Source organism: Rosa chinensis, chromosome 4 (assembly GCF_002994745.2).
Source record: "Rosa chinensis cultivar Old Blush chromosome 4, RchiOBHm-V2, whole genome shotgun sequence".
In the NCBI taxonomy this organism is placed as follows: domain Eukaryota; kingdom Viridiplantae; phylum Streptophyta; class Magnoliopsida; order Rosales; family Rosaceae; genus Rosa; species Rosa chinensis.
Window position 1 is genome coordinate 2,019,129 of NC_037091.1, and position 72,089 is coordinate 2,091,217.

At 39.1% G+C, this 72,089-nt stretch overlaps 3 protein-coding genes, 1 long non-coding RNA gene and 1 pseudogene across 10 annotated transcripts; 1 reads left to right on the forward strand and 4 right to left on the reverse strand.

Annotated features, from left to right (window-relative positions):
- Nucleotides 1–4,940: 4,940 nt before the first annotated feature.
- LOC112197250 lies at nt 4,941–6,110 on the reverse strand. The gene has a single exon (XM_024337869.1). The coding sequence runs from the start codon at nt 6,108–6,110 to the stop codon at nt 4,941–4,943; it is 1,170 nt and encodes a 389-aa protein (XP_024193637.1).
- Nucleotides 6,111–23,916: 17,806 nt separating this feature from the next.
- LOC112197752 (TMV resistance protein N) lies at nt 23,917–33,991 on the reverse strand. 7 transcript variants are annotated; one of them, XM_040517586.1, is made up of 16 exons: nt 33,238–33,991; nt 32,038–33,139; nt 31,627–31,920; nt 30,611–31,492; nt 29,114–30,436; nt 28,714–28,826; nt 27,799–28,114; nt 27,427–27,692; nt 27,233–27,352; nt 26,932–27,085; nt 26,158–26,422; nt 25,891–25,979; nt 25,687–25,786; nt 25,052–25,147; nt 24,657–24,729; nt 23,917–24,383 (listed from the first exon to the last, which is right to left on the reverse strand). In XM_040517586.1, exons 1-5 carry the CDS (start codon nt 33,753–33,755, stop codon nt 29,627–29,629), a joined length of 3,606 nt encoding a protein of 1,201 aa, XP_040373520.1. In that variant the 5' UTR covers nt 33,756–33,991; the 3' UTR covers nt 23,917–24,383; nt 24,657–24,729; nt 25,052–25,147; nt 25,687–25,786; nt 25,891–25,979; nt 26,158–26,422; nt 26,932–27,085; nt 27,233–27,352; nt 27,427–27,692; nt 27,799–28,114; nt 28,714–28,826; nt 29,114–29,626. The 7 variants fall into 7 exon arrangements, with proteins under 7 accessions (XP_040373520.1, XP_040373521.1, XP_024194341.1 ...); XM_040517587.1 differs by having other exon boundaries at nt 26,932–27,090; XM_024338573.2 differs by having other exon boundaries at nt 26,932–27,154.
- An 11,766-nt stretch (nt 33,992–45,757) lies between these two features.
- On the reverse strand, nt 45,758–47,174 carry LOC112197253 (UDP-glucuronic acid decarboxylase 5-like). The gene is made up of 5 exons (XM_024337873.2): nt 47,154–47,174; nt 46,791–46,877; nt 46,446–46,533; nt 46,230–46,321; nt 45,758–45,820 (listed from the first exon to the last, which is right to left on the reverse strand). Exons 1-5 carry the CDS (start codon nt 47,157–47,159, stop codon nt 45,776–45,778), a joined length of 318 nt encoding a protein of 105 aa, XP_024193641.2. The 5' UTR covers nt 47,160–47,174; the 3' UTR covers nt 45,758–45,775.
- Nucleotides 47,175–57,041: 9,867 nt separating this feature from the next.
- LOC112197769 lies at nt 57,042–58,200 on the forward strand. Its single transcript, XR_002935757.2, has 2 exons — nt 57,042–57,673; nt 57,830–58,200. It is a non-coding gene; the product is annotated as an uncharacterized LOC112197769 (long non-coding RNA).
- A 2,810-nt stretch (nt 58,201–61,010) lies between these two features.
- LOC112197268 overlaps nt 61,011–72,089 on the reverse strand; it is a 98,937-nt pseudogene continuing 87,858 nt past the window's right edge.

A 72,089-nucleotide genomic window follows, 5' to 3' on the forward strand; every position in this document is an offset into this window, starting at 1 on the left:
GCCCCCGAAACCTGCTGGACCTGGAGTGCCTCTAACTGCGCCATCAGTGTTAACCTTAACTTGCAAAATAGAAGGAGCATGCCACATAACCTCTATAATCTTTGGAGCTTTAGGGGGTGTGGGAGTAATCAACGAATTTGACCCACCATTATGACAATTGACCCTCGCCATAAATACGCGGACAATGACAATCGTAGATGCGGTGGCAATCATCGTTATTAACGACACAATGAATATGGCGTTAAGGAGGCGCGGTCGTAATGACATGACATGATGGTGTTATTGGATAAATGCCATAACGCGGAGCGATGGCGTTATTCCATAACACGGAGTAACGTTGTTGATTAATGCCATAACGCGGAGCGACGGCGTTAATCCATAACGCGGAGTAATGATAATGGCGTTATTCGATAACGCCATAACACAGAGTAATGGCGTTATTCGATAACGCCATAACGCAGAGTGATGGCGTTATTCGCCATAACGCGGAGCGATGGCGTTATTCGCCATAACGCGGAGCGATGGCATTATTCCATAAACGTGAAGCAATGGCGTTATTAGTGACACGGAGTAATGGTACAACGTGCAGTGATTACATTATTGATGGCATTATAGAATAACGGTGATGGCGTTATTCAATACTGCGGAGTTATGACAATAATAAGTACAGTTATCGATATTAAACACGACTTGTGGTGCAAACTCTCCCTCATCTATAAATAGGGGGCATACTGACCAGGTAGGACATCAGATTCTGACTCTTCTTACTACACTACTAAGAAACATACTGACTTAGGCATCGGAGGGTTTTCTGCAGGTACCCCCTCTTCTCCTCGAGCCGACGGTCAAACTCCAGGTCAACGCTCAAGGGAAGCTTCTCGATTGTTCCCAGTCAGCTCCCACTCCAGTCCGCATTAATTGGTGAGTCAAACTCCTCAACGGAATTTTTCTGCACCAACAGGGGGTCTTCCAAGAATACCAATCCGACGCAGAATGCAGAGCTCAGCAACTGAATTCCTCATAGTTCCCTTACTTAGGGAGTCAATCTCAAACAGTTGAAGCCAAATAGAATTATGTAATGTCCTCACCGACAGCATGGAATCCTGAAAACGAATAGCGTTTCTTGCATGCCAAATAGCATAAAAACCAGCTCCAATCATACCCCACCATAAAATACTCAATTGGGAACCAAAACCATGGCGAATTGGATAAGAAAAAAAAGAATAAATATTAGCGAAAGGAGTGGGCACCTGAAACAAGTCCAATAAATTCCCCCAAACGGCAGTAGCGAATGAGCAATCAAAAAAGAGATGATGCGAGGTTTCATTACCCAGACGACAAAGAGAAAAAAATCGATGATAAATGGAAACCCCGACGTTGTAAGATATCATCAGTAAGCAAACGTCCATGCAAAAATTTCCATAAGACGAAAGAGTTCCTAGGGCAAAAACTTGAATGCCAAACAAATCGAGCCCAAGAAACATGAGAAAAATGAGTGCGCTTTAAATCATAAGCTAAAGCAACTGTTAAGTTCCCATCCTTTGCCGCTTTCCAAACCAACCTGTCTTCCAAACCAACCTTGCGTGGGAGGGTAACCTCAACAACATCCTTCCAAATAGGTGCACAAACAGCCTGTAACTCCACTGGACATACCCAACTACCATTATGAATGAATGAAGGTAACGTAGACTGAAGTGTCTTAGCTACTACAGGGGAAATATTTAACTTCTCAACAATGGGAGAGCCTAACCAATCATGATGCCAAAAATCAATTTTAGAACCGGAGCCGACAAGCCATTGAGAACCTCTCCTGATATCAATGTATAAAGGACGAAGCCCAGGCCAAATAGAGGAACGCTTATAATAATTGCATGGTTGCCCAAACTTGTCAAGAAACCGATGGCGAAAAAAATTCGCAGCTAGAGAAGAGGATGTTAAAAGATCCCAGAACTTTTTAAGAAGAAAAGATTGATTAAGAACTGGAAAATTTTTGAGGCCCAACCCACCCTCATTCTTGGGAGCACAACACTTGTTCCAAGCAACAGTAGAAAACCCACCAGTAAGCACATTACCTGACCAGATAAAATTTCTCACCCATCTCCGCAGGTCTGATAACACCATTTTAGGCCAAGCATAAACAAAGAAACTATGAGAAAGCATGCTATTAATCACTGAATTTACCAGAGTTAAACGACCGGCCATAAAAAGAGAGGTTCCACGCCATTGGGAGAAACGACTTTTAACTTTATCAGCAAGCCCTTGAAAGTGAAAGCGCTTCGGGCAACCAGAGAAAATGGGAACGCCTAAATAAGTGAAAGGCATCACACCAATAGTTACATCCAACCATTTGGAAATCAAAGTGCATCGCAGCTAAGCAGATTTTCCAAGAAAAACATGAGATTTGCCTTTGTTTACTAACTGCCTGGAATTTGCTCCATAATCATCAACAAGGTCTAACAAATATGTGAGACCCTCCTTGTTTCCTTTGCAGAAAATCATGATGTCATCAGCGAAAAGAACATGACTTGGAGCTTTCATGCCTCAAGGAGAAGAAATAGGCTTCAACCTACCAGAGGAGACAAGCTTTGTGATACCTCTGCTAAGAACTTCCTCAGCTAAACAAAATAAAAGGGGAGAAAGCAGGTCACCTTGGCTAACCCCTCTACTACAATTGAAGAAACCCACCGGTGAACCATTAAAGAGAATAGATAGCTTGGCAGAAGCAAGAATGGAACTCACCCATTGAACAAAAGTATCATGAAAACCAAAAGCAGTGAGCACTCTCAGAAGAAAACCCCAATTAAGTGTGTCGAAAGCCTTAGCAACATCGAACTTAATGGCAATATTGCCATCAACACAAGGAGTATCCAAAAGGTTGACACATTCTGAAGTGAGGAGGATACAATCAGAAATTTGACGACCCTTAAGAAAAGCAAATTGATTCGGCAAAATGATTCGAGAAGCAATAGGAGAAAGCCTGTCAGCAAGTACCCTTGTGATAATTTTAAAAATGAAATTGACCATAGCAATAGGACGATATTGGGAAATTACCTCAGCCTCCGAAACTTTAGGTAGAAGAGCAACAAAGCTGCAATTAAGATTAGGCAGAATGTACCCCGTCTCAAAAAAGAAGCGAACAGCTCTAACTACATCTGAACCAACAAAATCCCAACATGCACGATAAAAATGCCCATTAAAGCCATCAGGACCAGGTGCACTATCGGGATCCATAGAAAAAACAACCAGTTTAATTTCCTCTGGAGAAGGTACTGTCGTTAGACTGCCATTTTCTTCCGAAGACACTAGAGAAGGGATAAGCTCTGAGACAAGACCAGTGTCAATGGAGGACCCATCATCACTAAATGCCGTGATGAAATGATCAACAACATGCTCTCGCATTATATTAACATCGGTTTGATAATCAGAACCAATGCGAAGATGAGAAATAAAAGAACGAGCACGGCGAATTTTTGCAACTCTCTGATAATAACCGGTGTTTCGATCGCCATCCTTTACCCACTTTTCACGTGCTTTCGAAGACCAAAACTGATCCTGAATGAGTAAAGCATTGGTTAAAACATTATGAGCATCTAACTCTTTCTTGCAGCGTTCCTCACTAAAACCATTAGTAGAGATGTCAAGCTGAATTTCCTCAAGACTTGCACGAGCTAAATCAACAGCAAGATTTACATTACCAAAAACAGTATGATTCCATTCCTTAAGAATAGGCTTTAGTAGCTTTAGTTTTTGCTGAAGAATAAATTGAGGGCAACTAGAAATACTGAAAGAAGACCACGCTGACTTCACCAATGATAAAAACTGAGGATGCTGAACCCAAACTGGTTGGAAGCGAAAGGGAGAAGGACCCTGTGAAGAAAATTTCTCAAATACCACAAGAAGTGGGTTATGGTCAGAACAATGTCTTACTAAAGTTGAGCAGCTAGTAATTGGCCAAGAGTCCCACCAAGGAAGAGAGCAAAAACACCTATCCAAGAGCATTTCAATATGAGCACCCAATGTTCTGCCATTTGTCCAAGTAAAAGGTGAACCCTTAATATCCACTTGCATCAAACCACAAGTGTCTACCATAGCTTGAAATTCATCACAAGAAGCACGGCGAGGTAAGTTTCCACCAGATTTTTCATGAGCCCCCAAAATAGCGTTGAAGTCGCCCAATATTAATAGCGGCCCCGAAAAATTAGAACAAATTTGCGCTAAAGAAAGCCAAAGACATCTTCTTCCAGCCACTGTTGTTGCCGCATAAACACATACCAGTCCATGGAGAACACCATTAACATTAAACTACATAAAGAGATGCTGACTAGAAGAGGATAAAAACAAAGGAGAAACAACGTTAGCTGAACAAAAGAACCAAAGATTAGGATGAAGCTGACCTCGATCATTAACACCAATGAGGTTCATACCAATAGACCGCCAAAAAGAATGCTTTATGTTTTCCATAACAGTCATCGGTTCTGCTAAGCAAATAAAATCTAGAGAATGCTTTTTAACTAGACTACGTAGAGTTTGTCTAGTGGAGTTATTCGCAAGACCCCGAATATTCCAAAAGATTGTCTTCATTGAGAATATGACAAATTCACAACCCCCTGAGGGGTTGGTGAGTTACTCAAGGCGTCACGGACTTTTTTCCGCAACCTCTTCCTTTGGGATTTAGATAATACTTTTGATTTAACTGCAGTTCCCACTTCCAATGTCAAATTGTACAAAGCCTCACTGGCTTCCCCTTTCTCTAAAATGGAATTAATATTCTGTGGTGAACGTACAACCTCATGCTGTGACTGAGTGGCTCTAGACTCACTCTGGTTCTCCAATTGTTCATCCTCTACTATTTGGTGCCAGGTTTTCTTTTGTGGCATTTGGCTATTAATGGAATTACTAACATAGGATCCCAAAGCATCCGAGATAGTGCGTTCATCATCCTAGGTGTCCAAAGATAAAGTGCCAATATCCCTATCATTGGTGCTAGAAGAAATTTTTTGAACCACAGGTTCCATATCAGTAGAAGGTAGTTCCTGCTGAGTGATCACTGGCTCATTGATCACCAGATCGGCAATGCGATCGAGCTCCTGATCCACTACCTTGAGTAGCACCTCGTTTGCAAAATTTTGAATCTCAGCTTCCTTATTGGGTTGAGGCTCATTGTCAGTCAGACAAGTTGGAGGATGTTGAGCTTGGATCTTGGGCTTTACACGGTACTCTTGCCTAACCACAGGCTTAATTTGTTGTTTCTTCCCTACACCACCATTAAGATGATGAGAATTGTTAACATCTTTGATGATGCGCTTGCAACGATCAATGGTGTGTCCAACCATTCCACAATTATAACACATATTCTCATAAATAACTTCAATTGGAAAACAATGGTTCTCCCTTTCAACCATCAGACTAGAAGGTAGATTACTAGCTAGATCAACATCCACAAGAACTCTTGCAAAATAGCCAAATGCTCTATCTTTAGTAGCCCTGTCCAATTGCAAAGGTGTGCCCACTCCATGAGCAATCTCCATTAGATGCTGCGGGTGCCAGTAGTCTTGACTCAATCCATAAAACCTAACCCAAATTTGCGAATGAGTCTGAGGGAGATTGTCCCCTGGCTTGAAATCCGGCTGCCATTGGGAGAGACGAAACAACCCGCTAGCCAAAGTACAAGTACCCCCACCCCAAATTCTTCGCATATCTGATTCTGTATCAAAATGAATATCAAAATATCCCTTCCCCAAAGGGACCAATCTCCAGGGTGATGAAGGATTCCATAAAGAAGTAAGGGAGGCCTTCAAATCATGAAGCTTCAATGGAGCAGATCCCTTGCGCAGAAGTAATCTACCAATCAAATTGGTTTTGAAGGTCTTCAGTTGTTCCTGATACAAAGCTTCATTAATCTTGACATAGGTCGTATCACCACGAACAACAGGAGCAAGCAGTTGGCTAAGAGCAACTGTGGATTCGACTGACCCAGAGACAATAGAAGCGAACGTCTTTGGTTTGGTTGTCTGTGCCAGTGGCGGAGAGGAGTTTTCCAAGGCAGGGGCCGGATTCAGAAAAGACCAAGGACAGATCGCCCTTGGCTCGATGGAAGCAGAAGCCTCCATGGTGGCGAAGGGGGCGAAACCTTTGGACGCTGGTTTTCTTTTTTTTTTTCCCAGACCCGCGCGTGTAGGCGCATTCTCTCTCCGATTTGATTTGAATCCGGTTGGCACACTAGGTGAACCCCACAGCTTTTCAATTTAAATGCCCTAGACTCTCTGTAATCCCTGCAGTAAAATTGAACTTGACAGGTATAAGGCGGCAACCACAACCAACACATATCTTTCAACAAGTAAAGGAATATACTGCAGCCGCACATGAGCTGACTTTGAACTCTCTTTTAAAGATTTAGAAAATGAGTAATCACCATCTACATATACATTATTGATCCAAATGTAAGCTCCAAATTCAACAGATACACAATCTACAATAGTTGGCGTAACTTCTTCAGACATTTCAGATGAACAAAAACCTTCTTCAAAAACAGCACAGAGAGCCAATCCTGTGTTCTCCCATTTTAAAATTCTAGGGATTTCAATAGATAGTTCATATGCAAGGCACCCCATTTCAGAACAAATAAGTTCCTCTACATCCTTACAATAATCAAATCCCTTTGGAACCTCACTTCTAGGACATACAATGCCAAACCGCGAGTTCTCTGTAGACACCTGCAATTATTGAAAATGTTACTGATCATGTCAATAGGGCTAGCTATATTTACTGTATTAATTCACTCTACACCATGAATTGTGTTAGGAAAGTAAATATTGTGTATCATGTATAATAGGAAAGTAGTTTAGCTTAGTTATGCATAGTTATTTGCTGCCTTATTTTCTCCTTAATTGTAGAGATTTGCTTCCTTGTAGAATAGGTACTCTCTTTCTTGTAATCTGTTTATAACCTTGATACGTGAATGAATGATAATCATCTAGCAAAATATCCTCTTTTCAAATTGCTATCTTCTTCCACAGAATTTGGTACAAGAGCTTCACCAACTTTGTGCTCAATTTTGGTGGGGAAGCACGGAGGAAAAGCGAGGGATGCATTGGCGTGCATGGGATGAACTTTGTAAACCTAAGAACTTGGGTGAAATGGGATTCCGGCATCTGTTCGCGTTCAACCTAGCAATGTTAGCTAAACAAGGTTGGCATTTGATACAGCAACCAGACTCCTTGATTTGTCGGCTTTTGAAGGCAATATACTTTCCTCGCTCTAGCTTTTGGGATGCGGAGATTGGTTCATCTCCTTCTTATGCTTGGAGAAGTATTTTACATGGGAGGGATGTGCTTAGGGCAGGCACACGTCATCATATTAGCAATGGGTTTTCCACCAATATCTGGACTGATCCTTGGTTGTTAGGCGAGGAGCTACAGCAATTTCAGTCTCCTCGTGCACAATGGGTTTCGGACCTCATCTCCTCCCCAGGTACATGGAATTATGCCTTGTTAACTGAGTTATTTCCTATGCCCATTGTGCGGAAAATTTTAGCACTGCCACTTAGTGTTAGACCTCATGAAGATCGATGGATTTGGAGTGGGGATAAGAAAGGAAGGTTCACGGTCAAATTGGCCTATCATACTGCTAGGTGTAGAATTTTGGGGGAATCTACTCCTGCCTCGAATCCTAGTTCTGACCTTTGGACTCAACTCTGGAAAGCTCCTGTACCGGGGAAGGTCAAAGTATGTGTGTGGAAGGCTGCTTCAAATATCCTTCCTACTCGGAGCAGGCTGAGTGAACGTGGTATTGATATTGATACCCAATGCCCATTCTGTGAGGAGGAAATTGAATCTCCCCTTCATGCACTACGTGATTGCATCCATGCCAAGTCTCTCTTGCAGTTGGCTAATCTCCCTAGCTCTGACTCTACTACAAGTGTTGCTAATTGGTTACAGACTTTCTATTCTCAGTCTCCTACTACCTTTGCTTCCTTGTTGATGGTGATTTGGGCTATGTGGAGAAACCGGAATGATAAAGTATGGAGTGATAGTCCCAAACTGGCGTCAGAAGTTGTCCCCTTGACTTTTGGATGGTGGGAAGAATATAAAGCTGCACACTCATCCATCAGTGCTCCCGTGCAGGCACGGAATGTACATTGGGCAAAACCTCCGGTGGAGATGGTGAAGTTAAATGTGGATGCTGCTTTTTGCAATGTGAATGGGTATGCAGGGCTTGGGGGTATCTACAGAGATCATGAAGGTACTTGCCTCGGTGGGTTTCGACACTCAGTTACGGTCACAAGTTCATCTAGGCACGCTGAACTCTTAGCTTTGATGGTTACAGTTGGCTATTTCTCATGGCTTTGTTCCCCTAGTTGTGGAGTCAGATTGCCAAGTCTTGGTGCAAGCGGTGCTTAACTAGACTCTTGACTACTTTGACCTGGGTTTCTTACTTTATGATCTTCGGGAGCTCTTGCAGTCTGCATCCTCTGCTCAGCTCAACTTTGTAAGGCGCCAGACCAACTCGGTGGCGCATAAGCTGGCTCAAGAGGCCAAGTTGGCCCTGTTTTCATCAGATTTTTTTCTTGTACCTCCTCCAAGTGTGGTGGAGATCATAAATAGTGATTGTAATGGCCATTAAGTCAATGAAATTCGTTTCATTCTCCTAAAAAAAAAAACACATGCCTCCAAACTAGCAATCCATGTGAGACCCTGAAGTATGTATGTATCTCAGAGAAATTTGGTCTCGAGGACAATATATATGGTATGAGTCTATAAATGTATATGTTATTACTCTATTCCTCTGTAAATAGATAAAGATATTAGAAAGAGAGATATATACCTGATTCAACAGAATACTTTCCATCTTCTCCACATCAAAACCTAGATTGTCACATAATTGATGGCAATTCCACAAGTTGATCCATTCAATCCCTTGCGAGTCTCTCTTCTAATACCATTGACAACTTTGAATATATTTCCAAATATTCACATTCACTTACGTCTATCCAATTTACTTTCGGTGGAAGTTCTGGAATTTCACAAAGCCACTTGCAACAGTGCAAGTCCAGTTTCCACAAGTTGACAAATTTTCCAATGTAGGTGGGAGGAATAACAAAACTGCTTCCTGATAGATCAAGTTCAGTTGAAGTTGACAAACATACCAGGTGAACCCCACAGCCTTTCAGTTTTAAAGCCATTGGCCAGTAAAATTGGATCTGACATCTATAAGGAAACAACCAACACAATTCATCCGCCCTTGGCTTCTCTTTAATAGGTAATGGAATATATTGTAGCCATACATGAGCTGTTGTTGTTATCTTTTCTTCTAAATTGATCCAAATTTCATCTAAAGTTTTTCCCCCAACACCTTCCCGCGCGATGCTGTGGGTTTTGTTTTCTTTCCTGAATTAAAATGTACTTTTGCAATTCCTCCTTCATATCTCCTAACATGACAGATGAGTAATTTGCCCAAATGCTTAATATCCAAAGTCAATCTTAACATGAGAGACAAAAATAACCTGTCGCCAATACAGATTTCTAGCTATGCATCTACCCAAAAGCACTTCGCATGAGTTGCTATTTTCAGAATATTCAGAAGGATATCTATACAGTGGCAAGCCAAATTCATGCTGAAATTTAGAAAGCCAAGAACTAATACTTACTCTAAACAGATCAATTTTTGGCTTGCCAAAGAGGTACATGATCTTTCAGCTTTCCAATTTTTACATAAGATTCCTTAGTAGCCTTTGCAGCTGCTTCCAAATCTTTGCTGTGTAGAGCTTTTCAGTTAACTTTGCTTTGTTATTATCCTCCATGTTTCTGGTGCTACCATTCTGTCAAGAATGCTCAATTACTGAGAACAACTTATGGTATATGTAATTCACCATTGTCTTTTGCTACTTCTCATTCAATTCAATTAGGAAGTAAGTGGCTTTGCTACATATTTATATATGTATATTAAGATTTAAATAGAACTACATAAAATTCACAGACAAAAAAACACTACCAAAACCATTGTTCTACACCACCTAAAAAAACAATTACTGGATTTCTTGTTCATCATTCTGGTTTCCAAATAAATAAAGAAAATTAAAAAAATCGCAAATATCAGAATCCAAATTCTAATTTTACTTGAGGGATTGATGCAAGCAGAACCAAAACCCAAACAAATGTGTGCCCATCACTTCCTCACATTCCTTCCTTTCACTTTACCAAATGTGTACAATCCCATCAGGCCAAATCCCATCACAATACCTGAAATTAATCATTATGATACATAACCAATAAGCATAAGAAGATGACTCTGCTTGGAAAGTCTCTCTAAATTCAATCACAACAAAATCACAACAAAATAAAAGATGAGTCTGCTCAAAGATGCTTCAAGATGACGATTGATTTCAATATGACTCAAGCATTTGAAGTTGTCTGCCAAGTCAAAGAAGAAACGCGCATGGAGAACTCAAATATTAAATATCTTTGGGGAGCATGACTCTGCATATATAATCTTTGGAAGTTTGTGTTTCTTTCGCTATTGACGAAATACGCAAAGCCTAACCGCTTTCAGTGGACCCTACCACACACAAAAGTGGAGGAATCCAAAAGCTTAGGACGTTCGCGTTCTTCTCTTCGTGAGCCACCAAATACGCAAAGCCTAACCGCTTTCAGTGGACCCTACCACGCACAAAAGTGGAGGAATCCAAGTGTTTAGGACGTTCGCGTTCTTCTCTTCGTGAGCCACCAAATACGCAAAGTCAAACCGCTTTTAGTGGACCCTACCATGAGCAAAGGTGGAGGAATCCAAACGCTTAGGACGTTCACGTTCTTCTCCTTGATGTCGACGAACACACAAAGCCTAACTACTTTGAGTAGATTTTCCCACAATCAATAAGTGGAAAAATCTAAGCACTTAGGTCGTTCGCGCTCTTCAATTGTCACCAAAGTCCTGAAAAGAAAGAGGAATATATATATATATATATATATGTTTGAACCCAAAATGAGCATTTTAGCCTGACAAGGCGTGTCTTGGAGAAATTGAGCCAATGTCAGTGGCTCAAGCTATATATTGTAGACAAGTTCGAAATATATTATTTAGAGGCTAAATAAAGCCTACTATGGAAGATTATGCTATCTGCAAGAAAAGGAAATAATGGAAGCATGGAAATGAAAAGTCAACTTTAGCACATTTTCCTACTTCGGCTTGGAGAAACTGAGCTAAACAAGGAAAGAGAGGTTGCAGACTAACCAAACGAAATCCAAATGAGCTAAAACTTTCCAGATTAATTCTAGACATCCCAAGGATCATTTCTTATGAAGAGTTCTAGAGCTAGTTTTGAGTGGAAATCCTTCAAACAATCAGTTCAATTTTCTGCAGAAGCAAAACTGGAAAACTGGACCTGTAAGGAGTCCAGCAGCATTTCCAGCCCAACCACATGGAATTAAGCTCTGAAATTGAACCACAATTATATAAACTCATGGTGGATCATTTTATATGAAGAAATCGAAGGCCCATTCTAAGTTCTTGGTGGAGATATAATTGAAGGAATAAAGGGGCAGAAAGTGACTCAAAATCACTCCAAACTGGACCTGTAAGGAGTGCAGCAGCGTTTCCGGCCCAACCACATGGAATTAAGCTCTGAAATTGCATCATAATGATCTAAACTCATGTTGGATCATTTGATATGAAGAAGTCGAAGGCTCATTCTGAGTTCTTGGTAGAGATATAATTGAAGGAATAAAGGGGCAGAAAGTGACTCAAAACTACTCCAAAACTCATCATTTTCAATTCCATTAGTGCTTAAATGCCTAACCCACCATAATTCCATTTAGTGCACCATAATTCCATTTAGTGCTCCACAATTCCATTTAAGTGCTACATAATTCCAATTAAGTGCTCCATGTTTCCATTAGTGCTTAATAGGAAAACCTATCATGATTCCATTAGTGCTTAAATGGAAAACCCATCATGATTTGTTTAAGGCCAACCACTATGGCTTGGTAGCCTATATATAGAGCAACACAATTCATCAAAGAATCTCTAAGATCATCCAAGCCTCTCTAGAGCAACCCCTCTCTTTCTCTTACCGGTGATCACGCTCCAGTCCTAGTCTTCTCAGGAGCTGACTGTTAGTGCCACCAAACCCTCTGTCAAAGTGCTTCGGTCCTAGTCTCCTCGGGAGCCGACTGTAGTACCGCAACCACAACGGTTATGGAACCAGCCAAGCAAGGGTAACGCTCTCGCAAATCAGCTAAGCTAAAGTCACGCTTTGGCAAGTTCTCTCTACTTCCTGGTGATTTCGCTCTGCTCGACCTACAACGTTGAGTATCGACTTGGTGACACAATAAAAAGTCCTCACCACGAGGCATAAAGAATCCCGCGACGAGGTTGATGCTCTCCTCGTCCACAATCGCTCAAAAGAAGTCAGGTCAAGGGACACCCTCGACGACCGCACCCGAACGGTGCTGGCACGCCCACGCGAAAAAAAGAGACTGTTGACCAGCTGTAACAAAACTGGAGCCAAACAATATATATATTTAAAGTAACTTTCAGAATGCGTGTAAGGTGCGAGAAAAGAAAAGGAAAAAAAAAAAAAAAGAAAGAAAGAAGAAAAAAAAAAAACAAAAGAAGGGCAGCGGCATCATGAGAAAAGAAAAGTATGGGGCATGTGACAAAGCATGATTAAGGAAAAAGAGAATCCATGTTTGAGAATCATGTTTTGGAAATCATACCAAAAAAAAAAAAAAAAAAAAAGGCCCATGGGTTGATCGAGAGAGGTATCACATGCATGAAGATTATTCTAAAAAGCAATCCACTTTCTCCGATTCTCATCATCACTCTGCGCAGAGGCAAAGACAAATAAAATACAAATAAAATACAATTGGATGCTTAATTGAAGTTGCAGAGCCAATTATTCATGCATGACGCAACTCGTGAAGGAGGCCATGTCAATGACATATTAATTATGGTTTGCGTAAGAAGAGGCTTCGATAATTGAAGATGAGGCATGTGGCTTGGTGAGTGTCGACGAGGCTCACGGAGGGGAAACTACGAGAACTGCCTGGGAGAGTTGGTGGGTGTTATACAGGCCAGCGGAGGATAAATGCCCAGCGATGTAGGTAGTAAAGGAGATGATGCGATAGCCTGTGTGAATAAGCATTCGCTCACAAGTGATCTAGTGGTTGTCGCACATACGCAGTCGAGATTGCAGACTTCTCAATTGCCACGCCTACACGTTCAAAATATGAGTGAAGCTTGCTCTTTGACCTAAAAGTAGGTCATCTCAAGAATCCTGCAAATTTGGAAGGGGAAAAAAAAAATTGCCACCACAACGTTATTACATGAAGTAACGGAATTGGCGTCATCGCATACATCCACCACAGTACCACTAGGCTTACCTTCACAATGTTACCGTCTAGTTCGAAGCCACAATACTAGTTGAGTCTATCTCCACACCTTCATCCATGGCTCGGTCTACATATTGTGCGGCAAAAGAAAATTATAAAGAAAGAAGTGCATGCAGCTACCACTACAAGAAAAGTAGTCTACCACAACATCAGAACAACAACATGCTGTAAATGTTCCTTGTTACTGACAGTATTCCACAACGGGCAAAAAATGTGCGTTGTAGAAAACCATTTATTACTATATGCGTCATTTGCATGTTGTTAATTTGGTTATCAACAACCTACTTTGCATGTTGTTATCTGCAAGTCGTCAATTAAGTTATCAACAAGCAGACATGCACGTTGTTAAAAAATTTTCAGAATTACAACATGTGACGAACGCTGTCAAAACTTTCAGATAAAAAATAATAATAAAAAATTATGAGGGGAGCTGTCCACTTTATTCTAAATTTTTAGAGGAAATTTGAAATTTCGTTGACCTAATTTTTACAAAGTGATAAAGGCTCTCGTCCCAAAATCTGTGCTCATCTCCCGCCACCAAAAGCTCTCGCCCTAGTCGACGGTGACCTTCATAATGTGCGACGGGGTCGGAGCCACCTAGTCGTTTCTCAAGGTATTTTTCAAGCAGCTCTTCATTCTCAGTTTCAATTTCTCTCAAGCTCACTCACTCAAGCAACTCTCTCAACTCTCTCAGCTCTTCATTTTGAGAGAATAGATAGAGCAAAGTAGCATGTAATTTTGACATTTATAGTTCCGCAAATTGTTTTCGTTTCGAAAATATATGAGGTAAATTGGAAATGCCATGTGTGAGTTTTGATTGGGGAAGGCCTTTAGTTTGATTTAAAACATTTAGGCATATTGAAAATATATGAGCAGAAAATATATGAGCAGAGTTTCCAAATCTGCATATTGAAAAATTGCTGTGCATGATTGTTACCAACTCAGTCACAGAAAACCAGAAAGAGTAATATGTTCAGCAAGAAGTCTTTGCAATTTTACTGATAATTGAGCTTCAGAGTAGCTTATTGTTTTAGATACTTGTGTTTTGTGATTGATGGTGTTCATGGTGTTTGTGAGTTTGAATTTTGAATATTTGCCTGGACTGATTTTGTGTTTTTCTAATTTTAGGCTTACCAAGTTGAATTTGAGTCATTGGCGGTTGAATTAGACGGGAAGAACGAGTGGCTTTTGAAAGAGAAGGTAATGAAAAATGTTGTTGCTCTTCAATTGTGTTTTACTTTATATTTTGAAAAATTATGAGGATAGCTTTGTTCGCTAATCATCCTTGACCATGCTTCTTTGTAGTAACTTATACCTAGACAAAGCTAAGATCATCTACATAGCTAATGCTTGTAATGTTCACAGTATCATTCATTTTATAAACTGCCTTGATTTATCGTGTACGTTTGAAATATGTTTTGTACTGTTTAGCACAGCACTTATATCAAGCTGAGGGACTGGTTCTTTTAATGATTTGAAACCACTAGACATTGCGTTGGCTTTTCTCTAGTTTTGGCTGTAGAACTTGTGAAGGTCTTAGATTTTCATGGTAAAACTTGCTGTGGACTAAAATTTATAATTAAGAATTATCTATAACCTAATATACTTTATATTGCTGCAGCAATGCTCACTGAGCTGATTTACATGTATATATAGTTAGATTCATTGTGCAGTTTTGTTTCACTCTTGTAGAATGCATTTCATTGTGCCCTGTAATTTTCTTTTCGATTATTTAGTTATCTGTATGATGCTCCTGCCCCTTGATTAGATTAAATTCCTAAATCCTGATCATAGTTTACTAGAAACTGTGAAGCTTAATAAGTATTGTTTCAGAAGTATAGGCAGTCTTTTTGCCAATTTGGTTTTTGCTTTGGTCGCTCGGCAAATTTGTTTAGGATTATGGATTAGTAAGTTGCTCTATAGCTTATTGTTTTAGATACTTGTGTTTTGTGATCTTAGTTCATATATGATTGTGATCCCTGTAGACAAAATACTGTCTAATTTGTTTGTTATCTGTACTTTCAGTATGTTATATATTCATAGCATGAATCAAATTGTACACATATTTGGCTCTGAAGTACTTAGCACAGAGGCTTGCTCAGGTTGAAGCAAAGCTTGAAGCTATTTTAAAGGCCACTCAGGAGGTACAAATCTGCCCTTGAAACTTGAATGCATTATTACTCTTCGCTTTGAATTGTGGCAGCTCTATGAATGTTGTGCGAGTATTTGCTAAGTTAAAGAATCTCTTATAAAGACTGATTTTTCTGGTTAATCAATGAATCACTAACTTCAAATATGGATTAGCCTTGTGAGGTTAGGAATGATTGGCTGGGTACATGCTTTACCTGATTTGTATAAAGCATTGTATTCTTTTTCTTTTTTCTTTCTGATTTGTTTGGCATGCTTATAAGCTTTGGTGGCACAGATATGCACTGTTTCATGTTGAAGAACCATAATCTAATGTGTCTTGAACTAAATGTTATACAGGGACTGTTAACGTTAGAGATTGAGCGGGATCTCTAGTTAGCATAGAGAATGAGAGAGAGAGAGAGAGAGAGAGAGAGAGTGACACAAGCGAAGTATAGTGGTTCACCTCCCGCCTTAGCGGGAGACTACGTCCACTTGAAAGCTTATACTAGTGTGTCGAGCCTTGCGGCCTAACAAGATTACAAGAGATGTAATGGAGTTATGTTGGATGAATGAATGGTGTTTAAGTGGGAGGAGAGTTCCTTTTATAGGGGAAGGAGGCTCCCTCATTTACATTTTCTTAGATGTGGGACTCAAAGTCACTATTCTAGTCTAGAGAAGCATATTGTGGAGGCAACTTGGCAAGGCCGGAAAGGTGACTTCCCGGCGACGGATTTGCGACTTCCGGATACAGTGGCGTAGCTTGAACATAGGGCTACACGATGGATGTCGCGGTTGGGCCTTGCCATGTCTCGTGGATGTCCCAAAGTGGGTGTTACTTATGCTTGGTGATGTAGAGAACTAGCTTGCTAGTGTAGGTATAAACAAGTCCCCGAAGTCCCCGAGTAAGAGTAGCTTCTTGGTTGGGGAGTTCAAATCATGAAGTCATCAAGCATAAGTAATATCCGAGAGGCGCACGGCCCCTACAAGTCCCCGAGCTCCGCAAGCAAGAAGGGACTCGCTATCCTGTATCACAAAAGACAAAAATTCGTATATGTAGTTACATCGAAGGTGCACTAATGTATGAAGTGCATGAGATAATGGGGTGTCGCCCTGCCGCATGGCGGTAGGTCGTAGACCATAGACTCGTGGAGCCCGGAGGCTAGACCATATGTAAGAAAACGTGAAAAAGTGTGGTGCCCGGAGGCTAGACCATATGTATGAAGCATTGTGAACCGAGAGCGTAACTAAAGCATGTTGGATAAGTGGAGCGAGTTAGGTGTTCGAGCAAGTTGGGTGTAGGCGTTGTATGAGCGTGCGGGGCGTAGCCCAAGCGAGTCGCGGCCATGCTTTGATACCCAAGCGAGTCATAACCGTTTCGCAAGCGTTTATCCGAGCATGTTTAATTGAGCTATAAGTGTCACAAGGTTCTAGATGAATGTCACATGAAAGTGAATTTAAGCATGTATGTGTGTAGCGTGTACTTGTAGGAAAGTTGCTAATAACATGTTGTAGGCATGCTTAAGGGTTATAGAGACATGTATAGTCATGGCATCGGCGGTAGCTCAAATTGCAAGAGCGTAAGAGATAAGATATAGTGACTTATCTTATGCCAATTTAGAGCGAGTTGGAGTTGGCCGAGCATGACGGTCCATTGCTTGTGGCGGATAAAGTACTCCGATAATGCACGTCAACTTGTAGTTGAGGTTGAATATCCCATAGCAATAGTTGCGTTTTCCTTGAAACAAGGTAGGTGATTAGTACATTAGTGTGTAAAATCAACACTAGTAATAGCTTGCATATGTACTTTGATAAAATTGTGAGCAAAGTGTATAAGCAAATGAAACATGACCGTGATGGCAGCGTTTTCTTGTAAATGTATATGGCCCAATTGACAAGAATCACCTTGGTATACGCATGCAATAGCCTATATATATGTGTACAAGAAGCTTTTGTTGGCTTTTTTAATTACCAAAAAACTGAATGTGCAGATGGCACGTTTTGTTTATATAGTTATGTGGTTGTGTGCGTTGCACATTTATGACATAGTGGAAATGTTTAATGATTGTGCTTTTGACAATTGCCAAGGTGTGTCTGATATGTGCCTAACAAGATAGCCATGTACCAATGTATGGCAATATTATAAGCAATAGGCTTATAAGCGTAGCTGCATACTGTGAATATAATTGGACATGCATTAGTCATGGTCTCATGGAGGCATGGATTTATCAAAGTACTAGCATGTCAGATGGGCTTATAACATGTGTACATATATATGCATATGCATGTATATCATAAAGCTGCAGATTTTAAATGCATGGCATGTGCACGCAAGAAACGTTCATATGTGTTGCATATAGTAAGTCACCAACTTTTTCAAGAAATGGTAATATAATATATATGCTTGGTCAAGGACGAGTAGCAAGCACTGAGAATATATTATATATATGCTTTAGACTATTATAGTATAATAGGCATAGCTATCGCATCAGTAAGGTGAGAGAGGCTTAGCTTTCTGCATGGTTTGGTAGAACTGGGAACGTCGATGCAGACTAGGTGGGTGTCCTGATCAATCAACAAGGTACCCACAGTGAGCTTCCTGGAAACTAACACTCTGGCCAGCGGAGATTTGGTGTTTGCCGCTGATGCAGTCTAGCGGAGAAACTTATGAATACAGGGTGCCGCTGACGAAGCCGGAGCGGAGGAATTCTGCCGCTGCTTCACGGTCGGCGGTGGCGAAGTTTTGGTGCTCAGCAGAGCTTTGGCTTGTGGAGCTTTGTCCAGCGGATGAGAAGTTCGGCGGTGAACAGTCCAGCGGAGGTGAACAGTCCGGCGGAGGATGCCAGCGGTGATGCTGGTTGGCGGAGCTTTTGCCGGCGGAGGTGGCTAGCGGAAGAAGCTTGGGGTCAGCGGTGGTGGCCGGCGAAGGAGGCTTGGCGGAGGTTGCCCGGCTGAACTGGGGTGCAGCGGTGCGCCGCCGCTGAGGATAGCTAGCGGAAGGCCCGTTGGTGGACTGGGTTGTCGCTGACGGAGCTCGGCGGAAACGTGGCCGGCAGAGCTTGTTTCCCGCTGATGAAGTTCGGCGGACCTGGAGCTTGGTGGAGGCTCCGAGTTCAGCGGTGTTTGGAGCTCGGTGGAGTGAAAAATTAGAGGTTGGTGGAGGTTTGATGCTCAACGGAGATGGCTAGCTAGATATCCGGCGGAATCGAGCTAGCGGAGTTCTAGCTAGCAGTGAGGCTCAGCTCGGGGACTTGGAGGCTGTTCAGCGATGAAGTCCAGCGGGCATGGCCAGCGGTGATGCTCGGCGGAGCTTGTTTGGCGGTGTAGCCTAGCGGAGGCCTGCCGGCGGAGGTGGCTAAGTGGCTGGCGGAGGTTTTGCCTCCGGTGTCTCCTAGCGGTGTTGTAGCTAGCTGACCTGGTGCTCAGCGGAGGTTTTGGAGCTGTTGAGTTCAGCGTTGACCATGCACCTAAGTGTTGACTTGGAGTGGATTGTTGACTCGGTGCCCAGCGGCGTTTTCCATGGGAGGACCGAAGCTAGGAGGGCGGAGCTGCAGTTGGAGGGTGCCCAGTGGTGCAGCCCGATCAGCAGTGTAGCAGTGGCGGAGCGGAGGAGTTAAGCGGAGGACCAGTTCGGCGGGGATGCAAGTAGGGACTGGCGGAGATGGTTCCTAGCGGAGATGGAGTTCTGGCGGAAGTGGCTGGGTGCCCAGAGCAAATCTCTGGGTGTCCAGAGAAGTTTGCCGCCAAATTTTTTTTTTTTTTTTTTTTTGTTGCCGCCGCTAAGTCCGCCAAGGATGGGATTACCGGTGAGTGAGTTGCCGCCAATGATGGAACTTGTATGTATTGCCGCCAAGGATAGAGTGTTGATACTAGAGCAAGATGCCAAGTTGACAGAGCATAGGTTGCCAAAAGAGAAATGTTTTTTTTTTTTTTTTTTTTTTTTTTTTGAAGTTCAGCGTTGACTAACCATGGTCAGCGTTGACCAAGCTAGCCCGGCGTTGACCGAATCCGCCGGGCGTTGACCAAGCTAGCCCGGCGTTGACCGACTCCGCCGGGCGTTGACCAGCCATGTTGGGCGTTGACCAGCCCCAATTTGATGTTGAATGAGCGTCGACTCGACATTTTCGGGTCAAAGTTTGTGGTAGGTGACGAAGCCTTTGTGTTGGCTTCCCACAGACGGCGCCAATGTTAACGTTAGAGATTGAGCGGGATCTCTAGTTAGCATAAAGAATGAGAGAGAGAGAGAGAGAGAGTGACACAAGCGAAGTATAGTGGTTCACCTCCCGCCTTAGCGGGAGACTACGTCCACTTGAAAGCTTATACTAGTGTGTCGAGCCTTGCGGCCTAACAAGATTACAAGAGATGTAATGGAGTTATGTTGGATGAATGAATGGTGTTTAAGTGGGAGGAAAGTTCCTTTTATAGGGGAAGGAGGCTCCCTCATTTACATTTTCTTAGATGTGGGACTCAAAGTCACTATTCTAGTCTAGAGAAGCATATTGTGGAGGCAACTTGGCAAGGCCGGAAAGGTGACTTCCCGGCGACGGATTTGCGACTTCTGGATACCGTGGCGTAGCTTGAACATAGGGCTACACGATGGATGTCGCGGTTGGGCCTTGCCATGTCTCGTGGATGTCCCAAAGTGGGTGTTACTTATGCTTGGTGATGTAGAGAACTAGCTTGCTAGTGTAGGTATAAACAGGGACCTTCTCAACAGAACAGAAACTTAGAGAAAATGATAAATGCACATGTAACTACTTCTCAGGTATGTAATCTCTGCTATAATTTGTAAGATTTACGAATTTTCGGTGAAACAACTTCTAATTAGATGTTTAAACCAATATTTGATTCTCTTAATTTCTTATATTTGTAGTCACAACAATCAAGTCGACCAATCAATGCTCCAAGCAATGATCTTGAAAATAGAAGATGTGCACTTTTGAATTGGAACAATTATGAAGAAGATGAAGTGGTGGCTGAAGGGAAGATCTCTTCAACAAATCCAAGTACAAAAGTTCATTGTGTGCCTCTTGGACGAGATTGTTGAAAGGTTTGGGTTGATGTGGTGTTTGATAAGTATCAGACTATGGAAGTGTATAGAGCAACCATGGATGCCAAACAACTTGGTGAAGTTGTAGGAAGCACTCTTGCATGGCCCAAAAGCTCCATTAAAATGCTCCCTTAGTAGTTGAAGTAGCAGGTACATTTTGCTTTACTAGAGAATTTATGTAGGTCAGGAAGTACCATGCATGTTTTGTCAATGTTGATGAACAAAGAATCCAATACTTTGTGATGCTTGTTTTGTAAAGAACATATGTATAAGAGAATGTGGCACTCCTCACTCCTAATGAAATATATATTTTTCATACATGGTTAGGGTGTACTAATATTGGCATGTGAATGTGTTTAAGTAATGGTGAATGTGTTTATAGAGGTACAGGAAAGCAGAGCCCAGCAAATTAGGTGCAATAATATGTACTGAAATTTATAACAACGTATCTAGTAATATGACAACATACCATGTATGCTGTTGAAAACTAAAGACAACATGCTAAGAGTATTGTTAAAACTTACAACATGCGCTTGAAACGTTGTCGAAAATTTATGACAACGTGCAGAGCTATGAATTACAACAACATGCTTCGCCTCTTATTGACAACGTGCAAAGCACGAGTTAAGGACTCGTGGACTTTTAATGACTCTGGCATCTACAACATGCGCCAAACGTCTTGACAACGTGAATTGCATGTTGTTAAACATGTTTTTTCTTGTAGTGTACAGAAGAGAGCATGGTCCTTGTTGTGCATTTTATAACGTGGTGGAGTATAACCCATTTATTTTCCTATTTAGTTTAAAGAAATTACCAAGCCATTGCAGATTTCTTACCTGTAGAAGATCAAATGAGTTTGGTAGGTTGTAATTAATTTAGCAATTAAGGGAATGTCAGCCATGCATCCATTGAGAAAGAGGAGAGAGGCCTTCATCTCTAATTCACAACCTACCAATTCAATAAAAAAGGTGGGGCTACAAGTCGGGAAATTTCAGAGCCACATATGGAAGCTATGTGGATGAAAAGAAGAAATCCATTCAATATGCAGATTTTCCATTTATTCCAAACTTATGGAAAGGTAGCCATGCATGGTTATCAAAACTCTTAAGTCAAAAAAAAAAAAAGAGAGAGAGAGAAAAAAGCCTCAAGGCAATGGTTAAATTAATCAATGTCATATACACCAGCAAAAATCAAGCTGGCCAGCTAATTCATCCAAGTAAGCTGATTACAAAGCACGCGACATGTGCCATAAAAAGCGACTTCAAGTCACACCTCCAGCACGTGACAACCACGTGTTTACAGCGCACCTTGAAGTGGGGGCATTTGTAGACACAAGAAATTTAATGAAAACATTAAATAAATCGGTCAATCTTTGAAGTTTTGACTAAACAAGCTTAGTTGGCATATGGGTCCTACAAAAGGTACACGTGGCTCATGTGTCACCAAAATTATGTGAGTTTCGAGGATGACACATGTCAAAACATGAGTGATCCATTGATTGAATGACGCGGAAGCATCAATTGTGGAAGCGTCAATTTATCGTTGATTGATTGTTGCTCAAGTTAAGCATTTAAAGCGGATCAATCGTATTAAACTGATTGATCTCGACGAAAATCAAGCATTAAATACAAATATCGATCAGATTAAATTGTTTGATTCTGATTGAAATCAAATATTAAATACAAATATCGATCAAATTAAATTGTTTAATTCTGATTGAAATCGGGCATTAAATCAAATCGAAATTGATTGACATATTCCTTAAATAAAAAATAATTAAATCAATCAATTAAAACTGATTGATTTAATTACACAATTAAGGAATGTGATTAATGTCGTGTCATCAATGTATTCCAAGTTGAGGGAGGCGACAACACTATAAATACCCCCTCTCAAATCAAGACGTGGAGGAGAGGACGACGACAGACGGAGGGACGCAAGTAGACGAAAGAAACCTCTCCAAAGCTCAGAAGTCTCCCAAACTCGTGAAGAACCATCAAGCCGCTAAATAGCTGGTCTCTTTACCTCACCAAGAGAAATCACTTGCAAGCTCAAAAGTCATCAAACTTGCGGAAAATCAACAAGCACTAAGCACACGTGCCAATTTATTCACCATCAAAGCTAAAGAACACTCACCACATAACACCGCTCGTGGTTCAAATCTGATCAAGAGCAAGCCACTGCATCCCTTGATCAACCGCCTTCTGCAAGTTGTCAACAAAGTAAATCCTCTACAGGTTCTTCATTCATCTCGTGGAGAATCAACAAGCACCAAACACACGTGCCGGTTCATCCCCTACCAAAGCTTAAGAACGCTCATCACGTGACACAACTCGTGGCCTAAATCCGATCAAGATTAAGCTTCTACAGCCCTTGGTCAATCGTCTTCCTCAAATCATCAACATAGCAAGAAGTTCACACTACAACCATTCGATTCAAGATCAAGTGCTCGCCACCCTTGGATCAAATCAACGTCAGAGATCGAATCAGAGGAGATTCTTGTGAAAGAGCATCTACAGAGATTGTAACCCTCAAATTCATTAATAAAAATATATTATTTTGTACACGTGTCATTCTTTCATTCATTGCAGGAAATTCGTGTTTACACCCTCTCACTCAAAGCAACATCCTTCAACTTTGCGCAAGCAGAAATGACACACACCATAGTCACCGAATTGGATTTAATCCCGGTAGCCATCATCTTGAAAAACGAAAGGAACAGCCTCCTTTGGCAAATTCCTCTTACCATAACCACGAATCAAACTGGTTCTCTCAGGCTCATTGATGATTCATCCCCAAGTTGCTATACAGATATCAGAGAAAATCTCAGTTAAGGTTCTACAGTTTCCATGGTTAAGATATAAATAGATGTTAAACTACGCTACAAATTAAACATCTTCCTCTACATTCACCATGTCTTTTTTATGAATTACACTTCAGAATGTCAGTCCATTGTGGACAGATGAACCTTTTTGAATGCTATCGACTCTGTAATTCCTATTAGTGAAATTTAGCTTGACAGATATAAAGGCAACCCTAATTGTCTTCGTTGTAATAGTTAAAGGAATATACGGCAGCCACACATCTGTTGCTTAAAAACATTATGAAACATAGGAAGCAAAAAGAGATTGATGTATAAATCTGAATCAAAATGTAGCAGTAGATGACTAGTTTCAATTTAAGGCCATCTGATCAAGGAATTGCCTACGGAGGTAAGGAAAAAAAAAAAAACCACTGATGTCGAGATTCTCCTGGCAAATTAAGCACAATGATACTACAAAGAGTTTTATTTCAAAAAAAAAAAAAACAGATACTACAAAGAGATGACATTGGACGCGGTTTCAGGTGCAGATATGTAGAACTCAATTTAGATTTAAATGAGCTAACTTTTCAAGATTTTCTGTTTATATGACTAGTAGAATGCCAATCAAATTTCACAAGCTTGTTTAGTACACACTACGGAATGTTAGTGAGATTTCACTTTGAAAGGTAACACGCACTGTTATTGGATGTGAAACAACCTCACCTGTCATCATATAGCAGCAGCACCATGGTGATAGTAATTTGCTACTTCCTCTGAGTTACAAAACAAGGAAATGAAAAAGACATGTGCCCTTATTCTTAGCATCGGATTACAAATATTTACATCTCATTTTCATAACTCAACTACAAAAGACTAGCTTGTTAGAAAGAACGTTAGATATTGCCGTGATGGTATTTGGAGTTGTTCTGCAGCAGCCTCCAAACAGGGAAGCTCCAGCCTAACGCCACTTGTCTATGACTATGTCTGCAAACTCTTCATCAACCTGCCCACTCGATGGCTGCAAAGAAAAGCACATGCAGTCAAGACTTTTTCACCAACATGTTAATTCAACATTTTCATCATCCATGGAACAGTTCATCATATACAAGGAAGATCGGTTTCATATTTCTACCAACAAATAGTACAAGATTCACCATCTGGTAATATAACACTAAATCTGACAAAAGAACATTACTTTGTGAATTATACCAGGAATGACATGATCTAAACCCAGATGCTATAGCTGAAAGAGTAGGGAAAGCACTGTTCATTCATATAGAAGGAGACTTACCACCCATTGCTTGCTCTGACCAACAAATGGTCTCACCACTGTTGGTGTATATCACTATTGGTTCGCTTGTTACCTGCAAATTTGATAGGCAAGGAACATTAATTATATGAAGATTTTAAGGGCTAAGTTACAAATGCTAATTTATTCCAATTAACCTATGAAAATGAGCTATTTGTCCAGTGTTCTGTTCATTTAATTGAACCGGTTTCGGATTGTGGAATTATGATCAATTAAAACCTAAATATAACGCTTAATACGTATACACTATTAATCTGACACTGAATAGTTTTTATACTTCCTCCAAGTTACAAAACAATGAAAAAGGAAAGGTATTTATTCTAAGAGGATTATACATATACGCTTGCTCATTGATCTGTTTTGATGAATAGGCATACTTGTTAGAGAGAGCTTGATCCTGCAGCAGCCTCTAAATACACTCATGCCACTTGCTTATGACTGTGAAAACCCTCTTCAACCACCACATAAGATCGCTGCATTGGAATACAGGCAGTCAAGACTGTTTTAAGAACACATTAGAAATCAAAATTGCCATGAGTTAAAGGAACTGTATATTAATATCCAAGTTCTGGGCATCCTTATGGGTTTCTATTTCTAAGGATTTCCAGGATTATAATCTTTCTTCCATTATACTTAACTGGCAAGCAGCTGTAGTAGAAGCCCCTAAGCCTTGATTAGTATTATTAGACGAGATGCTAGGCCTATAGCCCTAGCTGCCCTCTTTAGATCATTAAAGCGGACTCCTTGTCCGCCTCCCTGTATCTCGTTTTTTGCTTTTTTAATAAAAAGCTGTTTCTTCTAAAAAAAAAATATATATATATCCAAGTTTTTCATAATATAAGTAGTAATCGCTTCACTTTCTTATGGTGCCACTAGACCTTGTGAATGGTAATCCAGATTGGCGCTAGCTACTGAATATGTGCTGCTGAATTGATGCACATAATTAATGCTTGCTTGCATGAATCTACAACAGAGGCAAACTGCCAAACTCCAAGAAGGAGTAACTACTCACAGAATCAATTCCATCCTTAAAAACAATGAAAACCAATTCCTTCTTCCACCTGCCGCATCACCTTGAAGCAAGATACTTTGCCAAAGCCAGGCTAGAACTTCTGATACCAAAAAATTGTTGTATATGAGTTTGACAAATTATTAGTCGTATTTATGAAATCTGAGTCGTAACCTGTAGAGGAAAGTTTAATATGCTTGGACAAACCTTAATAAGCACTGTTATTCTGAAATAACCTCAGCATACAACACCAGCACCATATATGCTTATGGCTCCAGCATCATGCCATTAGATCACTGCAATCGGTGCAATGGAAAAGACATGCAGTCAGACTTTTTAAAACTAAATTGCCATCATCTTCTGTTTTCATGTGCTCGAAGTACCAAGCATTCATTTGAATTGTATCTTATTTTGGCAGAAGGGTATTGGAGGAAAAGAATGAAGAATATCATTTATATAAAGCAGGGAACTCACCATCCCTTGCTTGCTCTGACCATCAGAAAAGTCTCGCCACTATCAAGTTATATGTGCTGTCCTCGGGAACAAAACCCTTCAATACCATCTCCTCAAAGAAGGAGCATGCGTTTTCGAGTTTATCATTCTTGCACATCCCACGTACCAAGAGTGCGTAGGTTCCAGCATTGATACAAATGTCATTCTTATACATTTGGTCTAACAAGAAGTAGAGCACCTTCATCCTCTTCTTTCTGCAGCACATCTTCAACAACAGGGCGTATGTCTGAACATACGTAGGAAAAAACTGACATTAGAAACTGCAGATGAAACTGTACACCACAGTGAACCCAGAAGAGCAAAGCCAAAAAATTTCTCATTCCTAGAAAGATATCAACCAGTGAGATCTTGACCAACCAAAAGAAAACATTGTCTCTAGAACCCAACACAGACATCCTTTCAGTCATCAGCTCAAAAATACTGCTCTTTTGCAGGTGGAGAGCATTAATACTTTGAGATTCAAAACATAAACAATAGTGGAGCAGCATTACACATTCCAGTTCTGCTGTATCAACATATGATCAGTTACATAAATACTAGTGCACCCCACAAGAAGTTCTACAGTCACTGTGAGCAGATAATAATTCCTAACGAGCTACCAATCTTCATTCCCCTTTTTCTCATATAGAATCAAAGACCCCGAACATTAAAATTCTTAAAAGCATAAGCGAAGAAACTTTGTCAATAATAAATTATTAAAAGAGAAGAAGCTGGACAGGGTACAAGCATACACACCCTTAAAGCATGGGCCAATGGTGAATGTGCAGACTCAAAATGTTGCTGAACCACAGTTGCATGTTCAACTATTCCTTTCTGGAATGTGGCATCTACTTGCTCAAACATGGCTTTACATGGCTTCTCAAAGGCAGGTACAACTGAAGCTTCCATGCTAGACTTGAGAGCATCCCATGTGAAAAGGTTATATATATATATATATATATATATATTAAAAGGTTTACTGAAACAAATCAAACGCGTGTTAGATATTCAAATCAAAAATGCAAAGAAATAAAGTCACCATGACATTTAGACATACCTGAAGAGCTTGTTTACCCGATGTTTGAAACTGCGCCTTGATTTGCCTGGATACAGTAGCTTCAAGTTTTTAGTTAACTGATTTTTCCAATTGATTAACTGCTTTATGTCCCGCTCCTCTCTGCAGCACAAGCATCAATCAGATAACTAAAGCCAACTTTATAAAGGAACAAGCCAGAGCATCAAAATTCTTACCAGAAAGCAATGTATAGCCAAATGTATTGTTTTCTCCATAGCTGGAGTGATTGCACAAACAACAGCTGGTCCAACAGTAGCTATTTCTTTTTTTTTACCATTTTCTCTAACATGACTATAAACTGGAAAGTCCTCGTTCACAATCAAACCAGTTACTTGTTGAGTACGGTCTCACATAATTTCTCATTCTTTGCATTCTCTTCTTGAAAGAGACTCACACCACTTGCTTATGATTGAAAACCCTCATCAACTGCCACATATGATCGCTGCAATGGAATACATGCAGTCAGACTTTTTCAAGAACACATTAGAAATGAAAATTGCCTCAGTTAATATTGGTATTGAGTAGAAGTAGTTTCTTCTCTTTCTTACACTGCCACTAGACCTTGTGAATGGTAATCCAGATTGGTGGTAGGCTACTAAATACGTGCTGCTGAATTGATGCTTGCTTGCATGAATCTACAACAGTGGCAAACTCCACGAAGGCGTAACTACTCATAGTATTAATTCCAACCTTAAAAACAATGAAAACCAATTCCTTCTTCCTCAAGAAGGTCAGCATCCTCCTGCCGCATCACCTTGAAGCGAGATACTTGGCCAAAGCTAGGCTAGAACTTCTGATACCAAAAACTTTTTGTATAGAAGTTGATAAATTATTGGCCATATTTATGAAATTTCGAGTTGTAACCTGTAGAGGAAAATTTAATAAGCTTGTGGCATGTACATATGCTAGGAAGATTTTGCTTAAAGTGATGCATTTCATATTCAATGTGCTTAATCGGTGGACCATGTGGACAATGCAACATCATGCCTGATTAACATGATGTGTATCGATAAAATTGAAAGCAACAACATATGGGCACTTGAGCCTAGCTATGGAATTTGGGCGTGGTTCTTTTGTCGCCTTACTTTTTCTTTTATTTATTTATTATTTATAGTCAATGTGGGTTAATTAAGTATAGTATGCCCGGCTCGAATCAGCATATGTTTTACGCCCCGTAATTCTTCCTCAGCCAGGCTGGGGCAGAATAGTAGAGCAAGTCCAAGTATTTTATTAGTAGCATAGCAAAAATGCGTTCCTCGTCATTCGCTGAGGTATTAACGGTGATTCTCAGCAGAACAGAATGTGATACGATGAGATAGAATGCAATAGAAACAAAGACACAGGGAACGAACTATATGAATGATAATACACCTTTTTATTATTCATATTATTAGTTATTTTGTGCTCGTCTTATAATTTAATAATTTTCATTTAAAACTACAGCTAGAGGAGATAGCATTTACCTTTGCTTCTAGCTTATTTGCAGTCGTCTCAAATTGAGTTGGATCAGCATTCAGCATGTAGCTAAATTGGCCAGAGTCTGTAACCTTTCTGAGTGGAAAATCTATAGTCCCCACTGCAGATGGAAGGAAAAAAAATTGCATGATATCAATCATATAGCAAAACAGTAACAAAATGAAAGCAAAGAAAATGAACCAGAAACAAATGATAATAATGGATCATATCAACCAAGTTGTATGAACTATCTTAATTTGCATGGCCAAGCTAGCTGATTACCACCAATATTCTCTTACAAGAATGGAATGAATTGAGGACAAATTCACCAATTTCTATACCACAAAACAATCATTCCTATAAAAACATGAAATCTGCAGAATTTTAGAACAGGGAAGAAAGCGAAACCTGAAAATAGCTGGTAGTATCTGAAAGAACATATCTAAGTGCATGGCATCATTGTTGGAACTCTGGATTTGATTCGCGAGACTCAGCAGCAAATTGGGAAGAAGATCAAGATTTGCTTGCCAATCAGAAGTCGGGAAGATTTGATCCAGTGGACTCCATCACATACATCATCGATGATGTGGATTGGAGGCATTGATGGTTGCTCCTCAGTGCAGTGTCGTTTTGAAGGAAATGGTTGCTCCTGCTGCTCTTGTTGATGGTCATAATCCTCGTTGGATCTTTTGTTCAGGATTCGCAGACGAAAGCCAGTCTAGCATGCCACTCATCGAGAGTGGTTGTGTGATGGGAACTTACAGATTGATCACCCCAAGTGGATGGTAGTGTTGGTAGCAGAGACAAAGACATACAGGGGTCTTGATCACCTTCAACTGAGCCATGAGGTTTTGTTGGTTCTGAAGACAGAGAAAGCCTTAACAACTCAGTTGGTTCCTCTTGGTGTTGAAGCTATGCAGGTCAGGGATCATGAGCAAAATGGACCATTGATGGTTGCCCGGCAGCGCGTTGTCGTTTTGGAGGATTCTCTGTTGATGATTCTTCACCATCTAAGAATGTGCGGTATCGTTTCTGAGGTTTGGAAGACAAAGAAAGCTGTGACGACAGAGTTGGCTCTTCTTCAGCATCATCTTTAATTGACAGCGACGCCCCCTCTCTGTCCGGTGATTGATAATAATGTGCACTTGACTCCGACGTCCCCCCTGTGTCTAGTAACTCTGATGTCCCCTCTGTGTCTAGTGATTCATAATCTCTTATGTCTAGGCCGACCACTGATTCACAATAATCTTCAATTGTCGAAAACCACGAAAAGCAGTCGAGCATACCACTCTCATCGACAGGTTCCTTTGGTGGTTGGCATACGAGGTGAACCCCACAGCTTTTCATTGGAGCATCATACGAGGAGTAAAATTGAACTCGACAGTGATAACGCGACCAACCCTTTTGATCCACCTTTCCCTTTATTTCATCAGATAATGGAATATAAGTTACCCACATATGGTCTTTCGTTGGATAGAAGCAACTGGGCAACTTGGAACCCCGACGTACGAATACCCCATTGATGAAAATATCAGCTCCTACGAGACGTTCCTCAACTGAAACAGAACAAACAGCCACTCCTATGTTATTCCAATTCAATTTGCTTGGGATTTCAAAAGAAATTGCACATGTCCTGTTCCAGCCTTTTTCCTTAGCACCAACCTCCTTCGAACAATGGAACCACTTCGGAACCTCACTACCCGGTAATACAAGACTAAACCGGCAGTTGTTCTGCAATAAAAATGTCCACTATGTCAATACCACACGAATTCTTTCAGCAATAGGAATTCAGGTGAGAGACCCCTTAAGTGTAGGCGGGTCTCACCCCCATATTAATAAGGTGTATGCATCATGAAATACTGAAATCACATAAAACAAAACGAGAGAGAGAGAGAATAAACAGACCTGGTTATTCAGCAAAATATTTTCCAGATTGTAACTAAATCTATGGCAATTCCACAAGTTCATCTGTAGCATTTTCAAAGACTTGGGCCATATAGAAAATCTCTCCAGTGATTCGCAATTCCACGCATTTACATAGAGTATATTTGGTGGAAGCTCGGGAATCTCTTGAAGTCTCTTGCAACAATACAATTCAATCCTTGGCAACTTGACAAATCTGGCAAGTACAGGAACATTAACAAAATTGTTACTTGAGAGATCAAGTTCGGTTAATGTTTCCAAGCAATCAAGACTCCCAATGAAATCAGCAGTTGATAAATTACATCCGTTGATTCTGAGTACACGGAGCTTGGGAAGCACTAGTGAACCACTGTCATGATCATGTGAAATGCTTGCTTTTGTTGGAAATGTAACAAGTTTTGAGCATCCACTCACATCTAGGAGAACTAGATTTTGTAACTCACATATGCTGCATGGTAGAGTTGCAAGATTTTTACAGTCTACTAGACATAACCGTTTAAGCCCAGTGAGATTTTCAATTGACTGATGCAATTCTATAATGCCACTGCTTCTTAGATTCAACTCTGTCAATGAATCCATCTTTCCAGTAATTTTTGGAAATTCCTCTAGCCTAGTGCAATCACTAAGATCCAGAGCAAGGAGAGACTTCAAGCTAATTTCGCTGGGCAACTTAACAATGTTAAAGCAGCCTCCAAGATCTAAGGTCACAAGCTTATGTAGGGATCCAATAGACTGATGAACCTCAACTAAACTTTCACAACCATCTAAGTTCAGCACTTTTAAATTGGGTATTCGGGCGAAGTCTGGGAGTTCTGTTAGGGATTTACAGCCTCTTAAATCCATATGTGTTAGAAATGGAGAATTCTGTGCGGCAAGGAAAAAAGAAAAGATCAACCAACCTAAAACACTAGTAATTTACCACATTATTATTTATATCAAAATTAAAAAATAAAAGAACAACTACCTTAAAATAAAAATGGATTATTAGATTAAAGTACCTTAACTCCCTCCCATAGTCGTGTGATGCGAGGGCTGTAAGTAATATTGAGCCTTACAAGTTTCCTTGGATAAAAATTTGAAGGAAACGATTGTATCGGACAACTGGACCAATTAAGCCACCTCAACTCGTTGGGTAGATAATCAATGTTCCCAGAATACTCTATAGAACTGCTGCTAGAAAAGTATCTGAGATATTTCATCTCTGAAAAGCTTTTAGCATTCAAACATATCTCATCGTATCTTTGGTCCCACTTTACAGCCTGTACTTGAATGCCTTTTATTGTCTCTGTTCCCTATAAAATGAAAGAAAGCAACAATTAAGATATGTACAAAATTTGAAGCACCATGCTAGTACATGTGTTTTAAAATTTCCTAACTTCAAGATTTTGATAACAGAATAAAACACTTACTATATTATCTGTTAAAACATGGTAGATATCATCGTAGTTCCACAATCTACTGCTTTTGCCGGGCTCACCCTTTTGACATGCCATGTCTTTACCCATTTCTTCTATCAAGTCATGCATCCAAATACTACTGCCCTTCCAATCTTTGTCAATTCTTATTAAGGCCTTTTCTTCGAGTTGTGGAATACCATACCCTGATTTGAGGTCGTAGCAAGCTTCTAGTATTGGTTTCACATCGTCTACATACTCACCCTTAAAAAAACAAGCGATATCAAGAAAACATCCTTTTAAATCTGTTCCTAGAGCATCATAACTTATTTGGAGAACCCTTTTTATCTTTCGGTGGGGATCTTCGCCTCTACAACCATCTAATGTGGCTTCCCACTCATCTCTGCTTTTAGAATACAGATGAGAGCCTAAAAGTATCAAAGCTAATGGAAGGCCCCCGGCATAGTGTACCGCACGTCGTGCAAGCTCCAGGTAATCATCCAGAGGTCCATTACTTTTGAATGCATGCAAGCTAAACAACTCCAAAGCTTGATCATCATTTAACATTTTGACCTTATACACTTCATCAACTCGACTAGTTAGCCAGCCTTTATCTCTTGTTGTTATGAGAATTCTACTACCCAGCCCAAAACAATCAGGGGATGGAACTAACTTCTGTAATTGGCTATAATCACTCACGTCATCAAGGATTAAGAGAACTGTTTTACATCGCATCCTTGTCTTTATCAAACTGACTCCTTTATCAACATTGCTCACCTTCAAATCTGGGTCGCCTAAAATATCAAGCAAAAGTGTCTCTTGCAGTTTGGCTATGTCATTTGAATTTGATCTAACATCCGCTAAAAAACAAGTACCTTCAAACTTACGGTGAATAGAATTAAACACATCTTTCGCAATTGTGGTCTTTCCTATTCCACCAGGCCCCCATATGCCTACCATGCGAACAACATTTTCCTCAGCATGTAGAAGTCTGATGACATCTTGTCTACAAGACTGCAATCCAATTGGATGTTCTGTAACGTGCAACTCACATGAAGGGTTTACTACTCGGGCGGACAACTCCCCAACAATCTTCTTGACAAATTTAGCCTCGGACCTATGAATTTGAAAGCATATATATGAAATCAAATAAAGTAGAAGACTAATGGTGTCTTCAAAAATATAAAAAAATAGACTAACTAGTTAGAGACATACTCGCCATCCTTGAAAGGCCATCCAGACAAATCTGCCGCTTCCTTGAGAGCTGCCTTCCATTTGTCCATGTTATTCTTGTATTTGCATTGATCAACCGTAGCAAATGCCACACCGAAAGCACCACTTTGGTGTCGTACATCTGAGGGATCAACCTTGTAAAATACAGGTCTAACCTCCTGTCCTTTGGATTTTCTGCATTCAAGTATCTTGACCAGCTCATCTAAGCACCACCTTGACGAAGCATAATTTTGAGAGAAGATGATGACTGAAACTCTTGACTCCTCAATTGCTTTGAGAAGAGCCGCGGATATTTCCTCTCCTCTTCTGAGTTCATCATCTATGAAGGTCTTAATTCCCCTGTCATCCAAAGCGGTGTGCAAATGATCTGTGAAATTAAAGCGCGTATCCTCGCCTCGAAAACTCAGGAAGACCTCGTATGTGTAATGATTTTGCTCAGTAGAAGAAAGTGGGAGAGAAGAAGATGAATTGGCTGCTGCTTCATTGGTCAGAGAAGCCATATATATTCTGCTTGCTTTGCTCTATTTGTTGAATGTTGCCTTCCTGGAGTGCTCTTGTATTTTAGATCTGAGATATATCTCAACTCTCGAGTAGATATTTTCTTGGTGCCTGCTGCAATGTGAATGTGAGATTGAAAATGACTAAACGAGAACCTCTATGATTTTTTAAATGTTTTCCTTTCTTTTCAAGTTGCAACTTCTCATGAGGCGCACTTGCCAAGCAGCGGCTTCTTTTTGACTTGGACTTCTTCTTTCGATGCCTTCGGAGACTTGAAATATCATTACTTTGATGCTTAATGGAACGAGGCAATTATCAATGTTGATTAAAAAAAAGAAAAAGAAAAAAGAATGTAGTTACAGAGCTGACACGAGCAATATTATTATATGCAGCAACCACCCCTGTTAACCACTTCAATGGAAAAGAAATGCAATTAGACTTTTTGAAGAACCCTTTAGATCTGAGACCTCTTTTTATAATCTTTAAATTGAGACTACTTTTTAAATTTACAAAGGAAGAATCAGTTTGCTAAAGAATGAGCTATTTTCAAATGTTTTCCAACATGCTGAATTATGAATAATAAAAAAATAATATTTACTTGTTAAAGGACGTTGTATTCTAGTGTGTCTCTTTAAATTAGAGTTTAGTTTTAGAATTGTAATAGGAGAAGGTTTTAGGTTCCCTAATTGTATTCAGATTATATTACTTTGTATGTACTATAAATCCCTATATAAAGGGCTCTTATTATCAATAATAGAACAAACACAATTTCTCTCGAATCATATTTTCCTACAACACGTTATCAGCACGAGCCATAATCCTAGCCCTAAAAACCAAAACCCTAAAACAAAAAACCCCAAAAAAAACTTCTCACCAAAATCTGCCACAAGCCCTAGCCCAAGCTATCCACACCGCCTACTGCAGCCCTTGTGTACCCGTGTCCCTGTTGCCCCCGCAGCCCCTGCGCACCCATGTGCCAGCTGTCCCCGCAACCCGTGAGCCTACCAGCCTACCGCAACCCGCACACCAGCCTCACAGCCCTGCAGCCCCGTAGTTCTACTACCTTGCATATCCGCTACCACTGCAGCCCCTGCTGCCCCTCGTATCCGACACCGCTGCAAGCTCCGTCCCATCACGCCTGCATCAACACGCGCATGACTCAAGCCCCGAATCAACAAGTAAGTTTTTAAAGATTAAAGTTCCTGCTTTCTTGTGTTTTAAATTTCTTTATTTTCTTCAGGATTTGCAATATACGAATGTGAGTTTGATTATTTAATAAGCGGAATTGTGGATCCTCACGCTATATACGAACTAAGAGCGTTCGTGATCGTAGGACTAAGAGCGTCCTCAAGCATTGATCTTTGACCATATTAAACATCATTATTTTTGTCTAATCCAAATAAAATTGAAAATTGATTTCTTGGTAGCATAGCTCGGAAATCTTATTATTAGTGATCGTGGAAGTTTTTACTCCGATACTAATCTATTTCTTCTTCTTATTTTCAAGATGTCGAATGAACCAAGACTCGACTTTCCCATGTTTGACTCAACAGGTTCGGAATACCATAGCTGGGTGACTGACGTTAAGAACCACCTCACTTCTTTAGGAATATTACCCATAATCCGGCTACCAAACCCGGATCTTTTTTTCGAGCCTACAGCTACTAAACATGCTCGAGCAGTCATCCTGATGTGACGACACATGGATAAATCACCTCGTATGGAGTACATGTTGATCAAAGATGCAAGAGAATTATGGGTAGCGCTAGAAGAGCGTTTTGGCAACGTCCAAGATTCCCTCCTCCCTGATTTGAAGGTCCAATGGAGCAATCTGCGTGTTGCGGACTTCAAAACTGTTGCTGAATATAATTCAGAACCTCTTCGCCTCAATTCCATGTTGAGGTTTTGTGGACAACCTGTTACAGAGCAAGGGCTAATTGAGAAAACTCTCTCCTCCTTCCCCGTCTCAGCAATCTTGGTATCAAAGCAATATCGAAACGAATGCAATGCTCGACGGATCACGAGGTTTAATCAGCTTATCAATGTTATGTCTGTAGCTGAGAAACATGACAACATACTGGTGAAGAATTATAATTCAAGGCCTGTTGGAACTAAAAGAGTTCATGAGGCAAATTAAAATGCACCTAAAAGAGGGTGCAAGGAGCGGAACCCAAAGAATAAGGGATATGATGGACGTATGGGTCCATATAATCGCCCAAACAAGGAAGGAAACCGCAAAACTAGAGTAGGTACACGTGGTGGCAATGCTACATGTGGGAGAGGTGGTTGTGGTGGTGGTGCCAACCCTTCTAGAGAACGTCCACAACGTGCACCTCAATTAAAGAGAGGCAACCACAATGACGTGTGTCATCGATGTGGATCAAGTGAGCATTGGTTCAAGCAATGCAAAGCAAGCAAGCAACTAGCTACAAGATACAAGGCGTATAGGGACCTGAGGGAGCAAAAAGTATACCTTGCTGAAGAATAAGAAGAAGAATATGGTGAAGATGTCAATCTCACCATAGATCAGGACTTCAAAGCTGGAGATGAAGTGCACAAGGATGCTACAGACTTTGATTAGATTAGTCCTTTTAATTTATTTTTCAAGTATTATGTAATGGCAATTATGCGTTAGTCAATAAATGACATTTTGCTTTAACTCTTTCTCACTAGGTTCATGCAAGTAATTGTGATGTCTAGAAAAGGTTTGAACTGAGAGAACGGTTTTAAAAGAGAGCCTTGCTAGCTCCACCAAAATCTCGCCTTATCTTACCTGGTCACGACTAAATTGGAGTTTCCGAACGGATTGATTGGCTACAATTTGTCTAAGTTTGATTTTTATTTTTAGATTAGACTTTGGTTAAGAAAGTTTAATGTAATCATTGGCTATTTTTATTAATAAAGTATCGTTTTATTATTCAATGTCTTGGACATATTTTAATTCCGAACTTTATTATTTTCAGTATGTTTCTTGGAGAGCTAGAATGCAACGTGGATAGTGCAACTACACATACTATTCTTCGAAATAGGCAACTTTTTCTATGGATGACGCCTACTCGATCTTCTATAACTACTATGGTTGGATCATCCAAACTTATTCATGGTAGAGGACCAGCCCAATTTATGTTGCCAAATGGCACAAATATTAATGTCACTGAAGCTCTATATGCTCCTAGGGTCAGAAGAACCCTACTGAGCTTCAAAGATATTAGAGCCAATGGTTTTCATGTGGAAACACATTGTGAGAATGGACAAGAGTTCTTTTGCATCACCTCTAATGACTATGGACATAAACGAGTATTAGAGAAACTTATGTGTCGCTCTAGTAGGTTGTATGCAACCACTATCCGGATCATTGAATCCAACCATCACTACAAGAGAAAATAGTAAAAGTGAGGAATTTCATTGTGACAACCCAAAATTAGTCCTAAAAGCTTGGCAAATACGAGGAAATTTCAGTTGTCGCACATGATCCCATCAGCGATAACTAATTTATTGCATAAAGTAGGAAAATGCAAGAAATTGACAGTTGTCGCCCATATGACATTATGAGACACCCAATTCCTCGCAAAATGTCAATTAGGCGACAATTTCTACCAATTGTCGGTTAATGTTTCTGTGACAACTTTAACTTCCTCGCGAAAGATTAATTAGGCGACGACTTCTGTGAATTGTTGTTTAATATTTATGTGACAACTAGATTTCTGTCACTAAAGACTGATTTAGTGACTACTTATGTGAGTTGTCAGTTAATAATTATGTGACAACCTTACCTTCCTCGCTGAAAATCAATTCGGCGACAACTTTATCAGGTTGTCGCTTAATGTTTATGTGACAATTTGAATTTCTTTGCTAAAAATCAATTTTGCGACAACTTTATCAGATTGTCACTTAATGTTTATGTGACAATATGAATTTTCTAGTTGAAAATCAATTTGGCGACAACTTTATTGAGTTGTCGTTTAATGTTTTTGTGACAATTTCAATTTCCTCGCTGAAAACTAATTAAGCGACGACTTCTACTAGTTGTCGGTCAATGTTTATGTGACAACTTCAATTTTCTGTAAAAGACCAATTAAGCGACCCCTTTTACAGGTTGTCGCTTGATGACTATGTGACAACCTGAACTTCCTCACTAAAAACCAATTAGGCGACAACTTCTACAAGTTGTCAGTTAATGTTAATGTGATAACTTTAATTTTCTCATAAAAAGCCAATTAGGCGACGAGCTCAACGGGTTGTCGCTTAATATTCATGTGACAACTTGAAATTCATCGCTAAAAACCAATTAGGCGACGACTTCTATTAGTGGTCGATTAATGTTTATGTGACAACTTTAATTTTCTTGCAAATGTCCAATTAAGTGACGACTTGTACAGATTGTCGCTTAATGTTTGTGTGACAACTTGAACTCTCTCATTGATAACCAATTAAACGATGACTTGTACGAGTTGTCGGTTAATGTCTATGTGACAACTATAATTTTTTCACAAAAGCCCAAATAGGCGACGACTTCTATGGGATGTCGACGCTTAATGATTATGTGTAGGACTGGGAAAAAAAACCGATAAACCGAGGAACCGGGCCGAACCTACCCGATTTTGGCCAGTTTAGTTCGGTTTTGTCTCTTAATTCACTATTCATTTTTGGTTCAGTTCTAATATAATACATTTCGGTTCGGTTTCGGTTCTTAAACTTTATTTCTTGTTTTACCCGAACCGAGAGAGTGCAACATGTTTCTCTACTTTTTATACTATTTTCTCTAATAAAATACATAGCCTACTCCCATTTCTCTCTCTCTGTTGGCCCACTACCTCCATTTCTCTATTCTCTTTTTGACTTTTTCTCTATTCCCTCTCTCTATTATGTTCCTTACCTATCAATAGCACACTAGCACGTGATGTTCACTCCAATTCCCTAGGTTTCTCCAATAGAAAATTACCAAGAAAATGAAAAAGTCTCCTTAATCTACTCCCCACTAATTCTTTTTTTGTTTTTAGTCATACCTACCCCATCTCTTCCCTCTCATAACTGCAGCCGTATTCTTCTTCTCCTCATCTTCTCCTCCTCCTCCAGTTCTGCTGTGTTCTTTAATGGAGAAACTGAGAAAATTGCAGAACATAATGTGGCTGGGAAGCTGAGAAACTGGATAGGTTTGCTGTTGTTTTGCTGTGTGTACAGGAATCGGTTACAAGCCGTAACTGAACTGTTCCAAGTCGGTTCCTGTTCCAAGTCGGTTCCGGCAAAAAAACGTAGCAACACCGAACCGGAAAGCATCATCGGTTCCGGTTCCGATTCCGGCAAAAAAATTGAAAAATATAACCGATCCGAGCCCTAATTATGTGGTAGATTTGAGTAAGGAAAAATTCCCTTAAGGTGAATCTGGATGAGGTAAAACCTCTCAAAGCGGATTTGGGTAAGGCAAAATCTCCTCAAGACTAATCTGGGTGAGGTGAAACCTCTCACGGTAGATTTGGGTAAGGCAAAATCTCCTCAAGGTGAACCTGGGTTAAGAGAATTCCTCTTTAGGGGAATCTTGATAAGGAGAAATCCCTTCAAGATGAATCTGAGTGAGGGTGCATGGCAAATGGTGCAGACCCGTGTAGTGTTCAGTATACAGGTGCATGGCAAATGATATTCGGTAGTCCGTCAAACAGATTGAGCATAATGGTGAACCTTGCACCTTTTATTGGAGTCTGATTAGTATGGTTCAATTATATTTTCAAAAAAAAATACAGTACACTTCTTTTTAAATGTTAATGGTACAATTTTGGTCCCAAAAAGGTGAAGTTTGACTACCATTTTACATTGTTGAACGTTAAAAACCAAATTAACCAATGGTACCAGCATGATCCTTAGGTCCTAGCAAAACAAGCCCATAAGGTGTTTTATCTAGTGACCCGAAATTAGGACATCCTTGGAAAGTTGTCCAGAAGATTCAATATAGACATTTGTGGGATGTTCTAGAAAGAGAAGAAGATGAAGATCTTATAGACTATAACAATGACCCTGGTGACAAGGACAATGACGCTAATGTATGGGAGGTTCATGTAGAAGAAAACTAGTACATCTTTGGGCAGACATGATGTGGAACATGAAATCATCATCATTTAACAACACAAATTAAAAAAAAAAAAAAAAACTGCAGCAGATGATGGTGATTTTATTGACGATGATTCTACTCATCGATGATGGTCTAATGTTGGAGCACAAGAAGCTCCCGATAAAGAAGAATTACTGGGTGATAGTGACTAGGTATATGAGCCGATTTATCTAAATTTTTTCAAAGCTTTGAAAAAAGATATTGTTTGACATTTTCTTAATTTTTTTTTTGTCTTTAAATAAAATCGTCTTTTTTTTTTTTGTGAAGTAAATCGTCTCCAATTTATATATATATATATATATATATATATATATTGTTATGTGTGTATGTCTATATATATATATATATAATTTTTTTTTTGTCTTTAAATAAAATCGTCTCTTTTTTTTTTTTTTTTGAGAAGTAAATCGTCTCCAGTTTATATATATTGTTATGTGTGTATGTCTATATATTTCTATATATATATATAAACTCATTATTGAAAATATAATAAATATCCAAGCCCTACATATGGAATATGCGACATAAATGAAGCTTCGTATATTTAAAATAGTAACAAATATAAAGTCTCGCATATAAATTTTTGATAACACATTTGTGGGTGTCACAATTTGTGATATGTGAAGAACCAATTGCATCGCATATTGAAAAAAAAGACAACTGTGTAATTTCGTCACTTTTGACAATCAATAAAACACATAAGGCGACAACTAGTTGCGTTGGGTTGTCGCATTTTCAATTAAGCGAAAATTTTAACTTTTTACGACAACTTTGGGTTGTCGCCGATGACATTTTCTCTTGTAGTGTGTCATGAGAGATGACTTATGGGATTCTAACACATATAGGCTTTGGCATGACCATTTGGGACACCCAGGTCGTGATATGATAATCCGTATACTAAAAATTTCACACGGACATCCATTTTTAAAACGAAAAGAAGTCAAACCCAAAATTCGGTCCAAGGAAGGGCACTGACGCCACATGGCGCCATTCCTATGCAAAATCGGCTATCATTGGCCGAAGCTGCCTACCCCCTGCGGCCCAAGGTTGGCTTTGACGCCAACACTACCTCTAAAGCTTATCTTTTGTTTTGTAAAGCCTGCTCTTTAGCAAAGTTAGGATCTAAACCATCATATGCAAAGGACACTAAAGAAAATATCTCATTCTTACAAAGAATCCAAGGTGATATTTGTGGACCTATTCAACTATCATGCGGACCATTTAGATATTTTATGGTGTTGGTTGATGCATCAACACGCTGGCACATGTCATGATCTTGTTCACAATAAATGCTGCATTTGCTAAACTCCTAGCACAAATCATTAAATTATGGGCTCACCACCCTGATCATCCTATTAAGTCAATACGTCTTGCATGACAATGCTGGGGAGTTTACATCAAAAACTTTTGATGATTATTGCATGTCCATTGGGATTGAGGTTGAACATCTTGTTCCTCATGTTCACACCCAAAATGGCCTCGCAGAAGCCGCCATTAAAAGACTTCAAATGTTTGCTAGAGCATTGGTTATGCGCACCAATCTCCCTGTTTCTGCTTGGGGCTATGCAATATTGCATGCCGCTGTGCTTATTCGTCTAAGGCCTACTACCACTCAACCCTTTTCTGCGTCCCAATTGGTTACTGGATATGAGCCTGATGTCTCACACTTACGCATATTTTGGTGTGTAGTTTATGTGCCAATAGCGCCGCCACAGTGCACCAAAATGGGACCTCAAAGACGATTAGGCATTTATGTTGGATATGACTCTCCAACAATCATCTGCTATTTAGAACTCTTGACAGGCAATCTCTTTCCCACTAGATTTGAGGATTGCCACTTTGATGAGACAGTCTTCTCGTCATTAAGCGGAGATAAGAACACTAATGTTTAAAAGGAAAGACATGAATTATCGTGGTCTGTTCCCACTTTGTCTCATCTTGATCCCCGAACCGTACAGTCTGAAATTGAAGTGCGGAGAATACTCGATATTCAGAACGTAACAGATTCGATGCCTGATGCGTTTTCTGATATCGCCAAAGTGACAAGATCACATATACCTACTGCAAACGTGCCTGCAAGGATTGATATCCCCAAAAGTGGAGGATATGACACCATACCTAGGGGAGATAGGCATGGCGTCGCCGCTCCTAGTGGAGATGGCACTATGGCTAAGGCCAGCCTCCCTTCAAGAAAACGAGGGAGGCCCAATGGTTCCATGGGATCTCGCCCAAGAAAGAAAGCAATTTTGGCACAAAAAGATTAATTAATCATCGATACAAACAATCCATCTCATGAAGATATTCCAGATTATGGCTATGTCTAAGAGACATCATTGGGGGACACTCCAATGACAGAACCAATTCTAGAGAATAGAGAGATCTCCATGAATTACACTACTGTACATGAGACGTTAAAAAAAACTCTATTATCCTTGATGATGCGTTTGCATATTCTATTGCTCAAGGAATCATAGAATATAATGATATTGAACCTTGCTCTGTTGAAGAATGTCAACGAAGAGCAGATTGGCCTAAATGGAAAAATGCGATCCAGGTTGAATTGGATTCACTAACAAAGAGATAGGTTTTTGTTGGATCATAATTCATATACATATTTGTCCCCTAAAACATGGAAATTACTTGTTCTAAAGTCCAAATTTAATGTTGACTAATCCAATTTCATTATTTCTCTAATCTTATACTTTTGCTTAACCTTTGTGTTTATTTATATATATTATGTTTTCCTTATCATGCTAGGAAATGATGGAGAAGAATGGAAATACACTAAAAAGTCAACCTTAGAACATTTTCTTACTCCGGCTAGGAGAAAGTGTGCTAGACAAGGAAGAAGAAGCGGCCGCCTGAACAAATGAACTTTAAATGAGCTAAAATTCTTCAGATCAATTCTAGACATCCTAAGAAACATTTCTTATGAAGAGTGCAAGAGCCAGATCGAAGTGGAAGGCCTTCAAACAATCAGTTCAATTTTCTGCAGAAGCAAAACTGGAAAACTGGACCTGTAAGGAGTCCAGTAGCATTTCCATCCCAACCACTATTCTAAAAGATCTGAAATTCTAGCAGAATGATCTACACTCATAAAGGAACATTTGTTATGAAGAAGTCATGAGCAAAATCTGAACTTTTGGTGGAGAAATAATTGAAGGAATAAAGGGGCAGAAAGTGACCTGAAAAACAGCTCAACATATTCCCACCCACATGAAAAAAAAGCTAGATGTTTTTCTCTTTTTCCTTGGATATATTTTTCTACTCCATTCTCTTTAATAGATCATCATCACTTCCATGTTTCTGCACCTTCATGCTTTGCTTTCATTTCATCATTACCCCATCTTTTACTTATTTTACAAACCACTCCCATACTCCACTTTCATTATTTTTCTTTCTCTCATCATTTCACTCTTCTTTTTCTTACCTATTTAAACACACTCTTCTCTCACTCTCAAAAACGAATTCCTTCATCCCATTACATCTGATTTCTCTCTTCATTTCCTTCACAAAACCTCCATCTCTACCTCCCAAAATCCAAACCCACAATACCCAATCTACTCCATCATCACCACCACAACTACCATCTTCCACCACCATAAACTTCATCACCACCACTCAAAGTTAGCCAAAGGAGCATCATATCTTCATCACCATTTCATTCATCATCACCATCAAGAAGTTCATATCCATCCATTCCACCATCAAGGAGGATTCAAGGAGCATTGAAGGAGAAAAATGAAGGAGAAGCTACCCATTGATTTGTCAAGCTTTAACTAGTTCTTTCTTCCCTTAACTCTTTAATTTACCTTGATTTACTTTATAGATTTGATGCCAATTTGTATGATTATGAGTGAGTAGTTACTTTGTTGGAGCTAGGGTTGAAAGCCGTCACTACAAAAAAAAATTCATTTGGCCACGGCTTTGTGCCATCGCGGAAAGTATGTTTGCCGTCGCAAAAGACCAATGGCGACGGCTAGGCGACGGCAATTACGCTGTTGTCGTTGGTGGCGTCGCCATTGCTCATGGCTACGGCAAAATGTCATCGCAACCGTATTTAGCGACGGCAACTAGCGTAGCAATGATTTGGTCGCTTATTTGGCGACAGCATGTAGCGACTGAAAACGCCGTTGCAAGTAACCTATTTGCTACGGCAGATGCCATTGCTTGCAATAAACTAATTTTTTTTTTTTTAATGAAATTTTCCCTCCACCCCAAGTGAAATTAATTGCAACTGCGACGGCGACGGCAATTGCCGTCGCCACCTCAAATATTGTCCATATGAAGCTTTAGCGACAACCAATGACCACCCAATTTTTTCTGCCATTTTACACACAATCAAAAGATATAGTAAAACAATATAAAGCACCAAAATAATCCTTTCATTCATAGCTATCTCACAACTGATAAGTGCCAAGTTATATTTCATTACCAAGTACAAATTGAAATTAACCAAACAAACCAGAGTCTTTCATAATTATACGAATCTACTAAGAATCTACCATACTAGATAACTGAAACTCTGGAAGAAACATTCCCAAACTTAATATTGTTCAAAAGCAGACTTGACCACAATACTATTTATCATTAACTAGAGGGCTTGGTGAGTACTGGAGCGTGCTCAAGAAAAGATATGTTTTCAAACTTGGAATATACATAAGTAGACAATCTTTAGATTGAGCACTTAATTAACTAGCTAGTTTGACAATCTGACAGGTAAGATGTCTAACATAAGAGATTACATAAGTACAATTGAGAAATATAAAAGGCATCGTACATACAGCAGTTGTACTATAATAACCACAGTTCAAATATAGTGACTTGAATCTAACATTGTTACTAGAACCCCCAAATTCATATGACCTATTTCTGAAAGGTAATCTTGCATTTACCTGTATCAACCATACAACATTCTCACTGTACAATTCATTGTTCACTATCCAACTAGCCATTTGGTCCCACTCACTTTGCTTCTTGCCATATTTTGATATTCTGTGCTCAGCCATCTGCAGTATAAAAACAGAGCATCAGGCAAGGAGCCAATCTGGACATGCAGAGAAATAAGAAAGACAAACAAACAAGAAGGAATGGAGAGGGAGTGGTCATTTGTTCCATATCAATGAACATTCAGAGAGGCAAGGAAGGATCATTCAGAAACCTAAACTTGATCCAGATATCTAAATTATTATAAACACTAGTATTTACATCCAACAGATTGGGAAATTAAAGTATGTATGAATTAATTAATAGTTGGAGCGTTAATCCACACTAGCAGTCTATCATTCTTCATAATTGATGATTAAAAAAGAGGGAAATAAAACCACTAAAACCTATACAAAAGTAGCAGAGCATGAAAGCACCTGATATTTACTGGCAGAAAGATCAGAAAACACTTGCTTTGTCAGCTCAGCAAGGAAACGGCCTATTCAACAAAAGATAATCATGAAAATTAATGCCTCTAAGACTTGACAGAAATAACATCTCAAAAGCCATGGCTTGAGAATCCAATACTTAACTATGAAAAGAGCAAGTAAGCCAATAAACAATTATACCTTGGATAAGATTATCCTGCTTAAGGAAAATCTCCCTGAGCCTTTTTTGAAAACAGAAAGCATAGGCAGTAAAAACTGTGCCCAGAAGCTAAAGCAAAAAGCAATTGCAAAAATGCAACATAGTTACTTGAATGAACATAGTTATATAATGCATTTTGTAGAAAAACAGCACACAGTGAATGGAAGTCAAAGAGAAAGTCAATTAATGGAAGTCAGAGAAAGTCAATTAAATCCATCAAGCAATAAAGAGAAAAACATTTACCGACTTCACCATTGAAAAGAAAAACACCAAAAGTTAGTCGGAGGAAATAGGAAAAGAGAAATGAGATTATACCTATCCCATGTTGCCGATGATAGTCAAACATCAAGGTCTCAGCAACACGCTTGCCCTCACATTTGTTTTTATTGTCTGTTGGAAATCATAAGTGCAAATGTTAGATGTCTGGAGATTTACCATAAACTTCAGATAGTTTTATGTTGGAGGTAAAGAAAGAACTTACATGATTGCACAGGAAAAAGAGAAAAAGGAAAGTAACAATGACATATTTATACATGAAAACCATATAATAGATTGTGAAATGATCAAACAGCTTTTGCAGGGATAAGGATGGCAAATTTCCAATCACATGACTGACAAAAGCCACGGTTAATTGAATATTACTGCTGATTAAAGGAAAAATGTATCTTACTCATGAAAACGTCAAACTGTATTTGGTATAGGCAATATGAATCACCTTTGACAGGAAGATGATACATGGCTGGTCTATTTTAATAGTAAGATCTTGATGTTTAATGATCTAAATCATCTACATACATACCTTTACAGGATTATATTTGTAGAAAATTGGAGAAGCTGGGCATGCAAGATGGTATATCCGATCAACCTCAACCAACAATGTTTCAGTGACATCTATAACAAGGAAAATAAGCATTCAACATCATGATTCCAATCAAAGACATGCTTTTGCAAAGACTCTTGACAAGTAAACTAAAACTACTTGAAGAACATTATGAATAAACCAAAGTGTATGTACCATGACGAATAAGCTCAAATCTGGGATGACCAATCCATTTTTTAAGATTGTCCTTGGAGCCAGTGAAGTAGTTATCAACAACAATAACCTGAGTAGAAATTGGAGACAATGTTATATCATGACTTCAGAAACTTATCCTATGCATGCTTCATACCAAGTGTCAGTTTATTTTTGATTGTTAAGAGGGGTCTAGCCATTTTAATTTATCTATGTACTTATTGTTATAAGAAGTTGCCCTAGTATCTATATACAATTGCAAAAAGGTCTTCAACACTATCAGCTGAAAACTAATACTAAGCATTTTAGAAAAAAAAACAAGAAAGAAAAAAAAAACCAAATACTGACCTCATTCTTTTCATTTTCCATTAATCTGTCAATCAAGTGAGAACCAATGAATCCAGCTCCTCCAGTAACCAAGATTCTCATGTTGGACTGTCATCAACAATGAAAGTACACAAAATAGAGCATTAGAATCAACCTATGATAAACAAGACCATACCATTGGAATGATGATACTTATCAGCCATCTAATATTAAACAAAGCTACTTATTGAAATACACAGTAGCATGACTGGTACAAAACTCAAATGAACACATCTCCGCTCAAGCAAACAAAGGTAGCAGAGCATTCACCAAAACTTCAAATGAGCTAGATCTTGCAAGTTGCAATAAGGATGAGCAATATTTCTTTGTGATCTACATACTTACAGACATGAGGACACAAGCAGAGGTTTGACTGTCTGGCCAATGGGGGTAAAACAGAGAATTGCAAGGAGAGATATCAATACCTAACCTTTACAAATCCATCTGGATGATGTTCTAAAATATACAACACCTACTCAAAGAATTCTCAGGAGATATCAAAGTTAACAGACTACCAAGCTTTTTGGGGGGTAGCTGAATTTTGAAGATCTAATAGCTCGAACAAATTGTACGGGCAATGCAATTTATAGTAGCAAAGGTAGAAAAAACAAAATCATGCAATTGCCACAGTTCTAATAATTAAGTTTGCGTTTGCAGTGAGTAAATGCTGACAGAGAAATGCAACAACTTAATAGTACAAATTCACAGCCACACAATGATATCTACAAATCAAGCTTGTAAAAAGTAATTCATAATAACCCTAACATTTCTTTGCAGTAAAAGCCCTAACATTTCAAAACAAAAGAAAAATTGCAGAAAAAGCACCAACCCATGATTGTTTTCCCCAAACAAGCACCAACCCAGCTTTGCTCCATCCTTTCTCCAAAACTAATACAAAACCATTCACAAAACCGAAGAATATTGCACCATTGGCGACGGCAAATCAGTGCCGACGCTATCCATGTGTAGCCATTGCAATTCTTTTTTGTAGTGAACAATCAAGCAAAAACCATACCCTCATTTTCAATTTCCACAATCGACGATCAAACAAACCAAACCCAAAACCCAATTTCACCAAAAAACAAAACAATGGAAAACCCACAAATCTAAAACCCCCAATATCCATCGAAAGACCACAACTTTAAACAAAACCCATAATAATCGAGACCATATTCACATCCAAATACAACCAGACCTGAGAATTAAGGGAGACAATTACCGGACCCAAAAGAAAAACCTAAATCTCTTAAGCGGAACTACAAAGGGAGCTCACAACTCTTTCGATCTTCAAAATAGACTAAAACCCTAACGTATCCTATCAGAATTTGATATTAGATTCGGTGAAAGTTTACATAATATGAAAACCCAATCTAATTAACAGATTTTCAAAGGAACTCTTGACATACAGATGTACATAGTACTGACCTTTTCCTTTTGTTTCTCACCCAGAGGAAGGATCTTGAGAGGAACGATTGGTTTGTAGATAGCCTGGTAAACTTGACAGGACCGAAATCGAAGCAATTAGTCGGCGGTTACATTCTGCTACGAATTTGGCAGATCTAGAGAGGAAATCTGAAAGTAATCATCAGTGTCGGATCGAGATGGAGTCATGGGGTCAAAGAAGAAAGAGAACAGCGCAGAGAAAGAAAAGAAGTTTTCTTTTAATCAAAGAGATAGAATCGTTCAGATAACCACCCTAAAGCGACGGCAAGTGTTTTGCAGTAGCAAACTGTTAAAAACTTGCGACGGCTAATGCTTGCCGAAGTAAATTCATAGTGGTTGGCGACCACTAGGGGCGACGGCAGTTAATACGGTCGCAAAATCTCTATACAATTGCAACGGTCAAGTTTTGCCGTCGCAAAAGAGTAGGCTTTAGCGACGGCAATTGCACGCCGACGCAAATTGGTGAAGCTAATTGAATTCTTTTTTGTAGTGCGTAGCCAAACTTGTATGAATTGATGTTTTAATTGACATTTGTTGTTATTTGTGATTTTCATCTTCATATGCTAATTCAAGAAGTGAATGCATTCATTCAAACTTAACTATTTTGAATGTGTTGTGTTTGTCATCTCATGAAAAAATGTTTAGGGAGTAGTTAACCTTGAACATTAATAGCATGATAGCATCCTCTATGTGCATGTGAGGGTAGTGAGTTAAAATCACCTAGATCTAGGATTGGTTTGCTTGCTTGATTATCTAAACTCAAATCTTTATGAACCTAGGAGCAAGGAATTGATACTTATCCGGTAATATGACTTGTTCTTGGGTAGTTAGTTTCGCACTTATCCGGTGGAAATTGATAAAATAAAAAGAGTTTAAGACTTTGTAGTCTTATCCGGATGCAAAGAGGGTAATTGGGAAATTAGAATAGCATCACTTATATTTGAACTTCAATACTTGCAAGGGAGGTTAGTGGTAGACAATCCAACCCCTAACTTCATCCATTATATTACTAGTTTAGTTAAGAGTAATTTAGTTTACATTTGAGTATTTAATTTAATTTGGTTCACTACTCTATCCAACAAACAATTTCACTATCACCACAATGCACATACTCACCATGAGCCTAGATTTCCTTGTGAATTTAGGTTTGTGATTGTACATTTGCATATTCTAGCTCTCCTTAGGTTAACACCCTAGCTAGTGAAAGGAATCCAATCCTCGTGGGTTTGACAACCTTTCTTACCAATCCTCGTGGGTTCAACAACCTTTCTTACCAATCCTCGTGGGTTCGACAACCTTTCTTAAATCCCTATACTATTACTTGTACCCCTTATACTTGAGGGTGGCTATTTGGCTAACAGTTTTTGGGCCTATAACTCCGACGCCCCCAAGTATAAAGCATGTTGGCCATAAATGAGTCTTTATTAGAAAGCGTAATGAGAAAAATAAGGTTGTTAGATACAAAGCCTGCCTTGTGGCGTAAGGTTTCTCACAACGCCCTAGAATCGATTACGAGGAGACATATTCTCCCGTAATGGACGTTATAACGTTCCGCTACCTTGTCAGTTTGGTAGTTTCTAAAAAACTTGACATGCAGCTTATGGATGTGGTTACAGCATATCTCTATGGGGATCTAGATTCATATATATATATATATATATATATATATATATATGTGAAGATTCCAAATGGACTTCAATTACACAAATCAAGTGGCTCTAAACCACAAAGCGCGTTTTCTATAAGATTGAAACGCTCACTATATGGATTGAAACAATCTGGACGGATGTAGTATAACCGTCTAAGTGACTACTAGATTAGGAAGAGATATGTAAATAATGAAATATTCTCATGCGTGTTTATTAAAAGGACAAGTTTCAGATTTGCAATCGTAGCAGTTTATGTCGATGACTTGAATCTAATTGGAACTCTAAATGAGTTAAGAGAAACTGCTAAATACTTGAAATCCAAATTTGAGATGAAAGATCTTGGGAAGACACAGTTTTGTCTCGGATTAGAAATCGAGCACCGTATGATGAGATTATGATCCATCAGTCAGCGTACACTCAGAAATTACTAAGGCGCTTTAATGAAGATAAAGCAAAGCCTGCGAGTACTCTCACTCTCATGATTGGCAGAAGTCTTGAGCCTGAAAAAGATCAGTTTCATCCAACGGATGAGGACGAAGAGTTGTTAGAGGCAGAAGTGCCCTACTAAGTGCATTAGGCGCATTATTGTACTTAGCTCAATGTACAAGACCGAACATCTCATTTGTAGTAAATTTGTTAGCTCGACATAATTCCCCGCCAACATGCCGCCATTGGATTGGTGTAAAGACAATATTTCGATACTTAAAAGGTACGATTGATATGAGCCTATTTTATCCCTACAGAGAGAAGAGAATGACAGAAGTTTGGAATCGGACCCCATAAGGCAAAATGCCAATTTCTGTGATATAGCCGCCGACGCCACTGCATATAGTGGCCGACGTACTACTCATCCTCCCCTCCATCAAAATGACAGTGATGTCTTGATGAGTTTTGCTGATGCAGGGTATCTCTCTGACCCTCACAAAGGTCACTCTCAAACGGGTTATGTCTATACTATGAGAAGCACTACGATATCTCGGAGGTCTACAAAGCAAACCCTTGTTGCTACTTCATCGAATCATGCGAAGATTATTGCTCTACATGAAGCCGTGCGTGAATGCATATAGCTAATGTCTGTAATTAGACACATTCGAGGAACTTGTGGTTTGAAGTCTACCATAGATGAACCTATATACATTTATGAAGATAATGCAGCATGTATTGAACAAATGAAATTAGGTTTTATCAAGGGCGACAACACTAAGCATATATCGCCTAAGTTCTTTTACAATCAGCAACAACAATCATTTCTAAAAATTGAAGTAAATCAAATTCGATCAGAGGATAATGTAGTTGACTTATTTACTAAGTCGTTATCTAAATCCACCTTAGAGAAACATGTAAAGAGTATCGGATTAAGAAAGTTATCCTAACTCCCATGATTGTAGCAATCAGGGGGACATGTCGATATCAGGGGGAGGATGATGTCTACATGTTCGATCTCGAAGAGTGAAGGACGTGTTGTGCTCTTTTTGTCTTTCGACCAGGGTTATTTTTGTCCCACTGGGTTTTTGTTACCTGGGAAGGTTTTTAGTGAGGCAACGATCAAAGTGTCATCACCAAGTTTGAGCTGCACAAGGGGGAGTGTTGAAGGATGTTGTATTCTAGTGTGCCTTTTCAAACTAGGGTTTAGTTCTAGAGTTGTAATAGGAGAAGGTTCTAGGTTCCTTTTTTTTTTATCAAATAAGAACTTCATTAATAATGAACTGCTTACAACGAGTTTTAGGCGACATTTCTAACCCATAAATGGTCTCTAGACTTCACACTGGAACTCTATAATGACTGACTCTAAACTTGCACTACAACTGTATGACAAAGACAAAAGCGCAGGAGTAGTGAATCCTTAACATCTCACCTCTCGTCTAGCCAGTAATAACTCTAAGACTAGACAACTCACTTGTGTCGACACCAAGCTCACCAACCAGAGTCCTCCTGACCAGCAATTGATTGACCAAGCCAACACTCGTTGTGACCTAAACTCAACCAAGTGGATTACCGGATACTCAGACCTGGGACTAAAAAAACCAACACCATCATCTCCCTATTGTCAACACCATCCATCCACCACTGCTCCAAAACGCCATCACCTCCGACCCGATCCCAGACAGGAAGGACCCACTAGAAGGCCAAGGATGATTGTCTATGCCAGACTTTTTCGCCATCACTGCTGACCCAACTCCAGAACAGAAACGACCCCCAAGACTGTGAAAGAGAAGATTGTCTCTGCCACACCTTTAGTAGTGTCTTATTACCAACAATAAATAAAATCAAACCCTAAAACACTAGTAACATCCAACCTCGCCACCATGGCAAACCCGATCTTATTACCAACAAAACAACTTTAAAAACAACATTAAATAAAAAGATAACCAGGGCAGGGCCCAAAATTGAGCCCAAACCCCACATCTAGCCGAAGTAGGATAGACCCATAGCCCTAGCCCAAGAAAATGGTCCAAACAGCAGTAGCCCAAAAACCCTAAGCCCATCCTCCAAGTGAAGCAGAACAATAGCAGACACGCACCACCAACCACGCAGTAGCACCGCCGCCACCGTCGCCCCTTGTTGCCACCAATGATCAGTCACCCCAGCGTACACAAGTAAGCCCCCCAGATGGCAGACCCGATCCAGATCAGATCTGGAATTCCTTCCAGCCCCAGCCGCCCATACCTCCTCCTGCGCACCATGAAAGCAGCTTTCCGATGGCCAAACAGTAAATCCATTACCGAAGCAACCATCAGACGCCTCCTTCTTCACATCCGACCACCCAATCGGACCCAGAAGATAACCGAGAAGTCCAATTGGACAACCCGCTTCATCCCTATCAGATCCCCATGCCGCCCTTTCTCCGAACCCAGAATCATACTCCTCGTAAGCACCTGCACCGCCGGGCAACTCAGCCAACCACCGGAACCTCCTAGTAACCAGACCATTTCGGATCTGGATTACAACATGCCAGCCATATACCGTTTCAACCACGTCTCCGTCCAAGCTTAGAGGTCTCACCAAGCCCCACAATCTGACAGACCCATCCGACGACGCCGTCTCAAGGACGTGCAGTCGGACGGGGAAGGAAACCCACGTAGAACTCACTCGCGCAAGGCGCTGACTCTCAAGGATTTTTTTTCGATCTAGTCTTTTACTGAGGTAAACTTTGAAATAGGTTCTAGGTTCCTAATTGTATTCAGATTCTATTACCTTGTATGTACTCTGTAAATCTCTATATAAAGGGCTCCTATTATTAATAATAAAACACACACAATTTCTCTCTAATCATATTTTCCTACAATATTACTGTTATTCTCCAACATAATCACACAAGACCAGCACCAAAGAGACAGTTTTACCACATCCTTCTAAGTTAAAAATAAACCATAAAAAAAATTAAAACTTTGGAAAAGGAAAAGATTCAGAAATTTATTAGAAGATGATTACATGTAGATACATATAGTGTCGATGAATAGGGTGTATTTGCCTATGATTGTGCAGACAATCAGAGTCTCAACAACCACCCCACTTGATCACTGCAATGGAATAAATGCAGTCAGACTTCTCAAGAACTCATATACAAATCAAAATTGCCATCAATCCATGGAGCTGATTACTAATAAGATCAAACTTCTTTCGTAGCATAACTAGAGGTACTTGCTCCTCTTACTTAAGGTTGGCTATGGTAACCATATATGATGATTAGTTGATGCAACTACCATCGTGCTAATTCCAAATGTTACTAAAGCCTAAACCCTAAACATCATCCCATCCCTCTTTAAGGTAAGGAAAGCAAGATCTCACCTAGTTTCTCTTTCTCATTAGCTATCAAATTATTGCTACGTTCATTGCTAGCTATTTTAAGCACAATTAAGACCTCCTTGTTACAACTTAATTGGTTTCAGTTTGATGACCCAAAAAGGAAAAAAACAAAAAAAGGAAAATCTGATTTAGGGTATTTTAGGAAGTGAAAAAAAATGTGAGATGAAATATCATTAAAAAAAATTGAAAGAGTGTGTGGTTTGTAAATTTAGGGTATTTTAGGATATTTTAGGATCATAACTTGCAACAAGAAGCCTCAACAAACATGCACACAAAAAACATAACAAATGGATGTTCATGATAATAGAACGCGACTCAGTTATGTTATTGTGTGAGCTTTGAAGCAGCTTCTGAAGCAGATTGTCGATTTGGGAAAGGTGATTGTGTAGGTACATAATGTTATGCAGTTATGCATCATCTACACCATGTCTACCGCAGATTTAAGGATTTTAAGAAGACTTGGCCATTCTTTCTTCAATGTTGTAGAAAGACAGGGAAGTTGAATCACATAGTTTTCAGTGTGTGTGATCAACAGGGTACTGAAATACAGAGCGTTTGCAGAAGGGAAAAGTGGAGCGAGTAATCACAATTCAATCCGCCTCAAAATTGTATTGATCAACATCACGAGCTAAACTCGTGTACTCTTCTGCTTGCTCAAATTAGATAATTATTCATCATGAGTGTGACATCGTATTGCCAAGCTTTAGAAATGATTCATTGTTTTCAGAAACTGTAAACATCGTATTTCTTGTGTTGTTGACATCTATCATCAGTGAATGAAATTATTATTTTGTTAATAAATAAATAAAATAAAATAAAAGTTCACGTTTATTCTTATTTTTCGAATAGCTAAAATCATTTTACCACCTGAACTTTATACCTAAAATCATTTGTAACCCTAAACTTCTAATATGGTAGCTCGTGCATTTGTATTCTCCAATTTGATTGGTTATAGCCAAGCTTTATCTAATCCATCAATTTCTTCATATACTGTCGCTCATACTAGTTTTTGGTGCATGAAACACATCATTTACATGTTCAAAGCTAAAAACTGACCCTAAGTGGACTCTCATCATCACAAATTTATGAAGAAATTGATGAATTAGTTTACTAATGGCTTTGGTTGATCATATTGGAGAGTGTAAGGGCATATGTAGTCAAATTAAAAGTTTGGGGACAGAAATGATTTTATATGTAAGCTCAGAGTGGTAAAATGATTTTAGCTATTTTTCGAATTACTTTGCAAGAGCCGGTAATTCAAAGAAGGGCAAATTTCATTTTACCTTCTTGATCTTTACACCCTAAATCATTTGTGCCATGCACTTTGAATTTCATCATGCATTTCAATTAGGGGAAATGATCATTTACTTGATTTTAGGCTAAAAATTGCCCACTTGCTCCACCAACTGTTTTTTAACCTCATTTACCCAAAACACTCTAAGGGATTATTTCCCCTTTACCCAATTAATTCTTTTTTATTTTTTTTGAGACTTTTTTGCCCTCTCCTTCTTTTTCACTTAGAGGGAGAAGTCATCCTCCACCTTGCCGGCCTCCGGTGACCAGTGGCAGGGCGCCGGCGACCGGTGACCGGCTACCGGAATCCGGCGAACGGTGACCGGAATCCTGCTAACGGTGACCGGAATCAGGTGACCGTGACCGGAATTCGACGACCGGTGACCGGAATCCGGCGACCGGTCCTTAATAATATCCAGTAACCATATTATTGCTCCCCAGTAATCATATTATTGCCCCCCCCCCCCAATAATCATATTATTGCCTCCCAAAAATCATATTATTGTCGTCCAGTGAATTGTATGAACTCCCAAAACCAAAATGAATACACTACAGGCACAATTGATCAATTTATAATCATATTATTGGCTCCCAATAATCATATTATTGCCCCCCAATACAAAGTCCAATGTCTCTACTGCCTCCCAATAGGCCACCAAAAATGCACCTTTTTGTAGGATTCACAGATAATTTGACTTTAATACACAAAAAACAACATGTAACTTATCAAAACACCACACTATAGTGATCCCTGTCCCTCGTATCAAAGTCTACTGGGGGCCAATAATGTGTCTACTGCCCCCCAGTATGAGGGCAATACTGTCACACACTGTTTTAGGACTTGGAGTCTCCCACAGTCTAAGTGAAGGAGGTAGTGGAGGTGGAGGAGGTGGCGGTATCGAAAGAGGCATCTTCAAAGCCCCATTAAGTCTAGATGAAGATTCTTCAATACGATTAGAGACATTGGAGACTTTCGGTGATGTATCTGAATTGTTCCCCAACTCTCTCTCCGGTGAAGAAGACACCGAAGAACCCGACGAAAAAGACTGCCTCGTTGGATCCAAATGAATAAATGATCGATCAGAAGCATTTGAAGTTCTTGGTGATGCAACTGGGCTCTTCTCCAAACCTCTCTCCGGTGACATGGACCCATCTGAAGGAGACTTGGCCTTTTCATCAAAAGCATTTGATACTCTATCCGGTGAAGACGAGCAACTTGAAGATAATAAAAACGCTGAAGCTTTTGGTGGTAAAGAAATTGGAGAACTTTGATTCGAAAAGACCGAAACTTTTGGAGACGCATCTGCCTCCTTCTCTAAATCTCTCTCCGGCGACGAAGTAAGTGAAGACACTGAAGGAGACCCGGCCGGGTTTCGATCCGAAGATGCAGATGGGTATTCCTCCACAACTCTCTCTGGCGAAGACATTGGACTCAACGAAGGAGACCGCAGATTCTGCTGCGAAACGTTCAACCTTCTCGGTGAGGATCCCAGAATATTCTCCAGTAGTCTCACCGGCGGCGACGAAGATGGGGAACGAGACACCGTTTCGAAACCAAACGGCGTCGGATAATGAGGCTCTGCTGGCTGTGGCTGTGAAGGCAGAGGCTGCATAACAGTAGACTCGGGAGATTTGGGTAGTGATGGTCTTCTCGTACTTACATTGACCGCCGGAGATAGAGAGTGTATGAGGGCAATACTGTGACACACTGTTAGATTGGGTAGATGGGGTTAAAAAACTCTTAGTGAAGTAAGTGGGCAATTTTGAGTCTAAAATTGGGTACTTGTCTAACCTTTGGCTTTTCTGCCAACTATTGTGTGATATATCTTGAAATTTTAGTCACATATGATATAATTTTTTATGCCACATTAGTGAACCGTAATCATAAAAAGGAGCCTATTAAAGCCACATTTTCAATTTATAAAATACTTAACAAAAAAAGTGAATTATTGGACATGATTGATTAAATGGAAAATTACATATAAGTGTCACTTTGAGACTTATATTAGTCATAAGGCCACCTAAATTGTTTTGTACACAATAAGGCCACTTTAGGGCCCAAAACCATCAGCTCTTTTTTATGCTCTACCTATTTTACCTTAGATGTCTCTTTCGTTCTCTACCTCTGTTTCAGTTTCAATTACAGTTAATTTCCATCTCTCTCTCTCTACCACGATGAAGCTTTCTCTCCCTCTAGCAAACCGAGATGAGCTCTCTCTCTCTCTCTCTCTCTCTCGCACGCAGACGAAGATGAAGATGAAGCGTTCTCTCTCTAGATCGCACCAGAACCTCTGTGATTTCATCTCGGATTTCCAATCAATCTCGTGACCGTCGTTGCCTAACTTGAGGATCATGGATCGGAGCTTGTCCTCCGTCACCGGGTAGTCGAGGTGTCTCACCTAGCTCTGACAACGATACAACAACTTTCTGACTCTAGCTACTGCGACGTATGCCGAGGCAAACGCTGCACCTTATGGCGTCGTCAGGCGGCGCAGTCGGACCTCGTACAAATTGTTGATTTGAATTCCATTTGAATTCCCCTGGCTGTGCAAGTTTTTGTTCGATATGATGCTCTTTGATCTTTGTCAAGTTCAAATCTATGAGATTTTGTGTAAATTGTGGATTTGAATTCCCCTGATGATCGACGCCATTACCTCCACCACAGAGAGACTCGTAAGTATCACTCTTCTCAATCTCTCTGCAATTTTCTTGAATGAGAATGAGAGAGTGAGATTGTTAGGATTGTGAATTCTAGGTCTAAATGTTTGTAGATTCTGGAAATTCTAGGGTTTATGAATTTGGATGTGAATTGGATGTTACTGTTTTCAGGTTAAGATCTATGAGGATAATGATAATGCAAGGAAGGACAAGGGTTGTTAGGAAAAAAGGAAAGAATCGCTCTCCTGCAGAGGGCTGTTAGGCCCGTCATTCTTCTCCCTCTCTTTGTAATGTGGATGGCTTATGAAGAACAATACCTGCTCTTGTTATCAGAATGAAAGTTGCCTAAACTGATTGTTTCTATGCACAAATGTTGATCTGATTTGCTTTAATTTTGAGTTCTTTTGGTACCATTTCAACCACATTTTGTAGTTCCACCTTTTGAAACTTTGGAATCTAAAAGTATAAGGTAGTTTGTTGTAACTTATGATTTGTGTATGAAGGCTTTGAATGGGAGTAGTTTTGCTAGTGGAAATTATATATCTCTCTCTCTCTCTCTCTTTTTGTTTTTTTTTTTAAAAAGACAAGATGCATTTTATGATAGATTGAAGAAGGTGGGGTATGAAGACGTGTATCTAGTCGTGCTTGGAAAGGGTTGAGTGGTTGAGAGAAAGAGTGACTGCTTTTAGTGTTACTGAGTAGCTTTTTGTGTTGATGAGAGTAATTTTTTGATAGTGGTGAGAGTAGTTTTTGTTGGTGGTGAAAGTAGCTTGTTGGTGTTGGTGACATTAGCTTTTGTTGATGGTGACAGTAGCTTTCAGGTGTTGGTGATAGTAGCGTTTGTTGCTAGTGACAGTAGCTTTTAGTTTTGAGGAGCGTATCTTTTGTTGCTGGTAGGAATAGCTTTTCTTGACCTCGTCGAAGGTTATCGGAAATCTCACCAGAGTAGCTTTTGTTGCTAGTGATAGTAGCTTTTGTTGCTGGTGATAGTAGTTTTTGTGACATCACCAGTTGTCGGAAATCTCACCAGAGTAGCTTTTGTTGCTAGTGACAGTAGCTTTTGTTGCTAGTGACAGTAGATTTTGTGACCTCGCCGAAGGTTACTGAAATTCTCACCAAAGAAGCTTTTGTTGCTAGTGACAATAGTTTTTGTGACCTCGTCGAAGGTTACTGAAATTCTCACCAAAGTAGCTTTTGTTGCTGGTGACAATAGTTTTTGTGACCTCGCTGAAGGTTACTGAAATTCTCACCAAAGTAGCTTTTGTTGCTAGTGATAGTAGCTTTTGTTGGTAAGAGTAGTTTTTGTTACTGGTGACAGTAGTTTTTGTGATCTCGCCGGAGGTTGCCGGAAATCTCACTAGAGACTATTTTGTTGCTAGTGACAGTAGCTTTTGTGACCTCACCGGAGGTTGCCGGAAATCTCACTAGAGTAGCTTTTGTTGCTGGTGACAGTAGCTTTTGTGGTCGCCTGAGTTCGCCGGAGGTCGGCCGGAGACTTGTCGGAGTTGGCCGGAGGTCGACCTGAGACCCGCCGGAGTTGGCCGGAAACCTCACCGGAGAGGAGAGAGAGGATGATTGTTGACTTTTTACTCTAATGGCATTTATGTAAATATATTGGTTTTTATATCTAAAATTTAACACATTTTTTAATCTGGTGGCCTTATGAGGGAAAAAAATGGTTGGTGGACTTATGACTAAAAAAACATTCAAAAATGCACTTATATGTAATTAACCCTTAAATAGGAGAGTACATGAGTATATGTAATGAAATTAAAAGTGCAGGGCCACAACTGATTTAACATGTAAAGGTTACGGAGGTAAAATGAAATTAGCTGTTCAAAGAGTTAGATCCTTGAATTTGGAGCTAGCATACGCTTGGCAGCCAATCGGCCGAAGCAAGGATTAATTTGTAAATAACCTTTTCAATTGGATGATGACATAAGCAAACATAGAGCAAGTGAAAGTTGAAGCAAGAAAAGCTAGATTTTGAAGCCAGCCTTAGTAACCTGAAAATTCCAAATTATTGGCGAGCCTTTAGTATTTTCTGAGCTATAAGGGTTCGAACATGACCTTCTGCTCCACCTCCACCAAGATCAATAACTAGAATGTTGTCAGATGAAGGAAGAGTGCTAATTAAATTTCCGCATCGTGTGGGAATATGCTAGTCTCAGGCATGGGCTAAACATTTTAGCAGCTAGTAGAAACAAGCTTCTCCATTTGTATTGCTTGAATGTGATCAATCTGATCTCACAATGAATATTGAAGAAAAAGACCGTCTCAGTAGGCCGGCTTTGAAAAAGGTAAATATCTGTTTCTTTCCGAGAATGGTCTGATCTTCTTTAAAGTCTTGCACATAAAGAAAATTACACATAAATTAACAAACTAAATGGAATCTGAATATATCACATTGATGCTAGTTGAAGCATTGACCAAATTTTAGTTTGGCTACCATTATAAACAAAACAAAACTACGATCTACTACGTGTAATGATCGAATGATCACCTGAAGGGAGTAGTCAACTGCAGAAGATCAATGTTTTTACATACACATGGCGGTGGATGCAAGAATTTTCTTTGTGGGACTGACATTATGAAGCAAATCATTTCAACTAGTTGTTCCTCCTTTGCTCCACAGAGAACAATAACGTATTTATTAAAATGTACTAGACTGTTGGCTTATTTTTTCCTCTTAACAGTCAACTCCATGATCTTCAGCATCTAAACTTGGAGCAAGTACAACTTCGTTCTGGCCCTGCTTCATAATATAATTGGCCAAATTAGAGTTTGGGGATTGCTTCCATTAATATGGATTTGGCATATTGGCCGAGGAACTTAGGATGAATGATAATGGACAGATGAACTGGCCACTTCTCACTATGTCGACTGAGCAAGTACTCTTTCTCCTTCTCATCAACATCAAGTAGGAAATTGTCCAAATCTGGAACATGACCAGCATCTCTCATTCTTTTGTTTATTTCTTGCAACATCAACGCGATCTGGCTTTCTCTGTCTGTGTATCCGTATCACCGCCAGAGGTAAAGTCATGGATCATTCCATTAACTTCAATTGAACATGATCCAGCTGGCACCTTCCGGATCCCTCTCTCTTTTAAACGTAGTCTCACTTTTGCAACATAAGCACATTTCCCAGCTGATGCGTATATGTCTGACAGAAGCATGAATACCAGTCTTCTAAGTGGTCTACTTAGATATCTGCACATGAATGCCGGTACAGGGATCTCAATCTACAATAGTATCTTCACATTATATATTGGTGATTTTGTAGATTGATCGTTCTCAACTGAGGCAGACATGAATCAGTATTTCTATATGCAGAATTGTGATACTCAAGATATCGATGTATTGGTATTCAAATTCAGGTATTTCAATCCTTCTCACTACCTCATAAACTCTGAGGAAGAATCAGTACAAGGACACTACAAAATAAGCTAATGTTTGAATATCTGTTGATTTTACTAAGCTAAACTTCATAACCACTGCTATGTTTGAAACAACCTCAGCATACAACACCAGCTCTGATGAACTGGTTACTTCCTTTTTGTGAGAGTCTGCGTTACAAAAGCAAGGAAAACAGAAAGATACAGGCATATATTCTTCGATGATTGCAAATACTTCCATATAAAACGGCTTTTAGAACTCAATTAAGCCTTTAATATTGGCCTGATGATATTTGGAGCTTCAAATCAGGGAAGCACTAGTATCATGCCACTTGCCTATGGCTATGTCTGCCGCAAACTCTTGATCAACCACCCCACTAGACCACTGCAATGAAAAAGTCATGCAATCAGAGTTTTTCAAACAGATGAGAAACAGAAATTGCTATTGTCCTGTTTCAATGTGCTAGAAGTCCGAAGCATTCATACGAATCATATCTTATTTTGGCACTAAGTATGTTGGAGGGAAATTGGAACAGAATATACATTTGTGTATAGAAGGGGACTCACCGCTCATTGCTTGCTCTGACAATCATAAGAGTCTCGCCACTGTCAAGGTGTACAACTGTATTTTTGCTTGTAACTTTCCAACTACATAAGCAAAGGAACATTATACCAAAAGCTTAAGAGCTAATCATGTTTTATTTAAACTACTTGACCAGAGATCATACCTTTGAAATAGGTAAAATCCATCAGTGGATAAATGTAGGTGGGGTTCATTTGATAATTAACAGCACAAACTTGCTTGCATGAATCTACAACAGTACCACATGTGCAAACTGCAAGAACAGTACTCACAGCATCAATTCCATCCTTAGAAACAAAGAAAACCAACTTTTACTTCCTCAAGGTCAGCACATGCCTGCCGCATCACCTTAAAGTGGAACTTAGCCAACGCCAGACTAGAACTCTTAGCTGATACCAAAAAATGATGTATATGACCTAATCAAATCATTGGCCAAATTTGTTTATGAATTTAGAAGTTGTGATCCATAGATGACAACTTAATCCGGCTCTGGCATGTAAATGTGCCAGGAATATTCTACTTAAATTGATAGTATCATATTCCATTTGCTTTACAACAATGACCATGCGGACAATGCAATATTGTGTCTCTTAAACATGATATGTTTCAATAACATGTAAACGATGAGATAAAGGCATTTGAGCATAGAAGCACTAGTGTCTAGTGATGCAGTAAATTCACTGCCTAGACGCCAGGATCAACAAACTCTAAGGTTTAGGGCTTTAACACTCAGGTTTTGTAGGGTAGAAAGTGAAAACTATGAACTAGGAATCCCTCCCAGGTTTCTCACTCACACAAGGCTTCACACCAACACTCCTATCTCAGGCAAACTCAGAAATACTCCGAAAATTTTTATTTATCAAGACATATCTGGCCACTTGGCACTTACACTTATTTATATTTGAGCAGATAGCTCATATTAACTACCACTGAAGACTCATTCATAGCTAGGGCTGTTACACTTCACAAAACTGAAGCATAAAAGACCTAATAAAGGAATTTAAACTCCTAAACTGAAACTTTAGACTCCCAAACTGAAACTGAAAAGACACCTGCCTAGAGACTTCTAGCATGAAAGCAATTAATCAAACCATATGGAAAGGGAATGACTAGCTGCTCTCTTTTTCCATTTCTTTCGCTCGTAAACCTTAAAAGGTTTGACTATGATGTCCTCATCAACTAGGAAAAGTATATCAGCACAAGTTATTACCAAGGGAAATAGCACATACCTCTACTTCTAGCTTATTTGCAATCGTCTCAAATTCAGTCAGATCAGCAAATACCCGTTTTGCCCGAATCTGCAACTATTCCAAGTGAATGTTTATAGTTCCCACTGCAAGCAGAAGCAACAATCAAAATGTAAACATTAATCACCCAGAAACTTTATTACCGGATAACAATAATCAAAATGTAAGTAACAAAATGAAACCAAATATTAATACTGAATCACATCAACCAATTTGCGTGCACTATGGACTACCTTGATTTGCAGTGCCTAGGTGACTGCCGCCAATATTCTCTACACAGTGGGATCAACTGATAATCAACAATGAAGATGAATATACCATTATTCCTGATCATCATGTGGCCAATCTCTGCAGCACCATGAATGTTGATTCTATCTGTCCACAATAACACAATTGTTAAATTCTTAAGACTGATTCAGATTAAACATATTCTTGCATTTCAATATGTGAACAGAATATAAATGTTTTTTTATGAATCCTACAGATTGGCTTCTAAGAAGCAGCCTCATCATAGATTCCCAGATAGTACAGCAATGTCTGTCATATCACCTGAACAAAAGAGTGCATATTATTCATGTTTCTCTAACAAATAAACCTAAATACAAACTTTAATGCGTTATGCATTATTATTGTGAAGCTGAATAGTTTTAATACTTCCTCTAAGTTAAATGAAAAAAGAAAAAGGAAAGGTATTTATTCTAAGAGGATTATACATATACACTTACTCATTGATTAGTTCTGATGAATAGACATACTTGTTGGAGAAAGCCTAATCCTGCAGCAGTCTCTAAAGACACTCATGCCACTTGCCTATGACTGTGAAAACCCTCATCAACCAATGATCGCTGCAATAGAATACAGGCAGTCAGACTGTTTCAAGAACATATTAGAAATCAAACTGCCATCAGTTAGAGGAACGGTATATTAAGCTCCAAGTTCTTGTGTAATATAAGTACTAAGTAGAAGTAGTTGCTTCTCTTTCTTACGGTGTCACTAGACCTTGTGAATGGTAATCCAGCTTGGTGCTAGCTACTGAATATGTGCTGCTAAATTGATGCAAATTTTTAATGCCTGCTTGCATGAATCTACAACAGAGGCGTACTCCAAGAAAGAGTAATTACTCACAGTATCAATTCCATCCTTAGAAACAATGAAAGCCAATTCCATTTTCCTCAAGAAGGTCAGCACACACCTGCGGCTTCACCTTGAAGCAAGATTCTTAGCCAGAGCCAGGCTAGAATTTCTGATACCAAAAAATTGTTGTATATGAGTTTGGCAAATTATTGGCAATACTTATTTATGAAATTTCAAGTTGTAATCTGTGGAGGAAAATTTAATGTGCTTGTGGCATGCACATATACTAGGAAGATTTTTGTTAAAGTGATGTTCATATTCCATGTGCCTAATCCATGGACCATGCGGACAATGCAACATCATGCCTTTTTAACATGAGATGTTTCGATAAAATTGTAAACAATAACATATGGGCACTTTGAGCCAAGAATTACTAGGAAAAGAGCCAGGCTAGAATTTCTGATACCAAAAAATTGTTGTATATGAGTTTGGCAAATTATTGGCAAACTAATTTATGAAATTTCAAGTTGTAATCTGTGGAGGAAAATTTAATGTGCTTGTGGCATGCGCATATACTAGGAAGATTTTTCTTAAAGTGATGTTCATATTCCATGTGCTTAATCCATGGACCATGCGGACAATGCAACATCATGCCTTTTTAACATGAGATGTTTTGATAAAATTGTAAACAATAACATATGGGCGCTTTGAGCGAAGAATTACTAGGAAAAGAGCATAGGCAAGAGTATAACTAGAGGAGGATAGCATATACCTTTACTTCTAGCTCATTTGTGGTAATCTCAAATTCAGCTAGATCAGCAATCACCATGTAGCCAACTTGGCCAGAGTGTGTAACCTTTCCAAGTGCAAAATCTATAGTCCCCACTGCAAATGGAAAAAAAAAAAACAAACTGCACGATATCAATCACCTAGCACAGAGTAATTACAAAATGAAAGTAAAGAAAATGAACCAGAATACAAATGTTACTAATGGATCATATCAACCAAGTTGTATGAACTACCATAATTCGCATGTCCTAGCTAGCTGATTACCGCCAATATTCTATTCTCCTACAACAATAGAATCAACTGAGGACGATAACAAACAATTTTGATACCATTATTTCACGTAGCCAATCTCAGGCTCCCACCAGATCCAAAGCATCATGCTACTAGCCATTATATTATGCTAACTATTATATTACGGAAAATTGGAGGAGTTTGTAGACAGTACACAGGTAAGTTTTAGTAACTGATAGCCATTAGTTGGCTTGAAAGAATCTCCATGATCATGGGCATCTGCATTTTCTCATATCATGTGCTAGCATCACTACATTCTTAAAGATTCACCAAGTTTTGTTCATTGTTTCTGAGTTCTAGCTAGGAAATTGCAAAGTTTATTGACATAATGGGTTTGGAGCATGCATATCCCAGAAAGAAATATATAAAAAAAGAGAGATACATGGAAAGACATTTTGTTCCCTTCTGAATGAGTTAGTCACATAGTTTAAGGATGAATTTAATTTTCTTCTCTTTTTCCTTGTATTAGCAGTTTCGGAGTATTAAAATCAACGTCAATGCTTTGTGTGCTGTAACCACTAGTCACTGCCTAAAAAAAGTGCATGGACTATACATGTTTTTGAGTTCTGACTGCCAATGCATACATCACTTTGAATGTACTATGTAGTGCTTATAGTGACTGACTTGACTGGGCCATTTGTTCAATTCTGGAATAATGGTTGGTAGGCTGAAAATGTGAGACTTGGCCTTAATCCACCTCAAAATAGGCCATAGTTAATTGTACATGATGTCCATGGTTACAAAGTATCAAATTCTAATTCAGTAACAAACAACATAGATCTGCCCATGTGCGCTAAAAGGAAAAGATGAATATATGAACTTACAATTTGATGAGTAAATAGCAGAAAAAGACAGCCTGCAGCAGCCTCAAAACAGGCTCATACCCAAGCCTGAAAAATGTTGAAATCTTATTAGTTCTTGCACACTCTGAAGCTTCAAGTCTAATAAATAGCAGGTGGGAGTTCAAACCTCTCTGTCTCACTAATAAATGGCTAAATGATGTGAATGGTAGTGTTGGTTGCTAAGACAAAGACAGACACTGGTCTTGATCACCTTTAACTGGGCCACGAGGTTTTGTTGGTTCTGAAGACAGAGAAAGCCTTAACAAGTCAGTTGGTTCCTCTTGACAAAGTCTTTTTCTCTCTTTGCCAGCCACATCACCTTGAACCGGAATTTAGCCAACGCCAGACTAGAACTCTTAGCTGATACCAAAAAATGATGTGTATGATCCAATCAGATCATTGGCCAGATTAGTTTATGTATTTAGAAGTTATAGTCTATAGATGACAACTTAATCTGCTTCTGGAATGTAAATGTGCCAGGAATATTTTTCTTAATGTGACAGTTTCACATTCCATTGGCATAACAGAATGACCATGTGGACAATGCAACATCATGCCTCTTAAATGTGATATGTTTCAAAAACATGTAAACAATGAGATAAAGGCACTTAAGCATAGATCGAAGTACTAGGAAAAGTATATGGGCACATGTACAACATGAGTACTAGGGAAATTGCACATACCCAAACTTCTAGCTTTTTGCAGTCGTCTCAAAGTCGGTTAGATCAGCATGTACCCAACTTTGCCCGAATCTGCAACCATTCAAGTGGAGAGTTTATAGTTCCCCCTGTAAACAGAAGCAAAAATCTAAATGTATAACATTAATAAGTTAATCACCCAGAAACATTTATAGTAGTAAATAACAAGTGAAACCAAAGAAATGAACTAGAAGCCAAATATTAATACTGGATCATTTGTATGCACTACCTTAAATGCAGTGCCTAACTGATTGCCATCAATATTCTCCACAATAACACAAAGAAACTCATGAAACGCCTTTAGGTTCTTCCAAATATTATATTATGCTTGTTATTGTTGTCATTTGAAATTTTTGTTAAATTCTCACACTGGTTCATATTATAATATTCTTGTATTTCTGGATATGAACAAAATATACAAGGCTTTTTACAAATCCTACAGATCGGTATTTAAGAAGCAGCCTCATCAAACATTCCTACATAGTACAGCAATGTCTGCCTTACTTACCAGAACCAAAGAGGGCATATTCTTCACTACTTGCAAAGTTGGTCAAGTATACCAATTATATAGTACAATCCTTAGGTTTGACAATCAAACTACTGATATATAAAGATAAACATGAAAATAAATATATGTTTGTCATCGAATACATAAATCAAAACAAATGACACAGAATAAAGGGGAGGAAACCAAATGTCTACAGTTTTTTTTTTTTTTGGAGAAAAAAACAAATGTCTACAAATGTCAACCCTAGTAAGCAAAATATCTGCAGATTTTAGAACAAAGAGAAAACCCTAAACCGGAAAATCTTCAAGGAAGGAAGACTCACAAAATCCTTGATTCTTGCACTTTAAAACTCGAAGTTGAAACTGCAGCAGCGTTTCAAGTGGTTGCTTCAAACCACTGTAAAAGAACACATCTAAGCGAAATTTGCTTCCCTTAATGCAGACTACCACAGGCACAAGCATTACACAGGGTGAAACAACATTTGGGATTTAATTGAAGCAATGGGTGGGATTTATTAAGGGAATTGGCTGAAAAATATAGAAAATCCATGTAATTAAGATAATGGCAAAGATGAGATACTTGAGACCTCAGTGTCGGTCTTTAAATTGAGGATACTCCAATACTTCCAACTGTTTTTCTAAATTTACAGAGGAACCTATGAGAATGAGAATTTTTTCATTTTTCTATTTATTTCATTAAACTGGTTTCTAATTGTAGGTTTATGATCAATTAAAGTCAAAATACCAACATTAATATGTACGCCCTATTCTGAAACAGAATATTTTTACTACTTCCTCTAAGTTACAAAATTTGAAAAGGGAAATGATACACGTATTTAATTATTTATTCTAACATTATTACGTATATACACTTACATCTCATTGATCAGTCTTGATGAATAGAAATGCTTTTCGGATAGAACCTGATCCTGCATCAACCTCTAAAGAGACTCACACTACTTTCCAATGAATTAGAAGACTCTCATCAACCACCACATATGATCACTGCAATGCAATACACACAATCAGACTTTTTCAAGAATACATTAGAAATCAAAATTGCCATCAATCAACAGAATACTAAGATCCAAGTTTTTCATAATATAAGTATTAAGCAGAATTAGTTGCTCCTCTTTCTTAAAGTGCCACTATACCAGATTGATGTTAACTACTGAATATATGCTGCTCGATTATAGCAAGTAATTAATGCTTGCTTGCATGAATCTACAACGGAGGCAAACTCCAAGAAGGAGTAACTACGTACATGTAACATCAACGCCATCCTTGGAAACAATGAAAACCAATTCCTTCTTCCCCAAGAAAGTCAGCATATGCCTGGTACATCATCTTGACGGAAGATATTTAGCCAAAGCCAGGCTAGAACTTCCTATATCAAAAAATGGATGTATATGAGTTTGATAAATCTTTGGCCATACTTATTTATGAATTTCCAAGTTGTAATCTGTAGAATAAAATAATAAGTTTCATATTCCATGTGCTTAATCCATGGACCATGTGGTTAATGCAACATCATGCTCTTTAAACATAATATGTTTTGATAAAATTGTGAACAATAACATATAGGCACTAGAGCATAGAAGTACTAGGAAAAGAGTATAGGCAAGAGTACAACTATGGAGACATAGCATATATCAGTACGTACCCTACTTGGCCAGAACATGTAACCTTTCAGAGTGGAAAGTCTACAGTCCCCACTGCAAATGGAAAAGCAACCAAAATGCATGATATCAATGTACTAGGAACATAGTGACAAAGTGAAAGCAAAGAAAATGAACCAGAAACCAAATATTAATAATGGGATCATATCAACCAATATGTATGGACTACCTTAATTTGCATTTCCTAGCTAGCTGACACCACCAATGTTCTGCTACAACAACTGAATCAATTGAGGATGAACAATGTGGAGGATTACAAAGCAGCTTTGATACCACTATTCCCAATCATCATGTAGCCAATCTCAAGCACCTACCAGATCCAAAGCACCATGCCTTCATTGATTCCATCTGTCCACAATAAATACAAAGCAACTCATAAAAGCCCTTTAGGTTTTGCTGCTATTATATTATGGAAATGTTTTTATCAGAGAAGTTTGTAGACAGTACATAGGTAAGGTTAGTTAGTAACAACCATTAGTTAGCTTGAAAGAATCTTCATGATCATATGCTTCTACATTTTCTAATACCATGTGGTGATATCACTGCATTCTTAAGGAATCACAAAGATTCGTTCATTGTTTCTGTAACATCTGAGTTCTAGCTGGCGGACGGGAAAGTTTAATCACATAATCAAAGTGTGATACAGAGAATACTTCATACAGAGGGTTTGGAGCATATCTAGAAAGAAAGAAAAAAGAGATAAAGTACAGAGAGCCAATTTGTTCCCTCCTGATCGATTTAATCGCACAGTTGAAAGTTGAATGTCATTGTCCTCTCTTTTTCTTATATTCACAGTTTCAGAGTATCAAAATCAATGTTAATGCTTTGTGACTGCCTAAAAAGAGTGCATGGACTATACATATTTCTGACTGCCAATGCATACATCACTTTGAATGTACCATGCAGTGCTTATAGTGAGTAACTTGACTGGGCCATTTGTTCAATTCTGGAATAACAGTTGCAAGTCAAAATAGGCCATATTTAGTTAATTGTACATGATGCACATGGTTACAAAGTTTGAAATTCTAATGCAGTAACAAACAAGATAGATCTATTGTGTAAGAAGAATATATAGTTAATTGTACATGATGCACATGATGCACACGCTAAAAGAAAAAGAATATATGAACTTACAGATTGATGAGTAAATAGCAGATGAAGACAGCCTCAAAACAAACCTGAGAAATGTTGAAATCTTTCTAAATAGGAGGTGGGATTTCAAACCTCTGTGTCTCAACTAAATGATATTATTGTCTAAACTCTGAAGTGGATGCTTCAGAGTTCAAAGAGAGCCACTGATCTTGATCACCTTTAACTGCGCCACGAGGTTTGGTTGGTTCTGAAGACAGAGAAAGCCTTAACAACTCGAGGAACCAACTTGGAGTTGAAGCTGCGGACTAATTGAGTGATGGCAGTCCGTTGGTTCCGTAGAGAGAGAAAGCCGAAACAACTCAGCCGGTGATGGTTCTTCCACGGTGCGGTGTCGCTTCGGAGTTTCGGAAGACAAAGAAAGCCATGACGACGGAGTTGGCTCTTGAATTGACGGCGGCAATTTGTCGCAGCTCCATGATTTGTCAATGTCGAGAATCTCTCCTCCAGTAATTCACAACCACTTATCCTTAGGTCAACAACGTTTGGTGGAAGCTCTGGAACTTCTCGGAGTCTCTTGCAATCCCTCAAGTCAAGCCCGTGCAAGTTGACAAATTTGGTGATGCAAGCTGGAAGACTAACGAAATTGTTTCTTGATAGATTAAGCCACTCTAATGTTTCCAGCAATCAAGAGTCATCAGGAAATCACAATCTGATAAACTACTGCATCCTGCGATACTGAACGTCTGTAGCTTAGGAAGTGATAGTGAGCAACCATCGGGATTTGTTGGAAATCTGACAAGTTTTGAGCATCCACCCAGATCAAGGAACCCTAAATTTTGCAATCCATAAATGCTGCACGGTAGAGTTGTGAGATTTTTGCATTCAGGAAGATCCAAATATTCAAGCCCAATGAGATTTCCAATTGACTCATCCAATTCTCTTATGTCACTGCCTTTAAGAGAGAGTAGTCTCAAAGAATCCATCTTTATTGGAATTTTGGGAAATGCAGCTAGTTTTGAGCATCCCATAGCACCAAGACTCTTTAGATTGTGCAACTCATAAATATGATACGGCAGCTTGGTAAGATTTTGATTGTCCCCTAGGCAAAACGTTTCCAGACTAATAAGTTCTGTAATGGACGGATGCAATTCTTTAATGCAAGTGCCTCTTAGATTCAAAAATCTCAAGAAACCCATGTCTTCCCCAACTGAAAATTCCTCAAGCTTGCAATAGCTGATAGAGATTGTTTCTACAGATTTCAAGTTGATTTTTCTTGGAAACATAGTAAGGTTAGAGCAATGGTGAACTTTCAAGGTAACAAGGTTATGAAGGAATCGAATTGAATGAGGAACCTCAACTAAATTGGTACACCTAGATTGATTCAACTCTTTCAAGTTAGGGATTCCATTGAAGTCTGGGAGTTCCTTTAGGGATGTACAACCACTTAAATTCATACATGTTAGCCTTGAAAAATTCTGTATGGCAAAAGAAAAAGGAAAATATCAACCAAGTGGATGCAGTAATTTACAACACAGTTATCTATTACTTATTTTTAATTAAAGAAGTCTTGAAATAAAATGAATTATTAGATTATAGTACCTTACATCCCTCCCATAGTCGTGTGATTTTGCAGCTATTAGTAATCTTGAGCCCCACAAGTTTGTTTGCTTGAAAATCAGATGGAAAACATTGCAACAAACATGTTTGCCAATCAAGCCACCTCAACTGGTTGGAGAGATAATCAATATCTCCAGAAAATGATTCATCTTTCATTATTTTGCTCATAGAAATATATCTAAGGCTCTTCATCTTTGAGAAGCTTTTAACATTCAAAGATATCATAGATGATCCCCACGGCACCTGAATGCCTATAACTTTATTTGTTCCCTATAGTAAAAGGAAGCAAGCTTATTAACCTAGCAAAATTTATGGTTAAAATTTCTATTCAGACAAAAAAAAAAGAAACAAAAAACAAAACAAAAAGGGGTTGTGACCAGTTACACATTTTTAGCCCAATATATGCCCAACCACTCCACCTTCATCTAATTGTGCCCACTTACCCAATTCTATAGGTTCAAGACTCATATAGGTTCTGGAAACAAATATTATTACGGTAGTGCCACTGCACTAACACCGCATGACTCGTCAGTTACCAATCCCAATCAAACGTCAAACCGTTTCAAATCTCTTCCTCCCTCCATACCCGATTCTCTCTCTCTCTGCCTCACTCCC

What these genes read in the sequence shown, in the direction of transcription:
- LOC112197250 (XM_024337869.1), bottom strand. Translation starts at nt 6,110, where the DNA reads ATGGAGGCTTCTGCTTCCATCGAGCCAAGGGCGATCTGTCCTTGGTCT.
- LOC112197752 (XM_040517586.1), bottom strand. Translation starts at nt 33,755, where the DNA reads ATGGCTTCTCTGACCAATGAAGCAGCAGCCAATTCATCTTCTTCTCTC. An exon ending in ATGTTTTAACAGATAATATA is followed by an intron (nt 31,921 to 32,037) that starts GTAAGTGTTTTA and finishes TTCATTTTATAG; the next exon opens with GGAACAGAGACAATAAAAGG. An exon ending in ATATTTTGCTGAATAACCAG is followed by an intron (nt 30,437 to 30,610) that starts GTCTGTTTATTC and finishes TTTTTATTGCAG; the next exon opens with AACAACTGCCGGTTTAGTCT.
- LOC112197253 (XM_024337873.2), bottom strand. An exon ending in ATTTGAGCTTATTCGTCATG is followed by an intron (nt 46,322 to 46,445) that starts GTACATACACTT and finishes TCCTTGTTATAG; the next exon opens with ATGTCACTGAAACATTGTTG. An exon ending in ACAAATATAATCCTGTAAAG is followed by an intron (nt 45,821 to 46,229) that starts GTATGTATGTAG and finishes GATTTCCAACAG; the next exon opens with ACAATAAAAACAAATGTGAG.